We start from the raw sequence: 72089 nt of genomic DNA, 5'->3' as shown, positions 1-72089 counted from the left end.
TGAGAATACGTAGGCACAAGGTCGATCCTTGGCGAGCAAAACAAAACAAAAAAAACCATTCAAACCTTAGCACCCGTAGACCCCGAGCTACAGATGCTCTGATTCCCTCTAGGGGATATGTATGCAGAGGATCGCGATGATCTTTGCGAGCATAATCAAACAAACACCTTAGGTCCCACCTATTTCACAACAGAACCTTCACCGTAGCATAGAATAAAAAACAATAAAGAACCCTGTAGAGTACTACAGATACGTTGGGTGCTAATACCTTCCCTTCGTATAACCAACCCTCTTACCCAAGATCTCTCCCCCCACTTTTTAGGTTATTGCAGCTTTTTTCCTTTTCCTCCTTTGGAAATAATAAAAAGTTTGGTCCGTACAAAAGAAAAATCATTTTTTGAGCACTCGAGCCCAAAGAAGGCATCAGGTGTCTCATCCCGAAAAAGGACAAACGATTTTTCCCCGCGACAGGTTCCATTAAGACTTTTTGTCATTACGTCGAATCCACCATTCTTGACAAAGTTAGAGAAAAAGTCGTGTGCGCTTGGACAAATCGAGTTAGACATCTTGGTTGCACCACGACTAACCGAGTTGAATCCGCACATGCGGTCTTCAAGAGGTGGTTGGGTGATAGCAAGGGAGATTTGTGTCGGGGATGGGACACCGTGAACCAAATGCTTGAAAATCAACACAATGAAATTCAAACATCGTTCGGTCGGAGCAAGACGGTTATGGAACACCGGTATAAGGGCCAAATTTTATTCTCCCATTTGTATGCATTGTTGATTATCATGTAAAATCGAACCGATTCAATACATATATAATATAAGTATGTTTTATGTCATCAATGCCTAATTTATGTGTATTTTGAATTCCTTTTGTAATTTTTACACAAAACACTAAGCAATCAACAAAATGCAAAATTTAGTTCTGTTTTCTGCATAATTCGGAAATGAACTTCCGAAATATGCTAGTTTGCCTCCAGTTTTCGGAAGTTCATTTCCGAAATGTCCACTGAAGCAGGATAAGGTTTGTTGGGCCATCATTGCTCCAATAAGTCTATAAATACAACACACTCCTCTTCATCCTCTTCACACCACAAAACACAAATGACACAAACCTACCCCCACCTAGCATTCGTCTACTTTGAAACCGGATACCCGATGCCGTTCCAATTTCGCTTCTCGTGCGACACGCCGTTTGCGGAGTTGATAACGTTGCTCAACATGCTTTTGCACTATCCCGAGAATCGAAAGGTTGTCAAGCTCGAGTACCGCTCGCCATCGCTTAACGACGAGGGAGACATTAAGTTCACACCTTTTGAGATCAAGAACGACGAAGATTTAGCGGTTTTGTGGACAACGTTCGACCGATTTTCTTCGAAGGGCCCGATCGAGTTGGACGCGAAACTTCAAAGATCGGCGGACGGCGTTATCAAAATGTTGACTCATCCCCACCTACCCGTGTTTAACAATATGTAACTTTAATCTTGTGTAATGTGATCGATGTAATCTTCATCCGATTAAATAAAGCGAATCGTTCTTGTTTGATATTTTTCTTCTGTCCAGACCTTAGTTCGGAAGTACATTTCCGAATTCATCCAAGGGGGGTGAATTCGGAGATGAACTTCCGAAGACACCAATTTTCTGAAAAACAACTTTATTTCGTAGATGCATCTCCGAAATCAATATTTTATATTAAAAAAAACACCTTTTCGGAGATACATTTCCGAAAACACTTTTTTTTTCACAAAAAGTACGTTTTCGAAAATGAGCTTCCGAAACTAGGGATATTTTGGTAAATTCACCGAAAGTGGCCAAGAAAGTTAGGAGGTGGGTAAAGAAATTTCCTTTATTTTTCATTTTTGTAAAGATCATAATATGAACATACAATGTTTTGCACGTATTACACCATAAATAAAATTAAAAATAAAATATAATACGGTATTGGTGTTTAATAATATGTTTATTTAAGATTTCCTTTTTGTTATGATTAAAATAGTTTGGAAACACAATAAGGACGTGAGAATAAACACTTTTTAAAAAAACACTCAACAAAAATAAATCAATTAAAAATAATTTACTGATCATTAGTAACTATTTTTTTTTGTGCAAGTAAAAAATCAATATATAGGAGAACTAAGAGTTCTACAATCTTGATACACACAAACGGTTCAAAATCGTCAAAAACGATCATATATATTAATTAAAATTACGACATAAAAGACAAAAGGGTCTTTGCTAAAATCGTAAAAACTACAATTAGAATGTGCAATTTTGCCAAAAGAAAACCACCTCCAAACCAAAATTTTAATATTCCAAACTATGTTGTTAATATTTCAAACCTCATTTCTAAAACAAAAATCATTTCTTGTCAACCAAATAATCTAAAAAGTGGCTAACTAAAACACCCCCAATTTGCTAACTTTAACTCTTTTTACACGGCTCATTGAGAGTCATTCCATAAAAAACGGAACACACTCTTCCACAATTCCACACGGAAAATCCATCCACGAAACAATTTCTTTCCAAACAATCTTTATCACATTGCACTTAAAGAAAATATGGTCTCTATCTTCCAAATGCATATCACAAAAAACACTTTAAATTATAAGAAGTAAACTTAACACCTCTATACACCAAGTGATCTTTAGTGGGAAGCCTATTCACAAAAAATCTCCAACCGAATGCTTTTATCTTAAAAGGAACCTCCATCTTCCAAATCAATTCCAAAGTCTCGTCACACTTATTAGGCAGACCATAAGGGATACTCAACGAAGCATAACGAGAATAACATGAGAAAACTGTATAACCCTTCTCCAAATCAAGAGACCAAAACACGGTATAACCCTTCTCCAAATCAAGAGACCAAAACACGGTGTCCTTCTCATCATGCACTCCCCCAAAAGACTCTAAACGAGCACGCAATTTCGTGTACTTAGATAAAATTCCTTCCTCGACAACCACGGACTCCGGAATACCTAAATCTCCCCACTTTCAAACCCCTTCACTCTCTTCGCCACCACCGAAACTTTTTTCAAAGAAGAAACCAAAAAAAGTTTCGGAAAAGCATCCATCAAAATAATATTCTCAAACCAACATGCTTCCCAAAACGGAGTGTTGAAACTGTTTCCTACTTTAAAACAACAATTAGAAACAATTGGATCTATATAAGAAGATGGAATGCAACCAACCTTAAGAATATCACACTACCAAAAAGATGAAGAATTGAGTTTGTAAGAATTTCCTCCACATAAAACAAGCATAGATAAATCGCCATATCGGGCCTTCAATACATCACACCACATCGAACTATGGCCTTGAATAAACCGCCACCTCCACTTGTTTAAAAGAGCGAGATTATAGTCGGAAATATTTTTGATTGCTAAACCTCCTTTCAAAAAAGGTAACGTCACCACTTTTCAACTTACCCAATGAATCTTCCTCTTCTCCTCCACTCCCCCCATAAGAAATCACATTGAACCTTAGTAAATTCTTTGACAACTTTAACAGGCATCTTATGAAAAGACATGGTAAAAATAGTAATAGAATTCAAAATAGACTTCAAAAGAGTAATCCTACCTCCAAGATTGAGAAAACGATTCTTCCACCCCGCCAAACAAGATTTCATCTTTTTCAAGAGAGGAGACCATGTTGATTCCTTCCTAGGATTGAAACCAATGAGAATACCAAGAAAAAATAAATTACTCTCCTCTATCTTGCAAGAAAGGTAGAAAGCGGCGGCTTCCAAAAAATGAGGCGAAACATTAATCTCAATCAAGTTGCTTTTATGGAAATTAATACCAAGACCCGAAACAAGCTCAAAAGCTCTTAAAACAATTTTAATCGCCTTTACATGCTTCCAAGTACCTTCTCCCACCAACAAAGAATCATCCGCAAATTGAAGAATATCAACACTACAACTCCGTTTAATAACAAAATGATCAAATTCACCAATCTCAATTGATTTTCTAACCAACCTAGCAAGAGTCTCTGCTACTAAAACAAAAAGAAAAGGCGATAATGCATCACCTTGTTTTAAACCTCTCTTGACTTCAAATTCCTTTGTTGGACTTCCATTAATCAGTACCGACATGTTGCTTTTGAAAATTAATAACTCCATCCACTTCTCCCCAAAACCCATTTTAATCAACAAGTAACGAAGAAAATTCCAAGAAACTTTATCATACGCTTTCTCAAAATCAACTTTGAAGAGGAGACAAGAGCTACCTTCCTTTTTTGCATAATCGACCACTTCATTTGCAACTAAAACACCGTCGAGCAATTGTCTACCCGGAACAAAAGCACTTTGACAAAGTGAAACAATTGTATTCAAAACACATTTCAATCTTTCCGCCAAAATTTTAGCTATCACTTTGTACATACATCCAACCAAGCAAATTGGTCTATAATCGTCCAAACATAAAGGATTTGAAGTCTTCGGAATCAAAGCCAAAAAGGAGGATGAAACTGCCTTAGACAACTCACCACCCGCATAAAAATAATCAAAGAATCTCATAAAATCATCTCTAAGAAAAGACCAACATCTTTTAGTAAAATGAAAAGAAAATTCATCCGGCCCCGGACTCTTAGATCCACCACAACACCTTATAGCTTCATTTATCTCATCCTCTTGAAAAGGTCTTTGAAGTCACCCATATCCCCCATCTATACTATAAAAAAGAATCCCATCTAAAAGAAGTGATACTCCGTCCACTTCTCCAAATTTACAAGAAAAATGCCGAACAACTTCCTCTTTAATATCCTTAACCGTTACCAAAGTACCTCCCGAAGAATTAATAGGCCCAATGTGCATAATTTAACACGCTTTTTATAATTTTAATTTTCAAGAAAATAGTAAATGTATGTTTGCTATAGATATGTAAAAATTCTTTATATTTAAAAGAATAATATATTTATTTCAAATTTATTTTTTTAGAAAAATTAAAAGAATAATTTATTCATTAATAACTTAGATACTTATTATTAAAATTTTTTACAGAATGAAATATTATATATTTTTTTAAAAAAATATATATTTTAAAAAGAAATTTTTATATAAAAACTTTTCAAAATAGTGTTAAATTATTATTTTTTTAAATTTTGATATTAAAAAAATAATAAAATTCTAAAATTATTTTTATGAGAAGTTATTTAAGCTAATTTACTATTTTAAATGTTTTTTTAAAATTTAATTATTTTAATTAGTTTTTGAAAAATATATACTATATTAAAAAATAAATTTTGTCAATAAAAACAGTTAAAATAAAATTAGTTTTTAAAAATCTTTATACTACGTTAGATGATTTATCATCTAACTACACTTCCGTGATACATACGATTGTTTGAAGTTTGAACAATAAACGTGCGCCTTATCTAAAACGGATGGACATGCCTTATTCTAAACCATCACGTCTCATACAAAATTTAATGCATCCCTTTACTATAAAAGGCTACTATGGAATCACTTTTTATACACACACAAAAAATGGCAGAAGCTTCATCCTCTAACGGTTGTGCTAGGTTAGCCGGTAAAGTTGCCATTGTCACCGGAGGTGCTAGTGGTATCGGCAAAGAGACGGCACGTGTCTTTGCCGAACAAGGTGCACGCATGGTGGTGATCGCTGACATTCAAGATGAGTTGGGCAATCAAGTGGCTGCGTCCATTGGCATCCATAGATGCACCTACATTCATTGTGACGTGAGAGACGAAGCTCAAGTCAAAAATCTCGTTCAATCAACTGTCGAAACATATGGACAAGTAAATATATTTTTTATTCTTTATTATAACATTCTTTAATATTTCTCCGATTTTTAATATAAAAATATATTTTTAATTTTTTCTATTGAGAAAAATGATTATGATAATAATTATATTTAAAAGTATATTATTTTTTTATTTTCTTTTTTGTTACAGGTAGATATTATGTTTAGCAACGCTGGAGTTGTAAGTCCAACTAATCAAACTCTAATGGAACTCGACGTTTCTCAAGCTCACCATGTGTTCGAAGTTAATGTTCTAGGAATGGCATTATGCGTAAAACACGCGGCGCGTGCGATGGTGGAGGGTGGTGTGAGGGGTAGTATTGTGTGCATGGCGAGCGTCGCTGGTAGCTACGGTGGCTTGACGATGACCGATTACACAATGTCAAAGCACGCTATAATAGGGCTAATGCGCTCATCGAGTGTGCAGCTTGGGAAATACGGAATAAGAGTGAATTGTGTCTCACCAAATGGATTAGCAACACCGCTGACTACGAAAATGCTAGATGCAGGTCCAGAGAAAGTGGAATCAGTTTATGAAGACTATTCGAGGTTGAAAGGAGTGGTTCTCAACACTAAACATGTGGCGGATGCTGTGTTGTTTTTGGTATCTAATGACTCTGACTTTGTCACTGGGCTTGATCTTCGTGTGGATGGCAACTTTGTTTCTGGCAAATCTGATTCAGTATATTAGTACTAAAAATTGTATTGCTTAAAAATTGTATTGTTAAATTCGAAGGACAAAGAATCTCTACAATTATAGTCGGAGTTGAGGTGTATGGAGTGATGCATATGTAAAAATAAATGCAATAAAAGAAATATAATAAAGGGTTAATATTTTTCTGTCTAGCCTCCTCAAGTTTAAGGTGTTTTTAGCTTAATCTATACCTTTTAATATTTTTTCTAAAATTTCATCTTTTAGGGATTAATGAAATTCACCTTTACTGTAATTTTTTAAGAAAAAATCATATGCATGACACATTTTAAATGACACCATGTTGGGCTTGTTAAGTTATAATAGAAGTTGTCAAAATGCAGTTAGTTAATAAATCCAAGTATTTAGGACATGTAGGTGGAGTCAGACCATTAATTTAGCCATTTACCACGTTATTAGAGTTAGTAAAACGTGGGCAGTTTATTTCCTATTTTATCTCACTGTAAGGCTTATATAAGCCAATTACTTGTTTCAAATTAGATGCAATTTCAATTCATATTTTTCTGTGAATTAATTTGTGCTTAGAGTTTACAACAATCTGGTATCAGAGCTCCATCACGGGGCCTGATTGTGAGAGAAAAGAAACCGCAGTTTCTTGAGAAGGAAGAGTGAGAAGAGAGAGACTCACAGTATGGCGGCTGAAAACAACTTTGTTCAACCTGCAATTCCTAAGTTTGATGGTCACTACGATCATTGGTCCATGCTTATGGAAAACTTTCTTCGTTCAAAGGAGTATTGGAGTTTGGTGGAGACTGGAGTGCCTGCTGCAGCAGAAGGAGTGGAGCTTACTGCAGCACAACAAAAATCAATTGCAGACCAAAAGCTGAAAGATTTGAAGGTCAAGAATTATCTGTTCCAAGCCATTGATCGAACCATTATGGAGACGATCCTCAACAGAGATACTGCCAAGCACATTTGGGACTCTATGAAGCAGAAGTACCAGGGTTCCACAAGAGTCAAAAGAGCACAACTTCAAGCTCTTCGGAAGGAGTTTGAGATTCTACAGATGAAAGAGGGTGAGAGTGTTGACGCGTACTTCGCTCGAACACTCATCATAGCAAACAAGATGAAAATTCACGGTGAAAATATGCAGCAAGTGGTAATCATTGAAAAGATCTTGAGATCAATGACTTCAAGGTTCGACTATGTTGTATGTTCAGTTGAGGAGTCTAATAACCTAGACACCTTAACTATTGATGAGTTGCAGAGCAGTTTGCTGGTACATGAGCAAAGGATGAACGGGCATAAAGAAAATGAACAAGCATTAAAAGTGGCCTACGATGATAGAGCTGGTGGAAGAGGAGGCGGTCGAGCTCGTGGAGTTTTTCGAGGAAGAGGCAGAGGAAGAGTTAGACAAGCATTCAACAAGGCTATAGTTGAGTGTTATAAGTGTCATCAATTAGGGCACTTTCAATATGAGTGTCCTAAATGGGAGAAGGAAGCAAATTATGCCGAGCTTGAGGAAAAAGAAGAAATGTTGTTAATGTCATATGTGGAACTAAATCAATCCAGAAGAGAAGATGTTTGGTTCCTTGACTCGGGATGTAGCAATCATATGTGTGCAAATAAGCAGTGGTTCTTGGATCTTGATGAGGAATTTCGGCAATCGGTGAAGCTCGGGAATAATTCAAAAATGGCTGTGTTGGGAAAGGGTAACTTAAGGATGCAAATTGCTGGAGTTACTCAGGTAATCACTGATGTTTTCTATATACCTGAGTTGAAAAATAACTTATTAAGTGTTGGACAATTGCAAGAAAAAGGTGTATCCATTTTGATACAACATGGAGTATGTAGAGTCTATCATCCCAAGAAAGGGCTTATTATGCAAATATCAATGTCTACAAACAGGATGTTCATGATACTTGCAAAAATTCTGCCAAGAGCTTCCACTTGCTTTCAAACAATTCTTGAAGACAATACTCATCTTTGGCATTGCAGATATGGGCATCTAAGTTTCAAGGGTCTGAGAACATTGCAATATAGGCAAATGGTGAGAGGGTTACCACAGTTGAAGGCACCATCCAAAATATGCGCTGATTGCACGGTGGGAAAACAACACAGGGATGCAATTCCAAAGAGGAGTTTATGGCGAGCATCAAAAAGATTGCAGTTGGTACATGCTGACATATGTGGACCAATCAAACCTATTTCCAATAGTAAAAAGAGGTATTTCATAAGCTTTATTGATGATTACAGTCGTAAGGTGTGGATATATTTTCTTAATGAAAAATCTGAAGCATTTACTATCTTCAAGAATTATAAAAACCTTGTTGAGAAAGAGATAGGAGCCTTTATTTGTTGTCTACGCACAGATAGGGGCGGAGAGTTCACATCTCACGAGTTCAATGCATTTTGCAGAGCTAATGGTATTAGCAGGCAGCTCACTGCAGCCTACACTCCCCAACAAAATGGAGTAGCTGAGCGCAAGAACAGGACAATCATGAACATGGTTAGAAGTAGAGCTGTCAAAATGGGCCGAAGCCCATGGGCCGGTCCATTTAGCCCGAAAAATTTTAGGGCCTGGGCCTCATTTTTCGAGCCCATATACATCCGGGCCTTTTTTAGCCCGGCCCTAAAAAGCCCTAAAAAATAGGGGCCGGCCCGTATGGGCCATGGGTAGCCCACCGGCCCGAAAAAATTAAATATTTTTAATATAATTAAAATTTATCCTTTCCTAATTATAATTATTTATAAAAATTTATAACATTTTCTTGTTATAATTATCATAAAATTATAATTGTCATGAATATTTATAACTTAAAATTTGTTGGAACAAGTTATTTAATTATTTGTGCTACATTAGATAATTTGTGATATATTTTGGATAGTTTAAATTAAGTTAATGTGTTGTTTTACATTTTAATTATTAACTTATATATATATATATATATATTTGCATGCAATTATATGGTTACTTACAAAAATAAGGAGAAAATTTTAATTTTTTTTATAGAGATGGGCCCGTTTAGGGCCGAAGCCCATTTAGGGTCGGGTAGCCCGCAGCCCAGACAGGGCCGGACCTGGGTAGTAAAATTAGAGCCCATTTAAAAATGGGTTTTTTGGGCCCGGCCCTAAAAAGCCCGAAGCCCATACGGGCCGGCCCATATGGGCCGGGTAGCCCATATTGACAGCTCTAGTTAGAAGTATGTTGTCAGAGAAGCAAGTTCCAAAGAATTTCTGGCCAGAAGCAGTAAATTGGACAGCACATGTGCTCAACAGAAGTCCGACATTGGCAGTGAAAAATATGACTCCTGAAGAGGCTTGGAGTGGTGTAAAACCCAATGTTGATTATTTTCGGGTTTTTGGATGCATTGGCCATGTTCATGTGCCAGACAGTAAAAGAAAGAAGTTGGATGATAAGAGTTTTCAGTGTGTGCTGCTAGGGATGAGTTTAGAGTCTAAAGCATATAGACTTTATGATCCAGTGTCCAAGAAGATAGTTGTAAGCAGAGATGTGGTTTTTGAAGAAAATGAGGGCTGGAATTGGGGAAGAAGTACTGAAGAAGCAAGACTTGATGTCCTCGAGTGGGGAGATAGTAATGAAGAAGAAAGTGAACATGATCAAAGTGAAGAAGAATATGAAGAGGAAGTGGCAGTAGAAGATGAAGGAGGAGAGGTTAGCTTATCTTCAAGTGAGTCACCTAGAGAGAATTATCCAACATCCGGGGAAAGCTCGCCGAAAGGGAGGAATAGAAAAGCACCGTTCTGGATGGAAGATTACGAGAGTGGGAAAGAATTTTCAGAAGAAGAAACTGAGCATAACAGTTTTGTTATGTTTTCCTCAACTGCAGATCCGACTACCTTTGAAGAAGCTGTTCAGAGTTCCAAGTGGAGAGCTGCCATGGACTTGGAAATGGAGGCAATTGAAAGAAATGATACTTGGGAGCTAATAGATTTGCCTAAAGGAATGAAGAAGATTGGAGTAAAATGGGTTTTCAAAACTAAACTCAACGAAAATGGCGAGGTTGACAAGTGTAAGGCTCGGTTGGTGGCGAAAGGGTATGCACAGCAGCATGGCATAGATTATACTGAGGTATTTGCGCCTGTGGCTAGGTGGGATACGATTCGAATGGTAATTGCTTTAGCTGCTCGAAATGGTTGGAGTGTGTATCAGCTTGACGTCAAAAGCGCCTTTTTGCATGGGGAGCTAAATGAAGCAGTATTTGTTGAGCAACCACAGGGTTATGAGAAGAAAGGTGAAGAGTATAAGGTATACAAATTGAAGAAGGCTTTGTATGGGCTTAAACAAGCCCCTCGTGCATGGTACAGCCGAATTGAATCATACTTTGTCAAAGAAGGATTTGAAAGGTGCAACTGTGAACACACCTTATTCGTAAAAACAGAAGATGGAGGTAAAATTCTGATCATTAGTCTATATGTTGATGATCTAATTTTTAGTGGTAATGATGAGAATATGTTTGTGAAGTTCAAAGATTCTATGAAACTTGAATTTGATATGACTGATTTGGGAAAGATGAAATATTTTCTCGGCCTGGAAGTTTTACAAAATTCTGAAGGCATCTATATCAGTCAAAGAAAGTATGCAAAAGAAGTTTTGGAGAGGTTTAGGATGGAGAAGAGTAATAGTGTGAAGAATCCCATTGTTCCTGGTGTTAGGCTAATGAAGGATGAAGAAGGAGCCAAGGTGAATGCTACCATGTACAAACAATTGGTCGGAAGTCTCATGTATCTCACTGCAACAAGGCCAGACTTGATGTATGTTGTGTGTCTCATTAGCAGATTCATGGCAAGTCCAACTGAGTTACATTTACAAGCTGCGAAAAGGGTGTTAAGATATTTGAAAGGTACTGTGGACTTGGGAGTTTTTTATAGAAAGGAAGGTAATGGAGAGTTGATGGCATATACGGATAGTGACTATGCAGGAGATGTAGATGACAGAAAAAGCACTTCCGATTATGTGTTTTTACTCAGTGAAGGAGCTGTGTCTTGGTCCTCGAAAAAACAGCCCGTCGTTACTTTGTCCACTACTGAAGCAGAGTTTGTAGCAGCTGCCTCATGTGCTTGTCAAGGGGTATGGATGAGGAGAGTATTGGAGAAGCTTGGTCATTCTCAAGGAAAGTGTACCACTGTATTATGTGACAACAGTTCTACCATTAAGCTATCCAAGAATCCAATCATGCATGGACGCAGCAAACATATTGATGTAAGGTTTCATTTCTTGCGTGATTTGACCAGAGATGGAGTTGTCGAGCTGAAGCACTGTGTCACACAAGAACAAGTTGCAGACATTATGACAAAACCACTGAAGCTGGATGTGTTCTTGAAGCTGCGTGAGTCGATGGGTGTATGTGTCGTACCCCGCGTAAACTGAAGCATTACTGCAATCAGTTTAAGGGAGGAATTTGTTGGGCTTGTTAAGTTATAATAGAAGTTGTCAAAATGCAGTTAGTTAATAAATCCAAGTATTTAGGACATGTAGGTGGAGTCAGACCATTAATTTAGCCATTTACCACGTTATTAGAGTTAGTAAAACGTGGGCAGTTTATTTCCTATTTTATCTCACTGTAAGGCTTATATAAGCCAATTACTTGTTTCAAATTAGATGCAATTTCAATTCATATTTTTCTGTGAATTAATTTGTGCTTAGAGTTTACAACACACCAATGCTATTTTTAGCAAAGAAAAACAAATACAAATGTAATGAATCTTGTATATTATTTTGTGACTTTTGGGGTTATTATTAGAATGGTTAATTGTAAATGTTAATAGAAAAGGAATGCGTCATTGAGATTGCAACAAACCTTGAAGCATATATGCCTCCTGTTCCTAGAGTCTGTACTCTGTAGAATTCTCTTGTTTAAGTTCTTATGCTTGTGTTGTTGTACATAACTCATGATCATGTAGATATATGCCTATATAATTGTGCTAGAATTTCACCAGTGTTTTTGAGTGTTTAACTAACTATTTTAATTGTTTACGTTCTCTCAAAATCAGTAGAAGCTATACACGTTAGAGACATTTTTTTTTTATAAATAAACTAACACTACAATGAATAACAGTTTTTATGACGAAATTTTCATCTCCAACATCCTAAAAATCGAGAGGATATGTCATGGGTGCGCAATGTTTTATTTTTTGTAATAAAATAAACAACATGATCAGACACCGGTGTTATAAATAATCCAGGTAATCCAACTATAAGTTAGTGTCTTTTTTTATTCATAAAAAAATTAATAAATTTGTTATCTCGGTTTTCTTGAGAACCGAGTAATATAGCTATAAGAATCTCATTTCGAATCCTCGTTGTTGCATTTAAAATTTTGTTATCAATAAACAAGAAAGACAATAATAGAAAAAAGAAATATTTCATTGATAATAATTAAAAAAACAACCCAACAAAGAAAACTAGTCAACAAATTCAAACTTCTCAGTCCACTCAACTTCAACATTACTCTTAATTATCCCTAACTTATAGAAAAGTTCAGAAAAAACTCTTCCATAAGATATGAGGAAAGTCGTTTCCTCCCGATAAGTATTTATCATTTTTTTAAGAAGTTGAAAATGGTCAGAGGAAGATTAATTCTGATGTTGTAGGTGAGGAATAACAAGAGATGCCTGTCATACCAAGTAAGTGTTTCCAGGTCGTTCTCTCTTGGACGAAGATTTGCCACTAGAAGTTGAAACCAAAATTTTGCAATTTCGAGTAGAGAAGCAGGAACATAGAGCTTATTTTATTTGACATAAATTTGGTGAAGTTGGGTTGAGTAGACATTGTTATGTTCATGATGTTCAACACAACTACTTGTCTCTTGACAATTGATTGTCATAGCAATCAATGATGGTATAATGAAGAAATGAGAGTCATTGATCTAGGATTGGATGACTTCATCATGGTCAGCTGGCACAATGGAGACATTCATCCATAACTCTTTAACGATATTAGTGTATATGAGGCCGTGAAGAATGTGAAAGTAACCATTCAACCTCTGTTTGTTAACAACTTTCCTTAATTCAAAACTAACGAAATCATTGAAATCTACATACTTTTAATTGATAACGAACAACAGATTTGCATCAACTTTTTAAACAATAGGACTTTGAAACAAGGAAACAAGAAACAGAGAGTTGGTAATGAGACGTTGAAAATTGAAAAAGATTTGGAAATAATGTTTGAAGACACAACGAGACGTTTAAATAGCTCGAAAGTCTCCTTGATAATTCAAAAGAGACATTACGACTTGAATATAGTTGATCATTGTTGTTCTAGTGATATGATTCCAATCCATGTGCGCCACGCCGGTGTTCTAACCTCTCATTTAATTGTATTTTTTATTTATAAATTAATGTTCTAACCCGTCGGTTTTCTAAAAAAAATCGAGGGAACATTGAAACTTCTTTTTTAATTGTATTTTTATTTGTAAATAAATGTTGTAACCCGTCAGTTTTCAAAAAACCCATGGGAACACTGGAACCTCTATTTGAGTTGTATTTTTAATTTGTAAATAAATGTTCAATCTGTCCTTAATCAAATCCTTGCTGTCCATTTCATGACTATCAACGCTCAAGACATTACCATTAGTGATACACGTGAAACATAAATAAGATATGCAATAGTCTATAAGAGAAAATCATTTATTTATCTAACCCTTCTTTTGTTCCCCAGAAATATCAAAGATTTGAAGATCCAATATCATGAAGAGTTTGAGGTTTGCAAGAGTGTTTGTAACACCCCAAATCTACCCCGCAATTAACACGGAAAATCGAAGTGTAAAAGTCTCAAAACAAACATCTTATTTGAGGCGTCACAATTTCAAATTAAACCAAATCATAAACATGCTTTTAATTCATAGATACATAACACATATATCGGAGGAAAACTCATAACTCATTAGTCATTCAATCCAAAAATTAGAAACATCGCAGCGGAATTCATTAACAACATAAACCAAAATGTCGCATCTATGCCAATCATGGCAATCAACGAATCCAACATATCTCATAAGGATGTAACAACATAATCCAATAAAAGATGACAACATTCGAATATAACGATAAGAAGCAACAAGATAACACGACACAATCAAACAGGCTAGATGTCTGATAAGTGCCAAAATGTACTTATTTTGTGTATGTAAATAGTGGCACTTATCGATACTTTTGTTAATACCATTTGAATAATTCCCCGTTTAGTGTATAAATACGTATACTTTGTGAATAATTGTATTTTCATATACTTTTATACCATTTGATAGTTTTTCCTTTGTGTTTATAGGTATTCATGCTTATTGGAGCCTTGGGGAAAAAAGTGTCAAAGGCACGGCTTCGATTTTGCAGTTTTGGTTCAAGCCCGCTTAGCCACCATCAAGCGGACTTCCAAAGACTCAAAATAAGGATGACCAAAATCATCATTTTGGTTTCCATTCATTCATTATTGGATAGAGCATTGAATAAGCTTTCCAACGCTTCGAACCGGGCGCAATTCGGAGTTACGGTTCTCAACTTATGGCGAAAACAAGATTTCACTTTTGCTGTCAGTCCGCTGAGCGGAGCTCCAGCGGAGCAAATCAGAGTCTGGATGCAATTTTGAGTCCGCTGAGTGGAGGGGGTCCGCTAAGCGGACCTGCTAAGACAGCAGCTCGTTAAAAGGGGCAAAAATCACATTTTTAGGTTATGGGTTGGGTCTTTTTGAGTCCCAACACCATCAACTTCATTCTTAGATCAAAATTAGCTTAGAAAACAACTTCGGAGGTTGCATAAGGATGATCGGGGGTGGATTGAGCGTCGAACGGAGCTGACAAACCGGGAGATTTTCGGTTCATTTCTCTTCTTCTTTGTGTATTTCTATTTGGTTGGGTTTGTTTGTATATTTACTTGAATCTTATGTATATTTACCGATTATAATGTTATGTTTAACTTACTCTACAAATCTGTGTTGATATTATCCTGGATTTTTGCTCTATGTTGGGGATTTGGGGTGCTTTAGAGATAAACTTCTTGAATCCTTATCTTGGATGATAATCTGTTGGATCTGAACTCTAGAGATAGATTTAGAGCTAGCATTCACTGTGGGTATCTGTAATTAATGCTTTCGTGTTTGAGCGGCGCGCGAGAGATCGCTGACGCGAGAATACGAATGTTCTCGTAGCTTCGCGTTAGAGATAACCTTAGTTGTGAGATGATCTCGTTTGTGCTCCAGAGATGGACGCTTATGTGAGAGATACGTGATGACATAGATGAGTATCGTAGGTTGAGTATAATGGGTTGGTAAGTGTATGTTTGTGAAGAGTGAATATATTTACATTCCTGATAAGTTATTTCTCTTCTAAGAATGTGTTTATTCTTTTCCTGTCTATATCTTTGTTTACTTTTTGCTCATTCAATCCAAAGTTCGAAACCGTAGAAACTGTTGAATGGAATCTCTCCATCTCTGAGGACGATAATTCCCGGATCAATATTTCCAAATCTTTTTTGTTGCTTGCCCTATACTGCATTCAACAAAATGGCGCCGTTGCCGGGGATGGTTGCTTGAATTGCATCGCAATAGTTTATATGGTTTTGAGCTTTGTATATATCGTATATATTGTATAGTTTCTCTTGTATATATACCTACCTGTACATGTTTATTTGTTTATGTCCACCATATAGTTTTACTTGTATATGTTACATACAAGTATACTTTTGTTGGTGAATGTTGGTGAAACATGTTGATCTCGGATTAGCTCTTTACTTACAAATCTTCACTTTTCAACTCGTGCATCCAACATTCACCAACTTTCTCTTTGTGTATGTTAATAGTTATATGTGTTTCATGTTTGTATATATGTGTTTGTTCATGTACATATTTGTATACTTGTGTTTTTCTTTATGTTCGTTTAATCTTTGTCTATATTTGTACCTGTAACGTTTGTTAAGTGGTTGGTTAGGACACTTTATTTAGGCTTGTGCGGTGAGACGTCACCATGGCATGACGGAAGGAAGCTACTTTCCAAACACCAAAACAATAAAGGCGTCGAGCTAACGACGTAAAACAAGCGCTTGTTGGGAGGCACCCCAACGGTTGTAAAGTTTTGTTTATTTTTATGTTTAAGAGGAATTTAGGTGAAGTGGTGAGTCATTAGAACAGCTGGTGCAGTTCTGAATTTTTTGAGTTTTGCTATGTCTGCTAAGCGGAGCAGATCTCGCTAAGCGAGCATAGCAGAATTTTGTTTTCATGCTTTGTACCAGTGGGGCTCCTATTCCACCTGGTTCACTCTTTTTCCCACTTTCACCAAGGCTAATTATTAGTATATATTAGTTTTATTTTTCTAATTCTTGTATTGGTTGTTTGTACTCGAATTTTGTCGGTGATTCGAAGATTTTTGAGGTGATTTTCCAAAGCTTGAGTGTTTCAACTTGCGGATGTATGGTAGGATATTGTTTTTAAAGTCGTATCATTCAAGGTACTCATTTATCGCTTTCTATAGCATGACATGTTTAGGAAACTTTTCATTTGTACAATTACCATACCATTCATTCTTTTGCATTACTTGCTTGTTGATTGAATCACTTTAGTTCCCAAACCATAAATGTGAGGAAGTTTTCCATTGTTTACATATGCTGGAGGCCACAATCTTTGTTTTAACTAGATTTTATTATGCTTAATCTTTTGTTTATGTTGATTTTATGAAAGCATGAAAAGGATCAAGGCATTTTGTTTCATTTTGAGCACAACCACCAAAACCAAATAGTCAATTCACCTTGTGAGTGTGTGATCATTTGTTAACCCTTTTGAGCTTTTTGTCAATGTCCATGTTGTTTTTGCTAAATACTTATCTTTGAGTGTTTAGTTCTCATTTTTGCATGGATGATTGATTCTTTGTTTTCTTGAACCCTCAACCATGATTTTTGGTATGAATTTTTACCTTGCCTTAGAAAGTAGGGAGTATTCATATGATGGTGTGGTTGAATTCAAGTTGGGGAGAGAAATGGTTGTGTACTTATTGTCGCGTGAAAAAAATCAATCGGGAATGAGACACCTGATGCCTTCTTTGGGCTTGGGCTCAAGAAAATGATTTTTGTTTTTTCGACCAAACTTTTTATTGTTTCCAAAGTAGGAAAAGGAAAAAAGCTGCAATAACCTTAAAAGTGGGGGGAGAGATCTTTGGGTAAGAGGGTTGGTTATACGAAGGGAAGGTATTAGCACCCAACGTATCTATAGTACTCTATAGGTTTCTTTGTTATGTCCATTTCATTCTATGCTATTGGGGTTCTGTTGTGAGATAGGTGGAAAACTAAGGTGTTTGTTTGATTATGCTCGCAAAGATCATCGCAATCTTCTGCATACATATCCCTTAGAGGGAATCAGAGCATCTGTAGCTCGGGTCTACGGGTGCTAAGGTTTGAATGGTTTGAGGGAGAAGTTTTGCTCACCAAGGATACGACCTTGTGCCTACGTATTCTCAAAGGGATGTTGAGAAAGTCAGAGCAATCGTAGTTCCCACTTATGCTAGTGGAAGCAAAGGATAAGAGACAAATGTCATCTCAATGTTCGATGTATCTAATCTATATCATCACATACATCTGTTTGATTTTGTTTGAAAATATTTTCATTATAAGCCATGGGCCATGCCACTTATGGTGCTTAGAATGATAAAGATGTTTTTTAGCCAGCCTTGTGGCAAAAACTTTCAATGAAGTCAGCCTTGTGACAAAACGTTTTGATTAATCAGCCAGCCTTGTGGCAAAAGTTTCAATGAAGTCAGCCTTGTGACAAAAACTTTGATTAATCAGCCAGTATGGTGGCAAAAAGGTTTGATTGATTAGCCAGCCTTGTGGCAAAAAAGTTAAGTTGATTGATTGATTGATTGATTGATTGTTTGTGATGATATAGAAGAGATACTCCTATCATAGAGATGATAAATGTCTAATCTCCTAGGGTATTTGTTTTGGATATTGGGGATGCTTATAAGAAGCCCGTGGGTCCTTGTACGAAGCCCAAGAGGAGGCTATTCGAGGGTCCTTGCATTGTAAGCCCAAGAGGAGGCTATGGGAGGGACAATCGAGGGTCCTTGCATTGTAAGCCCAAGAGGAGGCTATTCGAGGGTCCTTGCATTGTAAGCCCAATAGGAGGCTATGGGAGGGACAAGTCATTTGTACGAAGCCCAAGAGGAGGCACGGTATAGTTGGTTTGAGCTCTTAGAGCGATTTCACCAGGAAACCATACTCTATGTCCTAACCTAAACTAGGGAGATTCTTTGCACGAAGCCCAATAGGAGGCAATAGGGAACCTAGTGTTGTACTAAGTTGAACAAGTATATATAACACGATCAAAAATATGAATAAGTACGAACAAATATGAACAAGTACATGAACAAATATGAACAAGTATGAACAGTTATATATGACAAGGTGTGTGTATACAATGGAGTTTATGAAGGAAATATACCTGTAAGCATGATCCGTTTGTATGCACGGGGGCTCGGGACTTATACTCGGGGAGAGGCCCATTGAGTTTATTCAGAAGCTATGTAAACAAGTATTTACAAGGGGGCTTGGGACTTATACCTACATGGAGGCCCATGGTATTTTTGGGAAGATTTAAAGAAAACCTTCATTTTTGATTTGTTATTCGAGGTTAAAAATCAAATTGATCGAGGTATGTACAAAAAGGTGTATGTACAATGAAATACCTAATTTCATGCAAAGGAATGGGACTTATACCTATGTGGAGGCCCATGTTTTATTTTATAAAACATGGTTGATTGATTTGTTAAGTTTGTCGTTTTTGAAAACAGTTTGAAAAGTTTTCTTTTTTTTTTTTGAAAACAGTTGATCGCTTCGTTGAAAAACAGTTTGAATTTTTGACAAAAGTCAACTTAATTAAGATAAAAACAAATTTCATGCTTAATTAAGACCTAAAAGATTAGGGTTTGATCACAAAAATATTTACAAATGATTAAGTTTAAAAATCAAATGAAAAACAATATTTAAAGTATTAACAAACACTTAAAAACATGTCATTTTAAACTTAATAAAAATATACCAAATAATATATATTTTTGTGATTTTTTTTAATATTCATAAAATATATATATTAAATAAAGAGTGTAAAAAAATGAAGTAAAAATGATGAGTTTTGATTGGTTAAATAATTAATTGAAGTTGTGTGAAAAATCAAAGAAAACAAGTGGTAAAAAAAGGTTTTGGTCCCTAAGGGACTTAAACTTGTGACCTTGGGTTTTCCAACCAAAACACTTACCAGTTGAGCTACGCGCTTGGCTTGTCATGTAATAGCTTCAGTTAAATATATTTGAAACAAACTTCAGAAAAAACACACATCCAAATAAATCACACAAAATAGCAAAAAAGGGGGGGTCCCTGTGGTTCGAACCCGCGCCCTTTAGGCCAGAGAGATAGTCTTTGTACGCATGTACTTGCCACTGGGGTGGCTGTTTCATCCATTCAAAACACGTGTTCAGCTAAATATATTATAAACCAACATTGGAATTATAGTTTTCCCACTTCATCTTCTTCGTGGAACCGAAAACAAACATCCATGGCTCAATTCTGAAATCCTTTGTTTCTCAATCAAATTAAAAACTTCAAACATGGATCTTGCTCAGTTTTTGATCACGAATTCAACCATATAAATTATGAAAGCTATAAATCAATGATAAGCATGAATTTTGGAAATCCCAAATCGTGACCTAACTGAACAAATTCAAATATCTTGGGACACAGTTGATTTTAATTGCAATTAAGGATTCAGTTAGCTTCGTAATGATCAAATACACACTTCTCTTTTCAAAATTTATGTAAATGATGCTTGAATGATGGTATTCGAAAATGAGAAAACTTACCTCTTGCAGCGATTTATCACAAGTTGAAGGAGGACTTCCAAGTGCAGTTTAATTATCCTATGAGCTTCCTTGAGTGTCCTTGAGTGTGTTTCAGTCCTTAGAGTGCTTTGAATCCCTCTGAATTGTTCCAGCCAAATCAAGTTGCAGGTTCTGAATTTGGTTATGGAAGTCGATGGTAGAGGTGTTCCAGAGCTTGTGTGATGGCTTGGACAAGTTATATGTGAGGTATATGATGTATTGGAAGTGTAATTTTTGAAAGAGCACAAGTGGATTATGAGATAGCTTGTTAAGGCTAACTTTGTGCACTTATGGAGGTTGAATGGTGATTTGGAGATTTGGGTGTTCTTGAGAGGTGTGAATGGTTCAAACAACTTCCATATGATGTTTAGGAAGTGTTAGAACCAAGAGTTTGGTTAGAACTTGCAAGGTTTGGGATTTTGCAATTCTACCTCTTTTGGAACTTATGAAACTTAACACTTAAGAAAGAAAGAAAAACCATTCTTTTGGGAGGTTTTGGTGTGCTCTTGAATGTGATTTCCATCTCTATTTATAGGCCATGAAATCTGATTACAAGCCTTGGCAAGTTGAGAATGCAATGATGGTTTTGGCTTAAGAGATAAAAGAGAATATTTTCATTTAATGCTTTAGGTTAAAAACCTAAACCATGGTTAAGAAACTCAAGTTCCATAATATTCTCTCCAATCTGATCTTTAGAGATAAGAATCTTGCTATCATCATTTTATTTGGTCACTTCTTGCATTATTGGTCATATAATGTTCGTAGCTTTGTGAAAATGGTGTGAAACTTTAAGCATAATGACCTCTAATGACAAAATTCAAAACCATAGCTCCACTCAATATTTTTTCATGCTCTTGGACATTTTGGAAAGCTCATGTTATGTACTTCAAAACCCTAGTTGAAAGTTTCTTCAAGACCTTTAAGGAAATGGGTGAAAAAGATCCATGAACTTTGAAGAAAGTGAGATTTTAAGTGAAATTTTCAAAAGATACCAACTTTGAAGCTCCATATCTCTTAAATGGTTGATCTTTTGGAAAATCATTTTATGTGACAAAGTTGTTCATTGGATCAAAATCTACAACTTTCATGTTGGAAGTTTTTTTAAGTTTGTAGGTGAAATTTTGAGTTATTCCCTTCCAAAGTTTGGAAAAAACCATTGAAAAACACTTAGAATTTTTCTAAGTATGGAAAGTCAAACTTTTGACTTTTTGATTCTTGATTGATTTTCTTGATTTTCCTTGATCAAATGACTTCATATATCATATATTGATGATTTGAAACTTCAAAAGTCATGGTTGACCAAAATTTCCAAAAAGTCAATGGTGATCTTGTACAATTGACTTTTTCAGACGAATCGCGTTTCTGGAGATTTCAACTGAACCAAGCTATCCTTACCAAATGAATGGTATGAATGGATAATGTTGAGTTATTGGAGGACCTTGAGCCATGGTTTAAGTTGTGGCACCATGTTCTGATTAAAAAGTCAGTTGTTCAGGTGAATTAGGTCAAAAACCCTAATTGTCGACCTGATGAAATTGATGACTGTGGATCTTGAATTGAGATGTAATTTCCATTGGATATTGTCATAAGGATTATTTGAAGATGATTGAAACCTTTGAGTGATCCCCTGGGGCTTTTTAGGGTTTCCCAAATGTGATCCCTGATTTCAGTCCCTGATAGTTCAAAAACCCTAATCTGATGATTTGAAATTTCACTGTTGATCAGTCCCTGTGTTGGAGATGTCTTGAGTCAATAGATTAGGTCAAAATGATGTACTTGGGGTCTTGAGGTCATGTCCCAAGTCATTAGGTCAAATCCTGAGCAAAAGTCAGGGGTATGCTATCTTCAGTCAAAACCCTAATCTGGTTGATTCAAAGTCTCTGAGCTTGTTGAAATGAATCTTTGAGGACCAAATGTTGACTGTTGATGAAGATGGTTCTTTTGAGATGAAGGGAGAACAAAACCCTAATTGTTACTTGTACTGATGAGTGATTTCTTGTTTAAACCCTGCTGAGTCACAAGTAGCAAACACAAACTATGCAATTTGTTAGAGATGCAAATGATGCATATGCAGATGATATGAGGTGGTATCTTAGGTCAAAAATTGGGGTATGACACTTATTTGGTTGTTTCTATGAGGTTGAAAAGAAAGAAAAAGAAAAAAAAGTGAAAAGAAAAGAAAAAGAAAGAAAAAAGGAGAAAAAGTTTTGAAAAACAAAAAGAAAAGAGAAGTGAATAATTGTGCTAATAAGTATTGTGATTGGTTTGAGAAACTTGTGGTTAAGGAATAAGTTTGATCGAGATTTTGTTGTTTGAATCTTTGGTGGATTGATCACTCCCTTAGGTTTAGGCAAGTTTTTGTTTTGATTAGCCTTAGGACATATCCCTTGTTTGTTAACCAAGCCACATTACAACCTTGAAAAGTCCTTGTGATTCTTGCTTTTGTATCTTCAATGTGATTTTTGGATGAATGCATAATTTAATCTTTTTTTTTGCAAGATTGTTGGATGAGTGTTAAAAGTCCTTCACCTTTGTGTGTTCTTCATCCATTGATGAATTTTTGCTAGGTGTGATTCATGATGTGAGCATGTATTGTGTTAGAATGTTTTGTATGCTTTTTGTGCTTAGGATTCGTTTCATTTACATGTTTTCGTTGTAGGATAGTGGTAAGCATATACTTTGTTTATACGTTTTTGTATTGAGCCATACATTTGTTTTTGATTTTCAAAACTTGTTGATTCATAATTCTTTGGTTTATTACTTTCAATTCTTTGATTTATTTGACATTGTTTGAGGACAAACAAAGTTTCAAGTTGGGGAGAGTTTGATAAGTGCCAAAATGTACTTATTTTGTGTATGTAAATAGTGGCACTTATCGATACTTTTGTTAATACCATTTGAATAATTCCCCGTTTTGTGTATAAATACGTATACTTTGTGAATAATTGTATTTTCATATACTTTTATACCATTTGATAGTTTTTCCTTTGTTTTTATAGGTATTCATGCTTATTGGAGCCTTGAGGAATAAAGTGTCAAAGGCACGGCTTCGATTTTGCAGTTTTGGTGCAAGCCCGCTTAGCCACCATCAAGCGGACTTCCAAAGACTCAAAATAAGGATGACCAAAATCATCATTTTGGTTTCCATTCATTCATTATTGGATAGAGCATTGAATAAGCTTTCCAACGCTTCGAACCGGGCGCAATTCGGAGTTACGGTTCTCAACTTATGGCGAAAACAAGATTTCACTTTTGCTGTCAGTCCGCTAAGCGGAAGGGGTCCGCTGAGCGGAGCTCCAGCGGAGCAAATCAGAGTCTGGATGCAATTTTGAGTCCGCTGAGCGGAGGGGGTCCGCTAAGCGGACCTGCTAAGACAGCAGCTCGTTAAAAGGGGCAAAAATCACATTTTTAGGTTATGGGTTGGGTATTTTTGAGTCCCAACACCATCAACTTCATTCTTAGATCAAAATTAGCTTAGAAAACAACTTCGGAGGTTGCATAAGGATGATCGGGGGTGGATTGAGCGTCGAACGAAGCTGACAAACCGGGAGATTTTCGGTTCATTTCTCTTCTTCTTTGTGTATTTCTATTTGGTTGGGTTTGTTTGTATATTTACTTGAATCTTATGTATATTTACCGATTATAATGTTATGTTTAACTTGCTTTACAAATCTGTGTTGATATTATCCTGGATTTTTGCTCTATGTTGGGGATTTGGGGTGCTTTAGAGATAAACTTCTTGAATCCTTATCTTGGATGATAATCTGTTGGATCTGAACTCTAGAGATAGATTTAGAGCTAGCATTCATTGTGGGTATCTGTAATTAATGCTTTCGTGTTTGAGCGGCGCGCGAGAGATCGCCGACGCGAGAATACGGATGTTCTCGTAGCTTCGCGTTAGAGATAACCTTAGTTGTGAGATGTCTCATTTGTGCTCCAGAGATGGACGCTTATGTGAGAGATACGTGATGACATAGATGAGTATCGTAGGTTGAGTATAATGGGTTGGTAAGTGTATGTTTGTGAAGAGTGAATATATTTACATTCTTAATAAGTTATTTCTCTTCTAAGAATGTGTTTATTCTTTTCTTGTCTATATCTTTGTTTACTTTTTGCTCATTCAATCCAAAGTTCGAAACCGTAGAAACTGTTGAATGGCATCTCTCCATCTCTGAGGACGATAATTCCCGGATCAATATTTCCAAATCTTTTCTGTTGCTTGCCCTATACTGCATTCAACAATGTCCCCCGAGTGCTTCGTATCAGAGCATCGACACACCGACTCGAGCTAATAGGTACACGACTACTCCGCATCATTACCTGCACGTAACCAACAAAGGGTAACATTCAAACAAAAGGGGTGAGATATCATTCATTATAAATAAACGTATGATAATATTCAAAGTATAGTAAAGATCATACATATATCACCACTTCTCAGCATATGTCATGTTACCAACAATTCACGTCATTCAACATCTTACGAAACGGTAACCATGTCAATAAACAGTATGACAACATATTCAATTCATAATTATGAGTTCAATACATCACAATAACATCTCATCATCATGTCACAACAAACACAGATTCAAAGCAACATCAAATGCAATTCAAATGTGACTCGACTTATGCAAATGCATGTGGTACCATTCAGAGTAAAACTCATGTCTCAATCATTGCCATTGGGCCATAGTCGTTGCCATTCTCAGGCTAATATTCGTTGCCATCTTTGAGGCTAATAGTCGTTGCCATTCTCAGGCTAAAGGACACTTATGCAATGGATGCGACACAATGACACACATCCACAAAACACATATTCACAACGTACGACAACATCGTCCAAACATCGACTAAACATAATTAATTTTGTAGTAATTCATCACTTCACAACCACGTCGCTATGTTGTACCATCTTACAACAATGTTTCACTTCATAACAACAAATACCACACCAAACGGTTCATTTCAAGAAAAACATCAAAAGATTTTCCAAAAGGCTTTCAATCATATTCATTTAAAAGGCATAAATTAGAGCATCATGGAAGTTCGAACGGCATTTAAAACGGAATAACGGGCCAAAAGATACATCAATTCAAAGTTTGATTTTTTTTGCGCAACAGGGTCCGCTTAGCGACCCTCAAGCGCGCTTATGCACTTGCAAAATCAACAACCCCGCTTCAAGCGGACCACAACAGAAGCGAACAATTTCTGAGCTCCGCTTAGCGGACTGGCTCCGCTTAGCGAGCTCTCTTTAGTTTTCAAAACAAACAACATCCGCTAAGCGAGCCAGAGCCCGCTTACCGGACGCACGATTATGCAGAAAAATCACCTTCGTGACAGAACTGCGAAACCTCACATACACTACTCAAACCCCATTCCAAACATCAATTAAGCACATACAAAGGCATCAACAATCATTATTCATCATCAATCATCCATAAAAACATGTTTTCAACCATAAATTTCATGAAAGCTCATCACAAACCTAAGGTTTCTATAACACACAATCCATAGTTCAACATATCATCTAAACCCACCCTAAACATCACCATACATCCCTTTAGAATGAAAGAATCCCACCCTTACCTTAGGATTTGGATTGAAGTCCACTTTATCTTTAACCTTGAGATTCTCCTCTTCTCTTCTCTCTTCTCATCTTTCACAACTTTGCCAAATGTGTTCTAATTCTCAATTCCCCTCAATTCTCTTGTTTTGGTTAAACCCTTACTAAACCTCAATTTCTAATGGGCTTTAATTAACACCCCTCACTTACTAATGCCAACTTAGGCCCAATAACTCACCTAACTCACTAACTTATGCTATTTGCTATTAACTCAAAATAAATAACATAAATATCACATAAGCACTTAATTAACACATAATAGTTAAATAAATCACATAGCACACAATTAAATAAGATACGGAAATAAAATAGGCGTTATAGTGTTTGTCATGAATAGTTCTCTATGGTGGATTGCAAGAGCAGAAGATTATTTGGGTTTAAGGTTTGGTTCTTAAGTATTTATCTGAGCACAATTTTTTTATTTATGTAACCATTTTTTGTCTAACCCTTTTTTTCTTCATATCAAAAACAAATGCAGGCAAAAGCCATAGAAAATATTTTTTTGTTTGGAGAATATCAAGAGTAGGGGTGGCAAAACGGGCCGTCCTCCCCGCCCCACATCCACCCCGCCTTATGTCCGCCAAAAAAAAGAGCGGGACGGGCAAGTCCGCCAAGTGAAATGGGCATAAAACTCAAGCCTTCCCCTCCTATTTATTTATTTATTTTCATTTTTTAATAGATTAATTAGCTTTATTTACCTTTCAATTAAATTTTCCAATTATTTTTAAGAATAATTTTTTAAAAGCATCTTTTAAACAAAATTTACTCTAAAAAATGTTGCATATATTCATAAATAAATGTATAAAATAATACCATCAATAATTAAAATTATTAGAATTAACTAAAAAAAGGCGGACTTAAGGCAGGACAGACTGTGAGGCGAGCTTTGGCGGACGGCGCGTTTTGGAGTGGCGAGTAATGGTGGACGGCGGGTCCAAAATCCCAACCCAACACGCCATTTTATGGCAGGTGCGCGGGCCGGGCCGGCGGACCACGACCGTTTTGCCACCCTAATCAAGAGATTGAATATCCAACATATGATTTTCATGAATAATTAATTTTTGTGTGTGTAAAAAATGTAATATTTTGAATAAACATTGTAGTTTATAAACATATTATTTTATTAATCTTCTGTGTAAACAATATAATAACATTTTTTATTAAAAACAAACTAATAGCTCATCAGTTTTTCTCATAAACCGAGATAAAAAAGGCGTTAGATTTTATAAATAATAAAAGTGCAGAAGTTGGGGCTTGAACCCATACACTAATAAAATTAGACCTCAGTGTTTTAAACACCAATATGATAAGTCTTTACTTTTTATGAGGACTTTGTTTACCTCGTTTCTAATGCCGAGGTAAAATGCATTTCACGTCTGATATTAGATGCGTTATTTGTAGTGGTGTAAAGTGATCAAGAGTACTATTTTTCTTAATATACTACTCCGGCCTTATTTCCTTTTTTAAATATATTGAGTAATGTATGTATCTGGTCTACATAATAGACCAAATACATTCATTACTCAATGAACCTAAAAATGAAATCTTTGCTTATAAATAAGGCCGGAGGGAGTATAAGGTAAACCTTGTCCTATAAAGCTTTGTCCATGGTATGGTACAAGAACGGGAATGATCCATTTTTGTTCTGTTATAACCCTCTATTTCATTTATAAGACAAGACGTTGATTTCATGACTCAAACTTATGACCTCCTTCCTACTCATATAACAACACCTCCATTTTTGGGCCGAGGATACCCATTATGGAGAGACCTTTCTAAATGCTATTACTAATCTCCTTAAGGACTATGGCAACACTTCTGGCCAGTTTTGCAACTTCTCTAAATCTTTGATATATGCTGGTGGAATGACTACTGCCAGACATGTTTCTTTAGCTAATATCATTGGTTTCACTATTGCTAACCCTCCTTTTATTCATTTGGGTGTTCCTATTTTTGTAGGGAAACCAAAAGCTTGTTATTTTCAAAGGACTGCTGACAACATAAGACTGAAGCTGGCAGCCTGGAAAGCCAAAGTCCTATCCATGGCTGGTAGGGTTCAACTGGTAAAAGCCACAATTTTCAGCATGATGATCCACTGCCTGTCTGTGTACACTTGGCCTGGAAGCATAATCAAAAAGATTGAAGGTTGGATGAGAAACTTTATCTGGAGTGGTAGCATAGATACCAAGAAGCTTGTGACTGTTGCATGGAAGACTTGCTGCAAAAGAATCAATGAAGGAGGCTTGGGCTTAATCTCCCTCAAAGCTTATAACTCAGCTACTAATACGCACGTATGCTGGAAATTTTTGAACAATAACCACAGTTGGTGTAATTTGCTCAAGGAAAGGGTTAAAAGGAATGACAGAGTTATAAAGTACTCCATCAAATCTTCTATTTGGATTGGGATTAAAGAAGCTCATTAGTATTTGTTAGATAACTGCAACTGGATCATTGGTAATGGAAAGAATGTGAACTTTTGGCTGGATAATTGGCTTGGTGTTCCTCTTTTAACTAGGTACAATATCCCTGATAGGTTTCACAGATCTCTTAACTCTGTGGTTAAAGATTGGTGGAATAGCAATTGCTGGAACGTTAGTAGTAACACTCAAATGGTCTTCCCTTCTCTGCTCAACAATATTTCTGGCATTGGTATTTCAGATTTGGATGTTCCTGATGTCTTGGTTTGGAAGAAATCCAGGACTGGTTTCCTAACTATCAAGGAAGCCTACAATGATATTGTTAAACCCTGTCCTTCTGCAACTTGGTCGGGCTTCCCTTGGGATTGTGACTCCCCACCTTCTCATTCCTTGCTGGTTTGGCGCCTTATGCATAACAAGATCCAACAGACGAAAACCTTCATCTCCGTGGCTTTTCCTTCCCTTCTACTTGCAGCTTGTGTAAAGTGGATACTGAATCCTCTCAGCATCTCTTCTTTGATTGCCTTTTTGTTAAGAATCTGTGGCATTGGTTGGAGAATACTTTGCGGTTAAATTATAATATTCAATGCCTTGAGGATTGCAGGAAAATTCTTAACCAATCCTGGTCTGCCCAAACTAAAGCGGTTATTAATGCTTGCATTGTTGGTGTGTTCTACAATGTTTGGAATGCAAGAAACAAGTCAAGGTTTGATGAGATTAATATTAATTGGAAATATTCTTGCATCTCTCGGATTACAGGCATGGCAAAAGTTATAGGCAACAACAGCAGGTGTTCCAATTCTGATATTGTTAACTTCTCCCTGCTCAAGAATTTTGGTATTAACATCAACCCGCGTAAACCTCTATCTACGGTTCATGTGGTTTGGTCCCCTCTGATTATTGGATGGGTTAAATGCAATATTGATGGTGTTGCCGTGGGATCTCCGTGGAACTCGGCCTGTGGCGGTATTTTTCGTGATCACAGTGCTAATCATATTTTGAGTTTTAGTGCTTATATTGGTTGTGAAGCCCCTGAGAATGCATAATTTCTTGCTGCTATCATAGCTTTGGAAAAAGCCAAAGACCTCAACCTTACTCACTTTTGGCTTGAATCAGATTGTGTGTTAGTGGTTAATGCTTTCAAAGATCACAACTTAGTGCCTTGGAAATTCAGAATTCGTTGGCTTATGTGTCGAGCTTTCACTGTTAGTATAGATTTTATGATTACACATAATTTTAGAGAAGCCAATTTTTGTGCCGATTATTTGGCTAGTATGGGTTTAAGAGGCAATTCTATCACTTGGTACCACTACATTCCTCATGATATCATGAAAGAGTATTTATTAGACAAGATGGGTATCCCTAGGTTAAGGCTTTGTTGTTAAGGGGTCTTGGCTTGGTCCCCTGTGTATTTTGATCTCTTTTTACATTGATAACTTTTTTGTTAAAAAAAAAAAAAAACTCACGTTTGACAGTCAGAAATTTACCATGTCGATTTCCACTTATCTTGAATTGGATGTGCACCCTACGCTTGTATGAAAACTCAGTTTGCGTACTTAAAATTGGTTAGATTTAATGATGAATAACATGGTTGTGTCTGCGTTAGGATAACTGCCGACGTGCATTTAACTTGAAACAATCATTTATTTCAATTTAAAGAAATGTTTGACATCTGTTCTCCATGATTAAGGGCGATATCTGATATCTGCTCTATCTAAAAATAGCAATGTTACAACCGCTGTCATGCAAGCAAGAAGATAAAGAAAAGAACATTTAAAACTCATTAAAATTTTATAAATATGATGTGATAATACTCTTTGACAATTTGCACCACTTTGACATGTTACTATTTTTGAGAAAATTTTTGGATAGACACAATCATGATACTTGAATATACACACAATCAAATCATAATTTTTTATTAATTCAAAAATAAATAATTAAATTTTTCTCTCCTGCTTTATTACATCCACTCTCATAAATTTAATTAAAAATAAATAAATTTTAAATAGATTAAAGAAACTTTATGAAAAATCAAATTTATATTTTCTTTACACAGAAGAAATAGAAATTCATACTCACAAGTTGAAGTTGAGCATTTTAATTTAAATAAAAATATTTGTTAACTAATATTAATTTTCAGCCACATCAAATAATGTTTTTATTAGTTGAATTAAAATTTATGTTCTATAAAAAAATTTAAGTGTATATAAAATATATTACTAATTACTAATTATCTAATAATATCTTGTATATGTATGATTTATGATTTTTATTTTTAAAAAAATTTATAAATCATTTTAAAAACTAAAGACATGTTAGTTACTGATTAAAAGAAATTATATATATATATATATATATATATATATATATATATATATATATATATATATATATATATATATATATATATATTAAATAGTAGAATTTATTTCAAATGTATTTCAAATTTAATTTTTAAAATTGAAAAAAATAATTTATATAATCATTAACTATATATTAAATTTTTTACATAATACATACTTCATAATTTAAAATTAAAATCTCAAAAAATATTAAAATATTATTATTTTTAAATTTTTTTTATTTTATAAATTTTGATATTTAAAACAGAATTATAGCAATATAATAAAATATGTACAAATAATTTTAAGAAGTTATTTTCAAAGTAATTTTTTATAAAAATATTTCTAACAAAATACATTAAATTATAAATATTAATTTAAAAAAAAAAACTTTAATAAACGAGGCACTAAACTAAATCTACTACTTATGTTTAAATATCGTGGATAAAAACAGTTAAAATAAAATTAGTTTTCTAAAATATTTATACTATATTTAAAAATATTTATTATCTAACTAAACACTTCCGTGATAGAAACGAATATTAAATTCATCAACGTCAACCCAATCTAAAAAATTCAACATGACTTATTCTATCCTAACACGTCTCATACAAAATATAACGCATCACATTAGTATAAAAGGCTAGTAAGGATCCATTTTCAATACATAAAAAAAAAAATCATTTTCTATACATAAACAAAATGGCAGAATCTTCATCAACCAAAAGTGGTCTTAGGTTAGCCGGCAAAGTAGCCATAGTCACCGGAGGTGCTAGCGGTATTGGCAAAGAGACGGCGCATCTCTTTGTCAAACAAGGTGTACGTATAGTGGTGATTGCTGATATTCAAGATGAGTTGGGAATTCAAGTGGCTAAATCCATTGGTACAGATAAGTGCATATTTATTCATTGTGATATTAGAATTGAAGATGATGTTAAAAATCTCGTTCAATCAACAGTCAATACTTACGGACAAGTAAGTACAATCTTTTATAAGAAATTTTACAAAAACTTTATACAAATAGATATTATTAATGTGTTACTTTTTTTTCTTTCTTATTCTCTACAGATTGATATTATGCACTGCAATGCTGGGATTGTGAGTCCAAGTGCTCAAATCGTGTTGGATTTCGACGTTTCTCAAGCTAATGGCGTGTTTGCAACTAATGCTATAGGAACAGCATTGTGTGTAAAATACGCAGCTCGCGCGATGGTGGAGGGTAAGGTGAAGGGTAGCATTGTATGCACGTCAAGCGTAGCCGGTAGCTATGGTGTCGGAACGGGGACAGATTACTCGATGTCGAAGCATGCAATATTAGGGTTAATGCGCTCAGCAAGTGTGCAACTTGGAAAATACGGGATAAGAGTGAACTCTGTGTCCCCAAATGGATTAGCGACTCCACTGACTGAGAAACTGCTAGACGCTGATGCAAAGACAGTGGAAAAGATTTTTTCAAAATACTCAATGTTGAAAGGATTGGTTTTAAGGACTAATAATGTGGTAGATGCAGTATTGTTTTTGGCATCTAATGAATCTGACTTTGTCACGGGTCTCGATCTTCGTGTGGATGGCAACTATGTTACTAACGCTGATAATTTGAAGGATTAAACATCGCATATGTTAATAAGGAGTAATGCATATAATCCATATTCTAAAATAAATACAATAAAATAAATATGAAAAAAGATTGATATAATATTAATATTTTAATATGATAAACTATGTAAGTTGTATTTTCATGGCTCAGATTTACCTCATATCTTAAAATATTTAATTAATGTTTAATTGAACAAGATATTAATGTAATATGTATTTAGCAAATGAGGTAAATCTGAGCCATTAATTCAAATTCAATGGTTATTATTAAAAGTTCTCAGTTCTCATTATAGCCAAAGTTCTCATTTGATACGTCCCTTGTCTTATATATATATATATATATATATATATATATATATATATATATATATATATATATATATATATATATATATATATATATATATTAAAAGGGATCATATGATGACTGGTACCACGGAATGTTTCTAGTGGGATTGACATAATTCTCCGATGAACAAAGAAAAATACATGTAAAAAAGTTAGCAATAGCATTATGATAATTAGGTTAGTATGAGACGCAAGTGAAATTATACAAGTGTGAGTTGAATAATGTTAATTGATAAACTCAGTCATCATTCTTCACCTTGTGAAGATGAGTTGCAGAGAGAGAAATTGAAAGGAAACGAAGAAGAGAAAGTGTGATAAGCTATAATTCATTCATTAGATTAAATAATACAGTGTGTCAACCTTATATACAAAGAGATAACAGTACTGTTACATTTAACATCCTACTAACTAATAACAAGCTTAACTCAAACAGTTGGTAACAGTGTTATAACAGAAAATAAATGGTACAACTTATTATATCTCTAACACCCCCTCAAACTGAAGGTTGGTGAGCTTCACACACCACCTTGAGTTTGGCCCACAAATCTTGAAACACATCTGTGCAAAGGGGCTTGGTTAGAGTGTCAGCAATCTAGGTTGCTACAAGAACATGTTGAATGGACATTCGTTTAGCAACAACACGTTCTCGTACAAAATGTATATCTAACTCGATATGTTTGGTTCGAGCATGTTGAACCCGGTTATGAGATAGAAAAACAACACTTAAATTATCACATAATAGTGTAGGTGTGTGAAATGAAATACAAAGTTCACAAAGTAATGATTCTAACCAAAGTAATTCAGAGGTTAAATGTACAAATGCTCAATATTCAGCTTCAGTGTTAGACCATGCAATTAAATACTGCTTTTTATAACTCCAAGAGACCAGCTTAGGACCAAAAATATACAAGAACCAGATGTTGATCTACGATCATCTGGATCACTTGCCCAATCTGAACCACTGAAGTCTCGAAGGGAGAACTTGGGTGCCAAGATTAAGGGAGATAGAAGCAAAGCGTAATCACTAGTACCACTTAGATAACACAATAATATCCTAATTGCAGACAAATGTGTCTCAAATGGACTAGCCATGAGCTGACAATCTTTATTGACACTAAAGGCAATGTCTGACCTAGTTAGTGTAACATATGGTAATGCACCAACAACAGATCTGTATTATTGTGTATCGGAGAAGAAATTAGAGCCATGCCTACTCAACTTACAGGTGTTTAGCATTAGAGTTGGCACCCCATTTGCATTAAACATTTTGGTTTTTGATGTATTTGGAGTGAGTGAGAAGGAGTGAGCCATTACTACATAATTTAACTTCAGAGCAAAGGTATTGTGCAACTTGTTTATTAAGTCATGAAAAAGAGTGAAGATGGAACTTGTTATTAAAATATCATCAACATAGACTAGAGCATACATGGATATAATTGGTTGCAGTAGACAAAGAGAGAATTGTCATACTTGGATGTGGTGAAGACAAGTTGAATAAGTGTTAGAGTCAGTCAGTTTCTCATACCGGGCTTGCTTGAGACCATAACTTGCTTTGTTATATTTACTCGGAAAACTAAGAGGATGGATCATGTACACTTCATCATGTAGAGTTCAATTGAGAAATACATTATTAATGTTAATTTGTTGGATATCCCACTTATAGGTGATGGATAGAGTTAAAATTACTCTAATAGTGGTTGGTTTGACAACTGGAGAAAAAGTTTCTATGTAGTTAAATTTGTGTTCTTGATGGTAACCTTTAGCAACTAGCCTGGCCTTATGTTTGAGAAGATTACCATTAGCATTGTGTTTAACTTTAAAAACCCATCGTCACCCTACAACTTTTCTGTCAGTGGGCAATGTTGTTAGAGTGCATGTTTTGTTGGCTTGCAAGGCATTGAACTCCTCTTTCATGGCCTGTGACCATTCAGGAATAGCCAAGGCTTATTTAACATTTGTGGGTTCAGACTCGATGTGAGCAATATAGGCTTTGAGTTTGGAGATGCCAGTCTTACCTCAAGTAAGCATGGAATAATTGTTCTTAAGGAGTGGGATAGAAAGTCTACTAGTGAGTATGGAAGGAGAATTGGAGAAACAACAACATGGTCATTTATGAACAATTCTATATCAATAAGGGTAAAAAATTTCAGGTAAAGTAGTGTTAGTTTGGTGGTAAGTTCATGCAGTCCACGCCATTGGTGACCAAGAGTTCTCTGGTTCAAATTTGGGCTGGTACAACTTTTGGTCATTTACATGTTCAAATCAAGGATTTGAATCCATGATCTTTCACCCTATAACAAAACTCACAACCACATTGTCATTTATGATTAAAAAGATTCATAAAATCAATTTAATCATTATCATTTATCAATTAAATATTTTGGAAATTTTTCCAACAAAAACTTACCATGTTGTTTTCTATTTTTTTTAAATCACTTTTTTTTAATTGAACGTGCACCCTATGTTTGTATCAAAAATCAATTCGCATACTTAATTTTGTTTGATTTAATTTTATTTAATCCATTTTGTTAGATTTTATTAGGAGCATGGTTGTGTCTGCCTTTGAATAAGTGCTTAGGATAGTATGATGGCGAGGTTTGGAATCTGAAGTCTCATTGAATTTTGTTAAGGATCTGTTTGGTTAAGGATAAATGGAGGGGAAGGATGGGAGGAGAGGAAATATTTAATAGTTTATGTGTATGTTTCAAATTTTAAGAGGGAGAGGTGAGGTAGATGGAGGGAACCAAAATCCTTCCTGAACCACTTTTTATTTCTTCCCACTTGAAAAGATTGGAAAGGGATAAGAGATATTTCATTTTAATTATAAGTATATTTATGTATTTATTCTTATTTATTTATATAAATATAAATTTAACTTATTAAAATATTAAAAGTTTTATTTCTAACTAATTTTTTATTTTTTAAAAAATATTTTCTGTGTTGTATTTCAAAAGTTCTATTTATTTTATTTTATTTGTAGAAATCCCTGAATTGAATAAATCTGTCATTTCTCCCAACATACACTAGTTTAAAATACTTACGTACATATACCTATGAAAAAATTAAATTTTTGATTAAAAAAAAGGTGTTTCCGTATGTACATCTAATAAACTAAAAAAATAAAATAAAATAAAATTTAAATAGGTATGGTGCACCCCGATAATATCTCAAGAGAATTAGTTCCTTCTGCAATTGTTTCTCCGAGTGTTGAAGGGATAGTCGTAAAGGCGGTAGATGTCGGCGGTGACTTTAATAACAAGCAAGAGTTTAATGATCGTGAAAGCACGCTCACATGGATACGTAGGAATGAAACAAACCTTGGTTTTGGCATGGTAATAGGAAGATCAGTTAATGGTACATTGGTACTAAAAGAAGAAACACTTTCGTAACAATGTTGTGCAAAAGAAGCGGGAAATACCATACTCCTCTAAGGAAGTTTAAAAGAGATGGCACGGGTACTAGAAAATGCAAGTCTCCATTTAAAATCTGTGGTTATATGTTGGCTAGCAAGAAATAGAAATTTAGTGTTATTTGTGGTTTGCATACCATGATTTGTGCTCAAAGTTACAAGGTCATCCTAGTGTATGTCGACTCAAACCGGAAGAGAAGACATGTATTAGTGACATGTCCTTGAATCTTGTTCAACCGAAAAATATATTTGTCACATTGAAACGGAAAGAACCCGACAACGTATCAAATATAAGGCAAGTGTATAACATCCGGTACCACAATAATAAGGATAATAGAGGAGATAGAAGGGAGATGCAATAATAGTGGAGATTCGGTACCAAACTTGCGACGATGGAGTTACGGTCTGAGATATTTTTTGGACTCATCGGAATTCAATAAAGTTGTTCAACACATTTCCGACAGTGCTCGTTCTCGATTCTACATACAAGACCAACAAGTATAGACTTCCGTTATTTGATATGGTTGGTGTAACATCCACCAAGAAGACATACGCGGTTGGTCTTGGTTTTTCGGAGTGCAAAAAAGAGGATAATTTTACATGGGCATGAGAGGTGTGTCAGTCACTTTGGAAGAAATAAGTCGAGATGTCTAAGGCAATTTTTATGGACCGCGATACCGCGTTGATGAATGCAGTGGAAAAGGTATTTCCTTCTTCTAAGGCATTACTTTGTCGATATCACATAACATGTAATGTGAGAAGTAAGGTTAAACTGGAGGTAGGGACGAAACAAGTAGAGACCAAAGGTGGGAAATCAGTGAAGTCCAGTGTGGTTGTTGAACAAATAATTGACGCATGAAGTCGGATTTCAAATTCTTCGACAAAATAATTATACGCCGATTTCATCATTCAATTTCGAAAAGTGAGTGAAAAGTATCTTGATTTATTGAAATATGTTGAAAGCACCATTCTGGATAAGGTGAGGGAGAAGTTTGTGTGCGCATGGACTGATAATGTCTGATACCTTGGGAATACAACCACCAACAGAGTCGAGTCGACACATGCTAGTTTGAAAATTGGTTGGATAATAGCAAGGGTGACTTGTGTCGATATTGAGACTGTGTAAATCTCATGATTAAAAACCAACACAATGAGATACAAACAACATTTGGTCAGAGCATTACGGTGTTGGAACATCGATTCAAGGACAACATACTTTATTCTCAATTGATCGACAATGTGTCTTGGGCCGGGTTGAACTATATTTTTCCGGAGGCCAAACAAGGTGAAGTTGTAGGTTCCGATAGCGCAAAGTGTGGTTGTACTATTTCTAAAATGTATGGTCTCCTGTGTGCGTGCGTTATTTCTAAAAAGATAGAACTAGGTAAACCAATAAGAATGGACGAAGTTATCCCTCATTGGAAAAGACTTAGTTTTGATGATGATGGTTGTGTCGAAGGAGAAAAATTGCATATCTCTATTACCTCCTAATTTGAAGCGATACAAGAGAGGTTTTCAAAGGCCGATGACAACTTGAAACTCCACATCAAAGAACAATTGCGGAATATTGGATATCCCGAACAACCAACATGAAACCATTTTCTCAATCGGTTAATACAAATAGTGCTTCGAAGAAATTGAAGCCTACACCGAATGACAACTCGACCACACGGGCTCCTTCATATTGTGAGCACGTCGATAAACTTTTCCCGACTCACCGGCGTCTAAATCTAAAATATCTCAAACAAGTTCAAACAAAGGAGCTCGCATAAGCAAACCGCCTCCGACACCTATTCCGCCGAAAATTCAAATTATCAAATAGATGCCTATTCCACTAAAAATTCTATTCATCGAAGAGATGCCGATTTTTTATGGACAGATACATCAAACGGATCGTCAATGTTACGGGAGACAATTATTGCAGTTACCGGGCCGTCTCGGGGTTGCTTGGTAATGGAGAGGATAGTCATACATAGGGGTGGAAAACGGGCATGCCCGCCCCGTTTAGGCCCGCCCCGCAAAAGCTCGCGAAAAAACGGGGCGGGGCGGACATATTTGATTGTGCGGGTCTAAAACCTTGTCCCTTCCCACAAAAAAGTGAGGGCGGGGAAAGCCCGCGGGAATCAAACTTTTTAGGCCTAAAAATAGTAAAATTGTATGAAAAAGCTAATGTCCGCAAAAGCCCGAAAAAAATGGGGCGGGGCAGGGCGAACACATTAAAGGGAGCGGACCTAAAACCTTACCCCACCCCGCGTAAAAGTGCGGGCAAAACGGGCTTTCCCCGTGGGCCGGGCCCGTTTTTCCACCCCTAGTCATACACTTGTCCGTCATCAACTTATCCAAGAGTTGAAGACGCATAAAGACTCGTACACGCGGGTATAGTGAGATGAAACTAAATTTGAAGCGGTTAACGAAGCTCTTGTTCCTTGGTTGTGCATTTATGCACCGGTGTCAAAATGAATGAGATTCTCGAAAATGATACATCTTATTGCATGCGCGTATGATAGGGTGTGCATTGACTTGACGCGTTATGGTTTTTCGGAAACCTTTTTCCCCCTCCGGACCGCACCACCAACAAATCCAAATATTCGCATCATGTGTATTGGATGACTTTCAAAATTGAGTCATTTTGTGCAAGTTTACTTGAAACCGGGATGCCCCATTCCACCTACGTCACTGGAATGAGTGCTTCATCATACCGAAGATGCCAAGACGTGGCCGGATCTTTTTGTTGATAGGATGCACGAATTCGAAAGATTAAAAACACATCGAGAATGAAGCGAATAAGGAAAAGTCAAAATTAGAACCACCAATAGATTTAACCGTCGATAGTTCTTTTGATGTGTTTTGTAGTTTCAAAATTAGAACCACCAATAGATTTAACCGTCGATTTTTCGTCAATATATGCATTCTCATAATTCTGCCCTTCTATATTATTTTGTTATGCTAAAATAACTAACAGTTAAAGTTCCGTAGATGTATCTACGAAAAGTTCAAAATTTGCAAACTATGGGTTTTTCCCGTAGATGCACCTACGAAAACAAAATATCTAGGATCTTTCAATGGATATACCTACAGAATGATCTGTGATAGAAAATGGGTGGCCCACATTCAACTAGGTTTTCTATAAATTTGAGATTTCTAATATTGTATTTCACACTGACACAAATATGTTTCAATATGAGTACAACGTCCGTTGGTATGTCGAAAGTGTCTCCTACTCCGATGGCAGAACACTCGGGCGCACATTCAAACTCAACGAGTACATCTCGCTCGATGTCATCATTGACGAAATCCACTACCGCCTACCTTATAGTGACAAATAGAAGGTTGTGAAGCTCGAGTATTGTTCGTCTTCATTTGACTACGGAGGGAACGTCGTTTACACCAACTTGGAGCTCAAGAACCAAGCGGATGTTTTGGCGATGTGGCGAACGTATTTCGGTTTTGAAGATAAAATCCCGCTCGAGTTTGTAGCGACGATGCAAAGAACGGTAAAGCAAATCTTAGAGATGTGCAAGCGTCCAACGGGCTATTGAAATGTAATATTTAATTTGCTGTTGATATTATCTATGGAATGCCGATTTTAATCTATGAATATTGTTTTTATCGTTGCAAATGTTGTTTTTCTAATTTTCTGAATCTGATATATTCCTCAAATAAACATAAGGAAATGTTCCGTATATGCATCTACGGAATGTTTTCACGCAAATGTAAAAAAATGCTTTTGGAGAAACATCTACAAAAGCAAAAGGACATTATTGAAAGCACACATGGTGCCTAAGAATTCAATGAGTGTAGTAAGAGTTTCTCAACAAAATTATAGCAATATAATAAAAAGATTTAAATTTTATAAAAATTACTTATAATTATGAAAATAATATATTAAATTTAATAAACGAGGAATTAAACTAAATCTATAACTTAATTATGTTAAAATATTATGGATAAAAATAGTTAAAATAAAATTGTTTTTAATAACATTTATACTAAATATTAAAACATTCATTGCCTAACTACACTTCCGTATTCAAACGAATCTTTGATTCATGAACGGCCACGGTTAAGGGTCCACCCTATCTAAAAAGACCAACATGACCTATTCTATACCATCACGTCTCATAGAAAATCTAATGCATCTAAAATTAGTATAAAAGGCTAGTTAGGAACCACTTTCTATACATCAAGAAAATGGCAGAAACTTCATCCACCAAAAGCGGCCTTAGGTTAGCCGGCAAAGTAGCCGTAGTTACCGGAGGTGCCAGCGGTATTGGCAAAGAGACGACAAATCTCTTTGCCAAATAAGTGTACGTATGGTGGTGATTGTTGATATTCAAGTTGAGAATTCAAGTGGCTGATCTATTGGCAAAGATAGACGCACATTTATTCATTGTGATATTAGAATTCAAGATGATGTCAAAAATCACGTTCAATCAACTATTGATACTTATGGACAAGTAAGTACAATCTTTTATAAAATTTCTTATAAAAATGTTATACAAATATATATTATTAATGTGTGTTGAAACTTGTTTCCTTTCTTTTTCATTACAGATAGATATTATACCCTGCAATGCTGAAATTGTGAGTCCAAGTGATCAAACTATGTTGGAATTCGACATTTCTCAAGCTAACGGTGTGTTTGCAACTAATGCTATAGGAACAACATTGTGCGTAAAACACGCCGCACGCGCGATGGTGGAGGGTAAGGTGAGTAGCATTGTGTGCACGGCGAGCATTTCTGCTAGCTACGGTGTCACGACGGGGACATATTATTCAATGTCAAAGCATATTGTATTAAGGTTAATGCGCTCAGCGAGTGTGCAACTTGCAAAATACGGGATAAGAGTGAATTTCGTGTTACCAAATGGATTAGCAGCACCACTGACTGAGAAAATGCTAGACGCAGATGCAAATACAATGGAAAAGATTTTTTTCAAAATACTCCATGTTGAAAGGAATGGTTTTAAGGACTAATAATGGGGCAGTTGCAGTGTTATTTTTAGCATCTAATGAGTTTGATTTTGTTATTGGTCTTGATCTTCTTGTGGATGGAAACTATGTTACTAGTGCCGATGTAATATAGAGTAATTAAGAGGATTAAACATCACACTTCTAGTCGGAGTGTTAGAGATGTAAATAGTGATGCACATGAAGGAATAAATGCAATAAAAGAAGTATAATAAATACCCAAAAAAAAGTGTGGTATAATATAGATGGATATATAAGAATAGTAATATAATAATATTTTGATATGATAAATAACTAGATTATGATCCGTGCGATGCGCGGTTGTGTCATTCATTTTTCCCCTGTTTTGGACTTTTTAAACAAAGCGTCTCCCTATTACAAAATCAACAAATCTTGTCCCTTAATTTAGCATGGCTTTAGATTTACATGGTCCCCCATCCATTTTAGGTGACGTGTCATGTGTTTTAATGAGCTGACATGATTTTAGCCAAGCCATGTCATCAATTGAATATATTTTATTAATTAATTGAATATTATAATTTCCATAAAATCTTAAATGAATTTTTAATTAATTATAACATGATTTTTGTTGTTTTAATATTCGTAACGTTTTAGATTATTATTAGAAACAATCATAAGTTCTGAAGTCCCTTTTCTCAATCTTCGTTGCCCTAATTTTCGTTTCCATCCATCCTTTTTGTTCCCATCCATCCTTCTTGAGTCAAGTTCCTTAAGTTTCGTCCACCATCGCGTTCAAGTTCACCTGCAAGTTTGAGACCGAAAATGACGACTCCATAACATCTGAAGAATAGAAATGAAGAGGTCAACTATGGTGTGAGGTATGTTTATTTGCTTGGCTTGTCCCTTTTGCTATTGTCAGTGGACCCCAAATCAGTTTGGTTTGTTGATTTGTTTGTGGTCTTATTGTTTATTTGTTTGTTGGGCATTGTTTATGTGAATTTGTGGTCCCTTGTGTTTGTTTGTGTTATGTTAGTGTTTGTTTGTTAATTTGCAAATGTTTTTGTTGAATCTTTGTGAATCCTCATAAGACTAACAAGGTTAGGTTAAGGATACACCATAGGGGACAACTAGTTGAGGAACCTGTTAAGTGGTATGTTAATGGCCAAGTTGCTGAGATGAAATGAGGTTGGGATGTAGAATATATGTCATACATGGAGATACAAGGTATGATTAAGAGTGAGGGTTGTGAAAATATTAAGTGTGTGTGGTATTGGAACCATGCATATAGTTTTGTTCGTGGTCTTAGACCATTGAACAATGATAAGGATGTTTTGCAATTTTCAAAAGATGTGGAAGGATATGAAGTAGTTGACTTATATGTGGAGCATGAAGTTGAAATTCCTAATATTGTTGATGAAAGTGAATTAGATGCTAACATTGAGGTTGATGATGATGTACAATGCGATGAATTCAAAAATGAAAATAACATTGAAGTTGATGTTAATGAAGAAGTCAACATTGAGGTTGATGGTGAAGATGAGGATGAGGAGGTTGAGGATGGAGTAGGTAATGAAGAATATAACATTGAGGATGATGGTGTTTCTAACAATGTTGAGGCTAGAGTTAATAATGAGGAAGATAACATTAAGGATGATGGTATTGCTAACAATGTTGAGGCTGGAGTTGGTAATGAGGAAGATAACATTGAGGTTGTTGGTGTTGCTAACAATGCTGAGGCTGAAAAAGATGATATTGATGAGGATTATGTGGCAACTGAGAGTAGCTACGAGGGTAGTTAGTTTTAATTTAGTGAAGAATCTGATGTGAGTGAGATGAAATGGACTAAGGTTCTTCCCCAAGAGACATTGGTGGGGTTTCAAGCTGCCAAAAGGAGAAAGATCAGACTAAATTCCATGAGGAAAGTGAGGACTCACACCATTTATATACATCCCTGGTTCTGATGATGAGGATGAGGAAGGTCTAAAGTTTCCTACTTATAAATCAGGTGAAGGGATGAAATTTACACTAGGGATGATGTTCACTAATAAAGAAGTGATTATGGATGCAGTCAAGCACTATGGCATGGAAAACCAAAAGAATGTCTTCATCAAGAAAAATGATGTCAAAAGGGTTGTGGTTCTTTGTAATGATGGTTGTAAGTTCTATATGAAGAACACACATTCCATAAGAGAGCTGATAACAGAAGTTCAAAGACAAAGTGGCTTTCCAAAAGGCTTGCCACCACTCTTAGAGACAACCCCTAAATGAAACCATCAGGCCTAATAGCTGAAGCTCTTGAGAGATGGGGAGTGAAACTATCACATGACCAGGCATGTAGGGCTAAAAGGAAAGCAATGAAGTTGGTTCAACGGGCTGGTATTGAGTAATTCTCTCATTTGAGGTCTTATGGATAGGAGATACTTCAAAACTTCACACTTCAACACTTATTCCAAATGTGATTTACAGGTTTACAACATGTGTGAAGCATTCAATAGGGCTATTCTACAGCATAAAGAGAAACCCATTATCACACTATTGGAGGAAATCAAACAATACATCAACAAGAGGAATACAAATCAGAAGGAGTTGCTTTATGGGTACACATGGTCAATATGTCCTAAAATTTAGTTGGTTATTGAGAAGCATAAGAAGCAAGGAATCCTCACATTTTGCCAAGGAGGTTTTCAACTTTCACATGTGCAATGTGTGGTGATATGGGACATAGCAAAAGGAGCTGTAAAGGTAAGAGGGCTCCCGATAGGGAAATTCCAAAGAGTAGCAACAAACCAAAGAAGGCTAGGAAAGTAAATGCAAAGGCTAAGAAGGTGAAGACTAAGAAAAAGAAAATAGAAATTGGTCAAGGGTCTCAAGCTCCTCAATCCACTAAGGAGTAGTGAACTTTAGGTGTAAGTAATATATTTTAGGAAAGTAATGTATGGATCACACTATATTTTGGGAAAGTAATGTATGGTTACAATATTTTGAGTGTTATTTTGGTTGTATGAAAACAATGTTAATGTACTGATGGTTGTAAGGTATCATTAAAACAATGTTAATGTACTGATGGTTGTAAGGTTTTATTCTAACAATGTTAATGTACTGATATTAAGGTGTTATTTTGGGTTCATTATTCTGTCAAATTTAAGGCATAAAATTTGTGAAATTAAAGTTCCAAAATAAGTCATACAAGATTGTAAGATGTTGATAAAACGAAGATATTGATAATAGAAAATATTTCAACATTGTAAGATATTGATAAAACGAAATTATTAAAAAAAATTGAATCAAACTTACCTTTGATACAAGATTGAAAGCAATTTGAATGGAAAAATGAAAGAGAAGAAATGAATTGGAATGGAAGAGAGAAAAAAATAAATTTGAAGATCTGTGTTATGTAGAAAGAGAACGAAGGGAGCAAATTTATAAGCCAAATAGTGACGTGAATATCATGTCGCAACCTTGCCATGTGATATTCACGTCGCAAAAAAACAACAGTAAGATCATTTACTCAGCCTGCCTGCAAAGTCTGCCACCAATCACTTCACGAAAATACAATTTTCCCTCTTAAAGTTTGCGACTTGTTTAACACGTCACAAATAATGTTTTGAAATTTTGAATCTCCCCTTATGTGAACATTACAACATTTATTGTTTTTTATTTTCACTTTATGGTAGTGATGTGTTTCCCACGTCGCAACTATTTTTTTCAAAAATCAACGTCTGACTCCTACAGACTCTGACACGATTATCACGTTGCAACTGCCAATTTTTTGATAGTGACGTGATTATCACGTTGTAACTACCAATTTTATATTATTTAAAAGTAGTGGCGTGATTATCACATCGTAACTGCCAATTTTTTGACACGTGATAATCACGTCACAAAAACACTTCGCAGGGGAGCTTTTATCCTTTAGTGTAAAATTATTAGATTTTGATCACTTAAATTCTAATCGAATTTAAAATTAAATGAAAAATAAAGGTATTAATAGAGAAGTGAAGTCTTTTTCAATTTGATGTTAATATTAAAGATGTCATTATGAAAAGTAAGATACATCACTTTCTAACAAAATTTCATGACTTCAACTTATGAATGACAACAAACATATCATATTCCACACTAGCATGCGGAGAGAAACAAAGCATCTTGATATGCAAATCCAAACACAAATTGCCAAAGTTTTCATATTTGAATATATGGTCCACTTCCACTGTCATCACCATTCACCTACTACTCTTTTGGTCAACTACAAAAGATACAAACAATTGGTACTACATCAACCTCAAAAACGTGGAAAATACTAATCTAAATCAGTTATAAGACAAAACTTGCTTGTAACTAATTACTTATTACATCTAGCATCTTTAGAAACAAACTATACTCTCATATTAATACTCAAGTATTTTTTCATCCAAACATGGCAGAAGCTCCATCCACAAACACCAATCTCAGATTATCTGGAAAAATAGCCATAGTAACCGGAGGTGCTAGTGGTATCGGTGAAACCACAGCGCGTGTCTTTGCTAACGAAGGCACGCGTGTGGTTGTGATTGCCGATATCCAAGATGAGCTTGGTGAACAAGTAGCCGCGTCGATTGGTAGCCAAAGGTGCATCTATGTTCATTGTGACGTGACAGACGAAGATCAAGTTCGAAATCTCATTCAATCAACGGTTAATACTTATGGACAGGTTCATAATTTTTTTCTAATTTTAATTATTTTTTCTATAGTTATAAATGACTAATCTATGAGATTAAAATTTTTGCTATTTTCATAACAGATAGATATAATGTTCAGCAATGCTGGAATCATTAATTCAACTGATCAAACAGTGATGGAACTTGACATGTCGAAACTTGATCGTTTATTTGCTGTCAATGTTCGAGGAATGGCGTTGTGTGTGAAACACGCAGCGCGTGCAATGGTGGAACAGCGTGTGAGGGGCAGCATCGTGTGTACCGGGAGTGCTGGTGGTAGCCATGGAGGCTCGCGTTCAACAGATTATATAATGTCAAAGCATGCGGTATTAGGACTAATGCGCGCGGCCAGTATTCAACTTGCAACACATGGGATAAGAGTGAACTCTGTCTCGCCGAATGGATTGGCTACACCATTGACTTGTAAGTTGTTGGGGATGAGCGAAGAGAATGCGCAAGAGGCTTATAAAAACTTAGCGAGGCTCGAGGGAGTGGTGCTCACGCCGAAACATGTGGCGGATGCGGTATTGTTTTTGGTTTCTAATGAGGCTGAGTTTATTACTGGTCTTGATCTTAGGGTTGATGGTGGATTTGTTTATGGAAAATAGTGATTTGTGCATGAGTATTAAAATGTTGAGAATATTAAGATTGTTTTTTTCATAGTTAGCGACATTGTCAATTGAGTATTAAAATGTTGGTAGTATGAATAAGAGATTTGTGTAAAAGTAGAGGTGTACGAGCATGAAAATATCGAAATTTTGTTTTAAAAATTAATATTACTAAGGTTTATATGAACATACTAATGTGGAGGCTTCTCTTTATATTGATTCTTAGATTAAGTGTAATACATTGTAAATGCATTGTTAGACTGTGAAGAGACTAAAGGCCAGACTTGAATGTTGGGTTGAAGATGGACTATGTTAAATAATCTGCCACTTGAGAAGCAGAAGATACGAGGGAAAGTTTGATCTAGCCCATGCTCTATTTTCTTTCTAAAGATCAGGTAAAAATTTATGGGTGTATTTCGAATGGCGGTGGACAAAATTGATTATAGTAGAATTGAATTTCGTAGAATTGATTTTATATGAATTGAGTATAGCAGAATTGGTTTATGTTTGGATATATTTATGTGAAAGTGAGTTGAACAATAAATTTCAGTGTAAAAATCATCCAGAATCAATTCTGCAGGCAGAAGCTACAAATTCTAGCTTCAAGTAGAACCAATTTTAGAGACAAAATCAATTCTACTTTTACCTAACCAAACATTTTAAAATCACCCAAAATCAATTCTACACCTCTAAAATTGCTTTTGTCACTTTCAAAAGCCAAACCAAAATGCACTATATCTATATGTTTAGGTCCCTTGTGCAATGTTGGATTATATGCTAAGTTGATTGATTGTTGAGCTGTTGTCTCAGAAAATAGAATTGGGTTAGTTGAAGTGAATGTGAATATCTTTGAATAGGTATTGAAACCATTAAATTTAACATGTGAGACTAACAAGGGCCTTGTATTATGCTTCTAAGTTGGACTTGGAGACCTTCTAAAGCACGGATTTCGACACGCACACCAGGACATGATATGACACAGATATTCCGACATTGATATATATATATATATATATATATATATATATATATATATATATATATATATATATATATATATATATATATATATATATGTTGAGCTTCTTTTATTTATTTATTATTGAAAGAGTTAACAATATTTCAATCAAAATTGATGTTTTTAATTATTTATCGATGTTGTTTCAATATGTGTTTTCCTTTTAGAGGTCCATGAGATTTATCAAAGAAATATATAAAAGTGTGTTGAAGCAAAGAAAAGAAAACAAATTTTCTTTGAAATCCTTGTCTAAATTATCTGATATCTTATATATGAGTGTGTCATTCGAGTGTAGACATCAATTTAAAGAGTAAATTAATCACAATTTATTCGTAATGATATCAGTACCAACACCTGTCAAAACCATTTTATCGCGATAGTTTTTTAAAACCCTGATTATAATAGTGAGACAAGTTCCTAGTCCGCACAGCGAAACCATTTTCCTTTAAACCCCCTTCCTTCATCTTAGCATGTCATAGAATATGCATTTTGCATATTTCTCGTTTAGTTTTTCACTATGTTATATTTCCTGATTTTTTCACTGTATTTTGGAAATTGATGATAATGTTTAGGTAGAAGCATGATATATTTGTGGTATCTAAGTAGTTGTGTTTGCTATTGTCTTTCAGTTAAATTTTTCCTTCATTATTATCTTTACCTTGTTTGCAATGAATTTATTGGTCTGAAATTGTGTGATTGTCATATAACAACAACTCTTCGATCCGTTTGTATTTAAATGCTTTCAAATTCATAAACCTTATGTTTACATATGGATATTGATGTACATTATCAAACTCAGTTCAACCACTTTACCTCAACAAAAAATAAAAAAACCAGACAAACATGGTAATTCAGTTCAAACACATTGAAACAGAACTCATTATTTTCCATCAACTGCAATTGCAGGACTAGTCTTCCTCCTCCTCTCCCTAGAGCTACGGCACGAAGACAAACTCGGAATACAAAACAACGAAGATTTATGCGATTTCTCTTTAACCGATACACAATCATCATTCTTAACTCTTTCACTACTGCTAGCAGAGTTAGCTCTTGAGCTATAAGGAGTTGAGTGTGAAGATTTCGGAAGAACATCTTGTATAGTTGGTTTCACTTTTCTCTTTTCTTTACTATCATCATCTTGATTTTCCTTCACACTATCTTTGAAAAGTTCTAGAAGTTTCTTTTTCTTCTCCGGCGATGAATCGGATGGAGAAGGTGAAGTTCGATTCTGAGACAAGGTTTTGTTCACACCAGGTGTCGCAAATGCGTGGTGAATTGGAGTATTGCCACGAGATGGTGTAAAGTCTATATAAAAATATAGACAGTACTATCAGAGTTTAATCGACATACACCGACTAATTGACAAGCAGATAATGAACAAGTGAACGAAATTAAAATCTTCAAAAAAAATAAACAATAAATGCTTACCACCATTGACACTATAGAAATCATCTTCACAATCTGAATCCATCCAAGCTTTGGAATCAAAAAATGTTTCCTCTTTACTACCTTTAAAGAGAGAAAGAAAAAAATGTGAATAATCAACTATGAACTATCTATGTATACATAGTAATAGTATAAGTATAATCCAACAAATTAATTAAAATTAATTAATTAAATCTTTTTTTTAATTATGTTGGAAATGATATTTCAACCATTTTCAATTTAATGTCAACAATAACATATGAATTGTAGTGTATTAGCAAGTTGTTTTCATTCTGCTAAAAATATCTTTCATTTATTATGCTAAGTTAAATAATTGAATAGACCATGTAACTAGAATAAAAATCAATCTTCAAATACATATATGAAAAATAAATAAATAAAAATAAATAAATAAAAAATTTAGAACTTCATATTCACATGTACAATTAATAATTGCCAATTAATAAATTCATGAAAGTTGTGACCTAACCATATCATATATGCAGAGACAGGTTCATATGGCATGATAAATTTCTATTTATTGGCCATTATGATATAAATGAAATTAAATCAACCAATCATATCATATCAATAAAATTAAATAACTTATAGTATTAAATTAAATCAATCAATCATATCAATAGAATACCAATAAAATTAAATAACTTATACTAAATTAAGTCAATCATATCATATGAATAAAATTAAATAACATATATTAAATTAAATCGATCAATAATATCATATCAATCTTGAAGAAACATGAACAACATATCACCTAATAATTGAAGAGGGAGAAAGAAATAAAAAATGAAAAATAAATAAAAAATCTGAAACAATATTTAATTGCATATATAGACAAATTTGATAGAATTCTTTAAAAATAATTAAAAATTCATTTTTTTAACTTTTTGAACAATTTATATATTTGGTCTGTATTTAAAATCCAATAACTATTCAATTTATATCAAAAAATTAAGTAATAATAATTCAACTACAAAAACAACCCAGATCAAACATCAACAGAATTCTCCAAAAACATTAATATTACTAATAAAAAATATTTTTTTTACATTAAAAAAAACCAAACCGAAAAATTAAAACTAATTCTTAGATCCCAGGACAAAAAAAAAAAAAACAACAGAAAAACCTTAAAAGAACAAAAAGAAACCATACCATAGTTAATGAAATTTGTCGTTGACTTAGAAGGTGACAATTCAAAGTTACCATTTTTGGCTTGTTCCTTAACGGGCGATGAAGGAACAACAAGTTTCTCAGTTTTGGATCCTAAAAATGAAACTTTCACCTTCATGTTGTTATTGTTATCTGTGTTGGGTTTTCTTTGAATTGAGGAACAAGAACCCATTACTCAAAAAGATGAAAACTTTATGATCATCAAGACACAAAGTGGATTCAAAGAGAGAGAAAAGTGAAGAATGGGCAAAAGGGTGTGTGAGTTTTTGGATTTATGCAAAAGGGTGTATGAAAAAATGGGTTAGTGAGGAAAAAGAGGAATTGGAGAGAGAGAATGAATGAGAGTTAGAAAAAAGAGGATTAGTCTTGAAAGGGAAGTTTATGATTTGTTATTGTGTTGTGTCAAGAAAGTCTGTTGTGTTGTGGTGAGTATTGGATGATGCTACATATATATACTCTTATTGGGTAAGGATTAGAAGTTCTAAATGTGATGGTGTTTGGAGGTAATGAGTAGTTTGTTGGCATTATAAGGAGAGAAAGGTCATAAAATTTTCACCAAATTAAGTCATAAATTGATGATTTGATATTGGTTTTATGAATGACTAGTTGGCTGTCATTGTTACATTGAAGGATGTAAAAAAAGAAATAAATCAAACTATTCATAATATCTCTCTTTTAAGGTAATGAATATTAATATATTTATGTAATTACAAAAATTAATCTTTTGAGTTGGAATAATCCAAAACATTAAATTATAATAGGCATAATATCTCTCTTTTAAGGTAATGAATATTAATATATTTTTAGAGTTGAATTTGAATCTAGAAATTGAAATTAAGTAAGATATATTTTTAATATCTCATTTAAGTATTATTTTAATCTATTTATATTAATTTTAAACTAATATTTTGTTGTAAAAGAAGAAGAAAAATGCAATGCATTTAGTTTTTGTTAGAATTTTTATTATTAAATTAAAAGTGAAATGTATAATTTTGCTTCTAATTAATATTTGTGTTGTATCTTTAACACTATGTTTGGTTTGTAAGAGAAGTTGTGAAGAGAGAAATAGATAAGAGAGAGTGTAAGAAGAGAGAAGAAAGTGAGAAATAGAGTAGATTTGAGATATTGATTGTTATAAGAGAAAGAGAGAAGAAATAGAGAAGATAGAAGTTTAACTTGTTTTTAAAAGTACTATATTACCCTTATATTTAAAATACTTTTATTCAAATTAATATAATTAATTCTTATATATAAAAATTATTTTCTTAATTCAATTATTTTTTAAAATGAATAGAAGATATATTTTTTACAAATAAAATAGTAAAATATATATGATTTTTTAATGTATATTTTTAACACTACAAAATTGTGTGCAACGTAAAAAAATTGCAAATATGTGTTTATTGATAATAGAACTATTAATTAAAAAAATATCCTTGCTTCACATATTAAAAAATTCCAGTTAAAACGTAATGAGATAAAATGTGAAGAAGGGGTACAATTGGAAAACACAACATCACTCACTCTCTCATTCTATTTCTTCTTAATTTCGGAGAGAAAGAGTTTTAGGTGGGACCCACATGTTTTTAGTCTCTCTTTCCTATTTCTCTTCACTACCAAGCAGGATAACTTCACTATCTCTCTTCAAATTCTCTCTTTCCTTACTCTCTCTTCTCTATTTCTACCATACCAAACATAGCATAAAAGAGGATTGAGAAGAAATTCTAGATAATAAAAAATATCTATACATTTTTAAAAAACACCAAAAAAGAGTCATAGGTGCATGTGACGTGAATCACTTGCTTAACACTTATATATAATACTTTAATACTACCTCCTGTCCTATTTATAAGAATGATGTATTTGGACAATATATTGTCTCGATATATTAATAATTCAATGTATCTAATAAATGAACTCTTTCTTATAAATAAGACCAACTTTTTTTTATAATTAATGGTTAGTAATTAGTTAATAGATTAATACTTTTCCCTTTTATCAAATTTGAAGAATCGTCCAATGCATTTAACCCTTTACATGTATGAGTGGATTTAGGCATTTAGCTCTTTGAGAAGTTCAATTTAACTCTCCAAACGTAAAAAATTGTGCATTATATTAATTCAATGAATATAAACATCTTGCAACGTAACTATTTTCAAGAATAGAAATTCTTGTAAGAGATTTAACATTGACATTTTTCTATAAAATTGTTTATTGAAGAATATCTTTTATTTATTTTTAATATCTATGAATATATTATTATTTTAACAAAGAAAATTATTTAGAATAAATGTTACTCCCTCCGTTTTTTATTATAAGTCGTTTTAGACTTTTCACACAGATTAAGAGAAATAATAATTGTTGTATGAAAATGAGAAATTATGAAGATTTTTACAAAATTATCCTTCATTAATGACATGTGGAAGATAAATTTATATAATTGAAAGGAGAGAGAATAATAAATATTTAAGGATATAATAGGAAAAATAACATTAATTATTCATTGGAATTGTAAAGCGACTTATATTAAAATACAATTTTTTTTCCAAAACGACTTATAATAAAAAACGGAGGGAGTATTGTTATTAATTTTTAGATGTTCTATTTAATTGATAGCCGGCTTTTTTTATTTAAGTGTCTTCAATCTCTACTATGTGGATGACATGATTATTTTGGCTAATGTTTCGGTTGATAGATAATTTTTGGTTGATTAAGGTCATTCTTTAAGGTTTTTAGTTGCCTTCGAGTCTTCGAACTACTTTCGCTAAGAGTATAGGAATTAATTAATGTGGATCCTGTCTTTTTGGATTTAATTGGTGATTTTTTTTGTTGTATAGCAAGCGACTTTTCCCTTCATGTACTGAGGGTTACTGGTGGGGTAACCTTCGCTTTGAGTTTATGTGGGAACCTCTAGTTGATCTGATTTCTTGGCGGTTGAATTTGTCGAGACATCGATATATTAGGATCTTACTCAACTCTTTTCTGAATGGTATCCCTGTTTTCTTCTTATCTTTTCTAAAAATGTCTTTCACGATTAGCAAAAAGATTATTAGGATTCAAAGAATGTTCCTATGAGATGAGGTCAAAGGTGACTCTAAGATCTATTCGGTTAAGTGGTCAGATGTTTGTAAGTCTAAACATTGTGGTGGTTTGGGAGTTTGGGACATTTGCTTGGTCAATTTGACTTTTTTATTACTAAGTGAATGTTGCGACTTATCTCCGACACACCTGGTCTCTTGTACGTCATTTTTTCCGTTTGATACTGTATATATGCTACTTCATTCCCTTTAGAGATATGTTTGGTTATGAGTCTACCAAGAAGAAAGGTGTGTCCCTCCTTGGTTCTAAAGCAGAGGATTCTTTTTATTGGTTTGTGGTCAGTCTTAGTAAGAAAATGGAATATGGTCTTCTTATTTTGTTTTGGAATGATCCCAGTGTAGGGTCCACCCCCTTTTGTCAGCTTAGTTAGGCTTGATTTAAGTAATTACTTTTTCCTGAAAACTTCTCCAAGATAAGATCCATACTAGAGAAAACTTGTATAAATATAAGATGTTAATGGGTCTAGAGGATATTTCTTGTTGGTTATGTAATAACCTAATAGAGTCAATTACTCATCTGTTTGTGGCTTGCGACTTAGTAGCGTTCGTATAGTACAAAAAATTTAAGTGGTTGGAGTGATGTCTCGTTCTTCCTAAGAGGCAGTCTCATATGATTTAGTATTCAATAGTGTGGTCGATATGGAAATTTCAAAAATATGTTGGTTTTTTAAGTTCTTCTACTAGTGCGAAGGATGTGAAAGATAAAAACTTTTTTGGCTCAAAAATGATATCTTAATAGGTCTCTGAAAAATTATTGTGTTTGCTCTGTCTAACTTGAACACCTTATTCTTTGTTTGAGTTATTAATGGGTTGAATGTCTTTGACATTGCGATGAAGTGTTCTGGGTGATTTCTAAAATTATTTCATGTCGATGATGATTTTTCTAAACTGAGATTTAGTCTTACCTCTCTAGGAATGATGTTTTTGCTTTGGTTTTCTCTTCTTAGATTAGTTGTTTTAATTTTGTTTGTGTGGAACTCAAATATTTTTTGCTTTTGCTGAATTCTTTTTGTTTTTTTTATTATGTTTTAATCTTTTGATTATATCTCCGTTCTCGTTTGTTTCTGTAAGACCTTTAGTTGTCTTAGTAAATATGTATATTCTTATTTGCCTAAATATAATAAATATATGTTTATACGAAAATATTCTCTTTAGTAATAAATATATTTGATTTATATAAAAGACCAAATACATTCATTATTTAGTGAACCTAACAAGATAATCTTTGTTTATAATAATGACCGGAGTACTAAGATCTAATTGTAGTTTCAGTATCTTATTTTTATTGGCCTATAAAATTGTTTACGTAATTGAAAGTCAATAATTTTAATATTTTTTATATTATTAAACTTAAAATAATAATATAATATTATATATTTTAAATAAAATAATATATAGTATGTTGATGAAGAATAATTCACATAATAATTGTTACCTAATTTCCTCTATGGGCAGCCATACATTGCAACATGTTGACTGAATGGCCAGATAATTTTCAGCGTGAAAAGCGAGTTAAAATTTTAGATTATTAATTCTGAATATACATCGTGTGAAAGTAGTGTCAAATAATTAAAACACCATAATACTTTTAATAAGTTATCAATTCCCACCGGTAAAAGATGGTTCCCATCCATGTTTTAAAAGTTGAATCTAACTTCTTTTAAAACTATACAGCATGTCGGGATCCGTCTCAAAACGATTTAAAGATGAAAAAAAACAAATAAGTCTTATTTTACTTTAGTTTAATATTGATAAATATTTTATAAAAATTATTTAATCACAATAAAATCGTGTCAAATTTTAGGTCACATCTAATTAGGTCAGACTATAGGAGCTTATAATCCCACCTATTTAAGGTATGATCTGTCCTGATCTATTTAATAACAAAATTAGACTTAAATTTTTCTAAAAGTTTATTTAATTAAATAGGTCTGACTTGAACTATTAAAAAGCCTATAAAATCTTATAGATCAGTCGAGATATGAATATATACTAGAAAATAGACTAAATAGATTGGCCTATATATGCATATATGCTAGAAAATAGGGTAAACAGGTCGACCTATATATGCATATATATATGTTGACCTATAAGCCTTCATAGGTCAAATGAACTATTTGAAAAATTTAATCTGAAACATAATTTTAAATAGGCTTTCAGGTTTGGACTGACTTTTAAAAAGGTCAGGTCAGACAAAATAAAACAACTTATAATAGGCCATAGATCAGACTTGTAACGCCCGGAAATTCGATTATTCGCTTAATCTACACGTTCGGAGTGTTTAGTGAAGTTTCCGTATTTTGAGACGAGTTAGTCGGTATTAGTTCGGGATAGCGGATCGATATTTAATCAAGAGTTTTGGTATTTTCAGTATTAGAAATATTATTGGAATAATATTTGAAGTTTTGGGAATTTTCCGAGGAATTGAGATTAGATCGGAAATATGAGGCATTGAGTAATAAGTTGGTATATTAAAATAATTGGATATTATTTTTATGGAATAAAAGTGAATGTATTATTTTTATTATAAGGGTAGAAATAGTATTGGGCTTATTTGTAGTGTTATTAAGCAATTAAGGGGTGTAATTTATTACACCCATTTAAATCTACTACTTAGAAGTAGTGGTAACATTTCTTTAAAAAAAAAAACAAAACTAGAATAGCCAGAATCGTGAAAAGGAATAGAAGTGGAGGCTAGGGTTTGTGAAGAGGAGAAAGGGATCCAAAAGTGTTGCTCTAAAGTGCAATTTTTCTCAAAAATTTCATTGAAATTTCTTAGAGTTTCACTCAATCCAAGGTAAGGGTGGGGTTCTCTTCCTATAATGGGGCTTATGAACAATTGTATGTGGGGATTAGATATGTTGATTTATTGCTTTGCTTGTGATAATTTGTTGCTGAAACCTGAAAATTCTGTTTGTGGCTATTTGTTATTGTTTGTGTATACTGGAAATCTAGCTTGCGTGTAATAATCTGAGACCATATTTTACTCTCATTTTTGCGATTTGTTTGGAGTGAGATGTGGGTCTCCATGTGTGGGTGTCTCCCCCCTTCCCTGTTTCACGTTAGTTTTTCGTTGTTATCCTGGGCTGGTGTGCATCCTTATTTATTTGGAATAGAAAAAGGGAACATTTAATAATTAGAAATTAGAACTTAGTTATGGCACATGATTGATTACAAGAATGAAAATCAAACTTAGATATGGCACATGATTGATTTCAAGAATGAAAATCAATATTGGTGATGAAACAGTAGCTTTGGTTCCTTATACCAGTAGTAATTATAGAACTAATAAATAGCCCCGTTTGATCGAAATAGCCGAATTAAGCGGTATAATTAATTATCCGGAATTAGATGAAAGTTTACGTGGTAGCTAAGTTTAATTAGTACATTAACGTGGTGGTGTTCTTTTGTCGAAATTGTGATATTAATCGGTCGATTAATTAATGATTGAATAATGTCCAATAAATTTAAATATAAATACTTGGTTTCTTGCTAGTGAGTTGCAAGGACATGAGAGAAACAACTACAATTGATAATTTAAAGAGGTGGTTTATGTTTGTCATTATAATTTAATAGTTGATTAATTAAAGTAGTGAATTATGTAATTGAACAGTAGATGTTAGAAATAGAGATGAAATAGTGAATTGAATTCATATATTGAGACATTAATGAGTTGATTAAATTAATAGTGAATTAATTTCAATTAGTCTATTTAATTAAAAAATACTTAGACTTAGATTAATTATTCGGTTTGTCGGTAAATAACGGTATCTTGAGAATTTAACCGAACGAATCGAATAACCGGTAAAGAATAGAATTGTATCCGAATTAGCCGGTTGAGCTGTGTTTTTAGTGACTTGGGAGTATAATCCGAAAATTCGTAAAAGTTGTGAATATTAAGGATTTAACCGGAAATTAGATAACCGGTAGTGACGCGGGATATACCCAATTAATTAGAGATTATTAGGTGAATAATTTTGGTTAATTGATAATGGATTAGCGAGTTAATTTAAAGACTAATCTATGGAGGATTATAAGACTAATTTGACTTGACTTAATGTGTCTATTTGTTGTAATGTTTTCGTTAATATGTGAAGTTATATGTTTGTCGTGATGTGTCGAAACATGGCGATGTTTGTGATGATTGGTAACACGTGATGTTGTATATATTCGTGATGATAATTTTGTGACTAAGTGAAGATGAAATATTATGGTGACGTGAATTACCTTGTATAATGGTAATTGATTGTGATATAGGCTTATGCCTCGTGACGATATGTGATTGTGATGAGTATGCTGTGTTGTCTTGTTTGCCGAGTCACATTTCATATGCATACTCTGTGACGGCCTGGATTGGCAATTTAGTGACGAAGGCTTATGCCTTGTGCCTCAGATTCGGGCAATTGGTGACGGGGGCTGAAGCTCCGATGGGTACCACATGCATATACATGAGTCATGTCCCATGTGTCTTATGTGATCATAATTATGACGTTTTATGACTATATCGTGATTGTATTCCATGACTTGTTAAATGATGGAAGTATGTGAAGATGTAAATTGATGATTTTATGATTTGTATGATGATATTAATATTTCTGAATGCGATTAACTGAATATGTCTGGTGTGACTTATATGTGATGTTTTGTGTTTAGATTTTATATGATGTTTTATGACTAGATGTATGACTTATATGCTATGACGTTTTGGGATTGGAATTGTGATTTATACTTGTGATTCATATATAATTGATGTGAATATGAAGTGTCGTGACTTGTGGTGTGATGAAAAGTACGTGAGATTTGTGAGTTGGTTAAAGTATGAAGTGTCTGACGATATTAATACTTGCGATGTGATAACTATATATGCCTGATTCCTAATATACAATTTATTATGCGCTCACTTATATGATTTGATATCTCACCCTTTTCTCTTGTTCGCCGTTGCCTTTATATTGGTAACGTGTAGGTGTTCGAGTATGAAGATTTAGTTGCCGTTAATCGAGTCGGTTGTCGCTCTGATACGTAGCACTCGGGGGGATGATTTATAATATTTATGATGTTGTTGTTTATTGTGACTATCCTGGTTTATTAGAATGATATGTTAAGTGAAGTTGCTTTATTAATATGATGTTGTTTATGTGATTATGATGTTACTTGATTCGGAAATTGAGAATCATGACTCCGCTATTTTATTAATAAAAGAAGTTATTCTGTTTTAGAAAGTGCTATGTATCCGCTAAATGCAATGAAGTGATTTATTGTTGAAGTGAATATGTGCCGCCTCATTTGTTTGTCGAGAAATTTTTAAATACTCTGATATTTTCCGTATTATAATTGTCGGGTAGAAATGGGGTGTTACATTAGTGGTATCAGAGCAGGTCGGTCTTGTCCAGCCAGGTTGTCGAGTCTGTTGAGTTTGTATGACAGTTGAATGCTGTCGGTGTTTCATCCTGTAGTACGCGACATGTGTGTGAAGCACTGTTAGTACTTATTTGTTTCGTTGCAGGAAGTAATTTGACGATAAGTGGGGGAGAAACCTTGCTTCTCGAAGAGGTTTCTGTTGTAAGAGATAGTCTGGTATGCTGTCGACAAGTGACGGTGCAAGCGCTGTCGAGAGTTTTGGATGTTATATGGATTCAAAGGCGACGTGAAGTTAAGAATGATTTTGGGAAGCAGAAGTTAGAGAGTTACGATGTTTAGCACGGCTGAGGACTGTGAAGTTGTCAATGCGGGTAACCTTTGTGTGAAATGCTGATGTTTGAAAAGTGATAGAGTAATGAAGTTGCAGTGGGCTTGATGTTGGACTCGCATAAGTAACTTTCAGATGTGGTCGATGCTTGGAATTGTGAATCGCGAGTTCGAGTTGGAAACTCGAGGACGTGCGTAGCTTGTAAAAAGAATTTTTGTCTCCGTGATATCAATACTGGAATTTCGATGAAAGAATGCATCTCTCGAGTTATAAGGAGTTATGCTAGAGGCTGTTTGGGATGTGTTTGAGTCGAAGAAAAGTGAGTTTCGGAGTAGGATCTCCCTGAGCAAGTCGCAGAAAATTTAGAATCATTGTGAAACTTTAAAATTTCATAACTTGAGTTCCGGATATCCAATTTGAGCTCCGTTCGAAGCGTTGGAAAGATAATGAGATGAATAGTGAAGTACGAGTATAGAAGTAATTTTGGAGATAGAAAGACGTTTGACGATTGTGTGATGCTAAGTGACTACGAAGTAGATTTTGTAATATGCTTGGACGTTGGTGTCTCATCAACAGGATATAACGAGTAGGAAGTTTTGGGTATTGTAAAAATCCAAGGTGAATCATTGGATTATGACGTGTTAATGGATTTGAGTGAAAATTCGGAGATGACGCTATTACGAAGTAACGACGGTTTATACTCCACTATGGTTGTCGAATACTAATTGACAAATTGGGGAGATGATCACCCTCAGTCCATTGTTAATGGTAGATGACAATCGTACTGAATGTTATAGATCTGTCTTGCTATCTTAATAGTAGAGAAAGAGTATTGATGTTACATCGCGAAGGTAGTCGCTCACCAGTTTGTGTATCTTGATAAGAGGAGTGGTTGAGTAAGAGTTTGACGAAATGAACAATTAGGAGTAGTGAGTATTGTACAAGCGAATGTCGCAAGGCAAAGATTTGGAAGTAACAATGAAACAACGATGTGAAAATGAGTATTAAGGAAATTCTGCGTTGGATTGAAAAATTTGTGAACCATACAGTTGACGGAGTTTTAACAAGGCAGTGACTTAAAGAAGAAGTATCAGAGTTGCGCATCGGAAGCATTGGGTTGCACTGTTGTTATACGACTTGTAAGAAGTAAAAGACGATATGTCAGAAGACTGTGAAGTGGAGTTATCTTGATGTTTGGATTGATAAACTGTTGGAATAAGCGCGATGAGCCAGGATGCTGCATTGGATCGTAGATTATTGTGAATCTGGTAAGAATAGTAATGTGTTTGTGTTCTTATGGAATCGTTGTTGTGCCGAAGAAGTAGTGATTGAAGTGTTACCAAACGCAATTTGGATATTTGAGAATTGGATACGAGACTTGGTTGCGATGGTGTTGTCAAGTAGATTTTCGAGGACGAAAATATTCCAAGTGGGAGAGAGTTGTAACGCCCGGAAATTCGATTATTCGCTTAATCTAGACGTTCGGAGTGTTTAGTGAAGTTTCCGTATTTTGAGACGAGTTAGTCGGTATTAGTTCGGGATAGCGGATCGATATTTAATCAAGAGTTTTGGTATTTTCAGTATTAGAAATATTATTGGAATAATATTTGAAGTTTTGGGAATTTTCCGAGGAATTGAGATTAGATCGGAAATATGAGGCATTGAGTAATAAGTTGGTATATTAAAATAATTGGATATTATTTTTATGGAATAAAAGTGAATGTATTATTTTTATTATAAGGGTAGAAATAGTATTGGGCTTATTTGTAGTGTTATTAAGCAATTAAGGGGTGTAATTTATTACACCCATTTAAATCTACTACTTAGAAGTAGTGGTAACATTTCTTTAAAAAAAAAAAACAAAACTAGAATAGCCAGAATCGTGAAAAGGAATAGAAGTGGAGGCTAGGGTTTGTGAAGAGGAGAAAGGGATCCAAAAGTGTTGCTCTAAAGTGCAATTTTTCTCAAAAATTTCATTGAAATTTCTTAGAGTTTCACTCAATCCAAGGTAAGGGTGGGGTTCTCTTCCTATAATGGGGCTTATGAACAATTGTATGTGGGGATTAGATATGTTGATTTATTGCTTTGCTTGTGATAATTTGTTGCTGAAACCTGAAAATTCTGTTTGTGGCTATTTGTTATTGTTTGTGTATACTGGAAATCTAGCTTGCGTGTAATAATCTGAGACCATATTTTACTCTCATTTTTGCGATTTGTTTGGAGTGAGATGTGGGTCTCCATGTGTGGGTGTCTCCCCCCTTCCCTGTTTCACGTTAGTTTTTCGTTGTTATCCTGGGCTGTTGTGCATCCTTATTTATTTGGAATAGAAAAAGGGAACATTTAATAATTAGAAATTAGAACTTAGTTATGGCACATGATTGATTACAAGAATGAAAATCAAACTTAGATATGGCACATGATTGATTTCAAGAATGAAAATCAATATTGGTGATGAAACAGTAGCTTTGGTTCCTTATACCAGTAGTAATTATAGAACTAATAAATAGCCCCGTTTGATCGAAATAGCCGAATTAAGCGGTATAATTAATTATCCGGAATTAGATGAAAGTTTACGTGGTAGCTAAGTTTAATTAGTACATTAACGTGGTGGTGTTCTTTTGTCGAAATTGTGATATTAATCGGTCGATTAATTAATGATTGAATAATGTCCAATAAATTTAAATATAAATACTTGGTTTCTTGCTAGTGAGTTGCAAGGACATGAGAGAAACAACTACAATTGATAATTTAAAGAGGTGGTTTATGTTTGTCATTATAATTTAATAGTTGATTAATTAAAGTAGTGAATTATGTAATTGAACAGTAGATGTTAGAAATAGAGATGAAATAGTGAATTGAATTCATATATTGAGACATTAATGAGTTGATTAAATTAATAGTGAATTAATTTCAATTAGTCTATTTAATTAAAAAATACTTAGACTTAGATTAATTATTCGGTTTGTCGGTAAATAACGGTATCTTGAGAATTTAACCGAACGAATCGAATAACCGGTAAAGAATAGAATTGTATCCGAATTAGCCGGTTGAGCTGTGTTTTTAGTGACTTGGGAGTATAATCCGAAAATTCGTAAAAGTTGTGAATATTAAGGATTTAACCGGAAATTAGATAACCGGTAGTGACGCGGGATATACCCAATTAATTAGAGATTATTAGGTGAATAATTTTGGTTAATTGATAATGGATTAGCGAGTTAATTTAAAGACTAATCTATGGAGGATTATAAGACTAATTTGACTTGACTTAATGTGTCTATTTGTTGTAATGTTTTCGTTAATATGTGAAGTTATATGTTTGTCGTGATGTGTCGAAACATGGCGATGTTTGTGATGATTGGTAATACGTGATGTTGTATATATTCGTGATGATAATTTTGTGACTAAGTGAAGATGAAATATTATGGTGACGTGAATTACCTTGTATAATGGTAATTGATTGTGATATAGGCTTATGCCTCGTGACGATATGTGATTGTGATGAGTATGCTGTGTTGTCTTGTTTGTCGAGTCACATTTCATATGCATACTCTGTGACGGCCTGGATTGGCAATTTAGTGACGAAGGCTTATGCCTTGTGCCTCAGATTCGGGCAATTGGTGACGGGGGCTGAAGCTCCGATGGGTACCACATGCATATACATGAGTCATGTCCCATGTGTCTTATGTGATCATAATTATGACGTTTTATGACTATATCGTGATTGTATTCCATGACTTGTTAAATGATGGAAGTATGTGAAGATGTAAATTGATGATTTTATGATTTGTATGATGATATTAATATTTCTGAATGCGATTAACTGAATATGTCTGGTGTGACTTATATGTGATGTTTTGTGTTTAGATTTTATATGATGTTTTATGACTAGATGTATGACTTATATGCTATGACGTTTTGGGATTGGAATTATGATTTATACTTGTGATTCATATATAATTGATGTGAATATGAAGTGTCGTGACTTGTGGTGTAATGAAAAGTACGTGAGATTTGTGAGTTGGTTAAAGTATGAAGTGTCTGACGATATTAATACTTGCGATGTGATAACTATATATGCCTGATTCCTAATATACAATTTATTATGCGCTCACTTATATGATTTGATATCTCACCCTTTTCTCTTGTTCGCCGTTGCCTTTATATTGGTAACGTGTAGGTGTTCGAGTATGAAGATTTAGTTGCCGTTAATCGAGTCGGTTGTCGCTCTGATACGTAGCACTCGGGGGGATGATTTATAATATTTATGATGTTGTTGTTTATTGTGACTATCCTGGTTTATTAGAATGATATGTTAAGTGAAGTTGCTTTATTAATATGATGTTGTTTATGTGATTATGATGTTACTTGATTCGGAAATTGAGAATCATGACTCCGCTATTTTATTAATAAAAGAAGTTATTCTGTTTTAGAAAGTGCTATGTATCCGCTAAATGCAATGAAGTGATTTATTGTTGAAGTGAATATGTGCCGCCTCATTTGTTTGTCGAGAAATTTTTAAATACTCTGATATTTTCCGTATTATAATTGTCGGGTAGAAATGGGGTGTTACAAGACTCATACCTGAAAAATTTATCATAGGTCAAGCTCAAGTCTGGTCTGGCCTATTTTCATCCCTACTTATACATTCTCCTAAAAAACAGTCTAATATCTAGCCTTTTGTTTCGAGAGAGATACAAAAGAAAGAAGTATCGAAGCGAGAAATAGGAAAGAGACTTGTTTGATGTGTATGAATGCATGATAAATAAGAGGAAGAGAGAGATAGGGCCCTTCTTGCTTTAGTGTATTGTATTTATCATATAACACAGTGAAGTTTATGCTTTTGCTTATATACATTAGTTCAAACTCAAGGTGGTTATACTCATTACCTTGAGATTAATTACAATGCATAACTAACATAACAACCATAACTACTATAACTAACTTCCATAAGTAATCTCTAAAACTCACCCTCAAGCTCATGGTGGTTTGAAGGAAGCAACCTTGAGTTTGTCACGAAAACTAAAGAAGCGATTAGTGGGTAAGGATTTTTTAAGTATGTCAGTAATTTGTGCATGAGCTGGAACATGTTGGATCTGCAGTCTTTATGCCACAATTCTCTCAAGTATGTCCAACTCAATGTGTTTTGTGTGAAGAAGCAAGATTGGATTATGAGATAAAATCACTTCACTGAGGTTGCCATAGAGTAGCGTGGGTGGTAAATCATTTATATATAGCTCATTCAAGATAGATTTGATCCATAGCATTTCGGGTGTTTTGTGTGTTAAAGCCTTGTAGTCTGCCTTTATGTTGGAGTGTGCAACAAGTGATTACTTCTTCAAACTCCCAGCAACTAGATTTGGTCCAAAATATACACATGAGCTAGATGTTAAACGTCAATCATCTCGATCACCAGCCTAATATGAATCACTATAAGCTCTTAGTGAGAATTTTTATAGGGAATTAGCAAGTGCTCATATGAGACCATGAGTTATCGTACCACTCAAGTATTTAAGCATTTGTTTTACTATACTCCAATGGTTTAGCCATAAATTGGAAAGCTTTGTTGATACAAAAAAACAATATTTGGGCGTGTGAGAGTAACTTATTGTAAAGCTCCCACTATGGACCTGTAGAGAAAAGGATATGAGATTTTATTTTCACCAAGTTTTCATAGTTTGCACAAGCTAAACATAGGAGTGCTTACACCATTTTCTCCAGCCATATCGACTTTGGACAATAGATCCTTGATGTATTTTGTTTGAGTCAGCACCATATATCCATTCTATTGGTAGTGGACTATAATACCTAGGAAATGTTAAGGAATGCCAAGCTTATTAAAAGTAAACTTCTCATGCAACTTGGTGATCAAATTATCAAGCAAGGTAGAAGATGACCCTGTGATAAGTATTTCATTAACATACGCTATAGCATACAAGGTAGCATTATGATGGTAGTAGATAAAAAGAGAATGGTCACGCTTGCTAGAAGTGAAACCAAAAGGGATCAGGTCCTGATGGAGCATTTCATACAATACTTTAAGAGCCTGTTTCAAGCCATAAATGGCTTTCTGCAACCTACACACTAGGGTAGGATATGATTTTGGGAATCCTGGCGGTTGTTGCATATACACCTCTTATTGTAGATTACCATTTAAAAAAAATATTGTTTAATATCATTTTATCGAACTTCTCATTTGTGAGTGAATGCTAGAATCAGGATAATTCGAATTGTTGTTGGCTTAGCCATAGGTGAAAAGGTCTTATAAAAGTCAAACCCATGTTGTTGATAGAATCCCTTTGCCACAAGTCTTTCCTTATACTTGTTGATGCTACCATATGAGTTTTCTTTTATCTTAAATTCCCATTAGCAACTATAGTTTTTCTGTGCGATGGTAATGATGTAAGGACCTAAGTACCATTCTTGATCCAAAAATTATATTTCATCTTTCATGGCTTGAAACCACTTAAGTTGAGGAAAAGTGTTTTTTACAGTTCTAAGTTCAGAATGAACTAGAAAAGCTTTAGGTTTAGACTTCCCTGTCTTAGCCCTTGTGAGCATAGGATGGTTATTAACCAAAAGAAGTCCCTGATTAGACTGAGTATGGAATGGTGGTGAGAGTAGATCAATAGAGTTTGTCATGTTTGTTGGAGGAAAAAAGGGTGGATCAATGTATTGCGGTGCCTTGGAAGTTAAGTTACCTACAAAGTCAGATGAATTATATTTTAATGAAGACGTGATAAGAAAGACAATTATATAGTGGTAAAATTAAAAAGTACTCCCTCTGGTGCCATTTAAGAAAAGATTCCCTTTTTAGATACATTAAGTAAATAATGTATCTGGACAACATATTGTCCAGATACATTATTTATTCAATGTATCTAAAAAGATAATCTTTTCTTATAAATGGGACCGGATGTAGTATTTGAGACATGAGTTGACACAATTAAATGTTGATTATGTAATGAATGGTTTGAAATGGACTGTGTGTTTTAGTGTTGTTCGTCAGGAAATAAATTATGACTTCTGGTTGTGTTGATTGTATCATCAGGTTCCAATTGAGCAATATGGTGAGATGACATAGGAACATCAGACTTTAAGGAGAGTTGTGTGGATTTTATCGGTTGCTATTTTGAAGGAAGTGTACATGGTCGCAAGGTTAAGGATGAACTAGTGCTAGTGTGATTAGAACATTGTTATGTAAGTCCAGACCTCCATGGAAACGTATTTTCATTGAAGGTGACATATTTTGAAATGTAGATACTACCTTCAGGTGTAAGAAAATTGTGACCTTTGTGGGTAGGTGACACCCCTAAGTAGATGCATTGAGTAATTTTAAACTCCGGTTTTTGTTGATTATATGGCATAAGATGCAGAAAGCATGCACACCCAAAGACTTTGATTGAATGATCATAATCAGGTTTCTTGTTCTGTAGTGCTAAAAAGGGAAAGATATGGTATGGTAGAGCACTAGTTTAAAGCATGTTGATCAAATATACAACAATTCTAAATTTTTTATCCCAGTAATTTATTAAAATTAAGGCATGTGCAAGCATAGTGAGTCACATCTCCACAATTTGTCTATAATTCCTCTCAATAATTCCATTCTGATGAAATGTGTGAGAACAAGTCAACCTATGCAGAATTCCTTGCTTATTGAGAAATCTTGTGAAGGACCTAAACTCTCCTATAAAGTCACATTGAATTAATTTGATTTTGGCATTGAATTATGTGACCATATAGTTTTGAAAGAGCTTGAATGCAAAAAGAACATCATTTTTACGCTTACGCATATCGATCCAGGTATATTTGGAAAAGGCATCTACCGATGCAATATAATAGGAGAACTCACTACTATATGTTGTTAGTGATGGTTCCCAAAAGTCAGTATGAACAATTTCAAAGAAAGTAGCCTATTTGGTATTGGACAACGGAGCATATAGCCTATTTGATTTACTAAGACATCGTGAATCATAAAATATATATGACTCTTTATTATTTATTGAAATATTACATAATTGAAGTATTTTATGTATAACCCTAGGATGAGCATGGCCTGGCCTAGTGTGCCAATGGAAAACGTATTAACAACTAATGGATTAGCTTTGACATTACCGAGTGTCTTATTTGAAACAATTGTATTATGAATGATAGAACTCAAAGCCTTTGGCTTGTGAATCAAGTTAATTTATGAAGATTTTAAGGATAGGTTGTTGAAGAAATATAGTCGACTCTCATCTAGGAACCTGTCAAGTAGCACCAGGTTAGAGGCCTGAGCTGTTATAAAGCATTTATTAGAGTGGAATTCAAAGTAAACATGATTATCTTTTGAAAACTTTGACACGGAGATTAAATTTCTAGTATTGCTAGGAGCATGAAATAAATCATCTAGTTTAAGAATGGAATTCAACACAACATTGGAGTGAAGTTGTAAGTTCCCAACGGATTTGACTTCTAGAATATGTCCATTACCTATTATAACTTTATTTGGCCTATATGATTGTATATGCTGCAAATTAGAATGACTAGAAGTTATGTTATGTGAAGCACTTGAGTCTGAAAACCAGGCTTGAGATTCGAGTCCTTAATGAATTTGCAAGTGATCTTTATAAGCTAGGTATGCAGTAGTAGGTGTAGTTGTGGCCTCTTGATTCTTGGAACCTTCTTGTGTTGCTTGATGTGGAAGCTTGATCATGGAACTTAGGTGGTATAGGCTCAAAATATTCATCAAATATATGCCAACAATCTACTGCAGAATGTCCATACTTGTAGCTCAATTGGCATGTAGGTTGATTTCTCGTGGAGTAAGTTTGTCTCCCACATCCTCTACAACGAGCCGGCCTGCCTCGACCATGAAAATAATGATGAGAGCTACCTGAACTTTCATTTCTTCCAGAATTTGTGTTCCCAATTGCTTGAGCTACATTGGCTTTGGCACTAGGTGATGTTAGCTCCTGACGAAACTTCTCTAGTTGAGCTTTTTAGACATACAATAGGGCTTCCACATCATAGATGCTAATTGGTTCAGTCTTGCCATGCACCATCATAATAAACGAATTATACTCTTTATGTAATCCATAGAGTATTGCATCAACCTTATCACGTTTATAAATTAGATCTCCAATTGCCATAAGCGAGTCTACTATAGCACGAACACGTAGCATATATTCAGAAATGGACACGTTTCCTTTCTCGCCCGTCTTCAGTTATGACCTTAGCTGATGCGCTTGAGCTTTCATATGAGAATTGAAATGCTTATACACCTTGTCCCATACCTCATATGCATGCTTGCACGAGAGTAACATTGGTAAAACTAATTCGAAAATCATGGATATAATCCATGTAAACAACGCCAGATCTTGCATTATCCAATATTCATTTCTTTCTAATATAGTATTAGCAATGGGATCATGTTCAACTTTGAACATTTGTGTAATTTGTAGATTAACTACCACTTTGGGGAGTTAATGTGAGAGTATAACACTGTTTACTTGTTGATTCCACGGAAAGAAATTATTTTCTTGAAGCTTAATTAACATTTTGGTGTGAAAGCGTTTGTTGTGCTTGAGAATGCAACTAGATTTGACATTTCTTGAATTTGAGCTTAATTGACCATATGGTGAAGTCTCAAATTCAGCCATTGAAGCTTGAATTTCAGCACTCGATGAAGGAATGAATGTTGATAATAGCTTCTTTGAAGCTATATTTTGCGCTTGAGGATGATGATGATGATGATGATGATGCAGCAGAAGAACACGGTCCTCTTAGGCATATGGTACCATGTTTGATGTGTATGATTGCATGATGTAGAATAGAGTGAGAGAGAGAGGGAGAGAAATATATTCTTGCTTTAGTGTAGTGTATTCATCCTCTTACATAGTGAAGCTTTGGCTTATATACACCCGTTCATACTCAAGGTGGTTACACTATCTACTTTGAGATTAGTTACAATGCCTAACAACCATAACTACCATTCATAACTAATCTCTAATAAGAGTCGACATTTCTACAATTTAGAACACCACAAAAATAAGAGAGAGAGAGAGAGAGAGAGAGAGAGACAGAGAGAGAGAGAGAGAGAGAGAGAGAGAGAGAGAGAGAGAGAGAGGGAGAGAGAGAGAGAGAGAGAGAGGAAGAGATACGAATATATGTGAGTCAATTTTGTTCTATTTCTTATCTAAGCTATGAGGAAATGGATTAAGTGACTTTGAGATTTTGTAATTTTGGTGACTTTAGTTGTTTTTGATGATAGAGAAAGTAAGAGAAAAAAAAGAAAAATTAGGTGAGAGATTGATTTATAGGTGAAAGAAAGACCAAAATCACAGTGACTATGAAGAAAGGCGTAGGATAACTCTATACTTTTTATATTTTCCAATTATACCATTTTATTTAACAAGCGATAAAGGATGTGAATGTATTAGTGATCTATCAACCGCCTTGCCTTGTTTTGCCTAGTTAGGAGATAGTGGTTTAAGGTTGATGAATCGGAAAAATGCAAGTTATATTAGGTAATTAGTTTTAAAACTAATATCTGTATTAATGTATGTAGAAATGACAATTGGACCAAACCCTAGGATATCCATAAAAATTACTCACAATATGTAGGGTAAAAATCCGCAAAATAGGTACGGACATTGACACAGACAATTATCCACTAAAATAGGTGGGTACAAGTACCTTAGTACTCACTCCGTCACATACCCACACAATATATATATATATATATATATATATATATATATATATATATATATATATATATATTGAAATTATTAATGTATTATCCTCAACAAAAATAATCTTTAAAAATATATGTTTTTTCTCTAATTTTCCATCTATTATCTTCTCTACAATCCAAAGTATTTGAATGAAATGATAAGAATTTGTTCTATCTTAACTAAAAGTCTTGAATTCAAATTCAATCATAAACACTCAACATTGTTAAATCTTTTGAAAAAAATTCAAGAGATTAATCTTGTGTAAAAAATACTTGATTTATATATAAAAAAACTATACTCCTTTTTACAAAATTTTCTTTTTTTTCTCCTGACTGACAAAGCAAATATTAAATTATTGATTTCATACCAAACTTCATTTTATGGGATGTAATGTAAATGTGGAGAACAGCATTTCACCTCCTATGTGGACCCAACATTCTGCCAACTCAGCTTGTGCCAACTCAAAAGAGAGTTGGAGGCTTTTATGGTTAGTTGGAGCTACTAAGATTTGTTCCTAGACTACCACCTAGATGTTTTTTTTATTTCTTCCATTTCATAAATAATATTATATTTATACTTTTTTATTTAAAAATAATTATCAGTTTAAGATATCATTATAATATTATTCCATTTATTCATAAATTTTTTTTATTTAATTTTATTCAAACTATTCTTGAATTCTTTCTCAACAGTTTTGTGAATAATAAATGCATTAACCCCACACACATCACTTTGATTTACAAGTAACTGCACATCACAGTTCACACTTCTACTACTCTTAATTTAGCATTCAAGTTCATATCTGTCTCTTTCACCTTTCTTTGTCAACCCTATCATAATTTCTTACTTCTTTGTCTGGTTCAATTTTGATAATCATTTCTAAAAGTTTGATTTTTCTTTTCAGATTCGATGCATGGAAATTCAAGACACGTTTGTGGTTGTAATATTTACGATATTTTAATTTTTAGCGTGTGTCATGGATTAATTTCTATTCACAACTGTGTTTATTATATAAATTTCAAAATTAGCAATAAAATTAACTCATGGATTGACTTTGATTACAATAATAATTGAGACGTGTAAAGAAATATCATAATCATAATAATAAATAATGGGCAATTTGGAAGCATAGGTAGGCCAGTTTGTGGCAATAATTGTGCCACACTAATCATTACTAAAGACAATTTATATGGAGACAATTATTTTTGTTAGATTTATTGAACAACTAATGTAATGTATGTGTGATTGATTTATATATTAAATATGTTAATTATTCAATGAATTAAAAAAAAAATGTCTTTTATATAAAGGAATGGAGGTATTATTTTATAACTGATTTAAAATGGTTATATTTTTACTATTTAAGATTATAAAAGTTAAAATTTTAATATTGAGATTTTTTTCATAAATAACTGTTTATTTGATTTTAATCATATTTACTTTAAGAGTCATACAAATTATGATTTGTAATTGATTGTGTAAAATAATTTACAATTAACACTATGTATTGAAATTAATTTTAATATTAGGATTTGGATAATCATTTTACTTTTGAATAATCCTTCCGATTTTGAAATTCTTTTTTTAGGGGACAGATATTGAACATGATGTTGGAATAAGTGGTCTAACAATTTAAATCAAATATACATACAAATGGACAGCAATATAGATTCAATGTAAAAGCAAAAAAATAACATCTGATATTAGTAACCTAATTCAATGCAAACAACACCTAAGTCTGAAGGGCACTCTACTCAAGAAAGGAAATTCACTACTTCGAATTAGTAGACTTAGTCTTCTATGAATACCAATCTCATGATGTTCAATGTCTCTTCCTAATCCTAACGACTTTCTATTTTGGTCCCTCTAAATATGAGAACCCTTATCACTTTGTCTCAATAACTAATTCCAAACGACCAACTTCAATAACAACCTATTGAATGCTGAATTTACAACTCGACTAAGACAAACCAATAACTACGTTAAGTTACTGAAACATAAAGTCGTGTACACAAAGATTCTATATTAACCTTTATGATAACATTAGCTTAGAATACAAGTTACAAAGACTCAAAACCCTAACACGGAGAACTTAGTCTTTGTGCATAAAATCCATGTCACAAATGTGAGACTTGAACCTCCTTAAATAACAATGTCTTCTAGGCTTTCCTCCTTTGGATATTTGATTTACTTTAGTCCAAAAAATAGTTGATTCTGTTGGATATAATCTTCTCCATAATTGTCTCAAACAATAAGATTTGATTTGTTATAATTCTAATTCAAATTTAAATATCCATTTAAAATTGATTTGAATTTCTCAAACTGTCAGACAAATTAAACAAACATTTCTAAAATAACTACAACAAATCTGATTAAATCCCAATCAGAAATTACACACCCAACAATATCTATATGGCCTATTGTCAAGGCCAGGTGTTGTATTTCACACATGTTGAAGCATCATGTTCAACATGTTTCACCAGCACATACAAATTAACTCTTCATCATAAATTAGTAGATCTTCTTTGTGGAGTAAATCTTAGATTGAATAAATTAGAACGAATACTGCAATATAATATGTCTATTGTAAGAGACTAGATGTTGCAACACACATGTTGGAACACTGGGTTCCATATGTGTCCCTTATGCACCAGAATAAGCTTGAAAAACTCCATGTA

The 72089-nt window shown here is 34.1% G+C and overlaps 4 protein-coding genes and 1 pseudogene across 4 annotated transcripts; 4 read left to right on the top strand and 1 right to left on the bottom strand.

The window, feature by feature from the left end:
- Positions 1-5466: 5466 nt before the first annotated feature.
- Positions 5467-6611, top strand: LOC131652973 ((-)-isopiperitenol/(-)-carveol dehydrogenase, mitochondrial-like). The gene is made up of 2 exons (XM_058922976.1): positions 5467-5760; positions 5917-6611. The coding sequence occupies exons 1-2, from the start codon at positions 5488-5490 to the stop codon at positions 6454-6456; spliced, it is 813 nt and encodes a 270-aa protein (XP_058778959.1). The 5' UTR covers positions 5467-5487; the 3' UTR covers positions 6457-6611.
- A 24732-nt stretch (positions 6612-31343) lies between these two features.
- LOC131647445 ((+)-cis,trans-nepetalactol synthase NEPS2-like) lies at positions 31344-32418 on the top strand. Its single transcript, XM_058917334.1, has 2 exons — positions 31344-31657; positions 31751-32418. The coding sequence occupies exons 1-2, from the start codon at positions 31385-31387 to the stop codon at positions 32288-32290; spliced, it is 813 nt and encodes a 270-aa protein (XP_058773317.1). The 5' UTR covers positions 31344-31384; the 3' UTR covers positions 32291-32418.
- Positions 32419-40226: 7808 nt separating this feature from the next.
- Positions 40227-41433, top strand: LOC131652971 ((-)-isopiperitenol/(-)-carveol dehydrogenase, mitochondrial-like; annotated as a pseudogene).
- Positions 41434-45296: 3863 nt separating this feature from the next.
- On the top strand, positions 45297-46304 carry LOC131652970 ((-)-isopiperitenol/(-)-carveol dehydrogenase, mitochondrial-like). The gene is made up of 2 exons (XM_058922974.1): positions 45297-45657; positions 45748-46304. The coding sequence occupies exons 1-2, from the start codon at positions 45385-45387 to the stop codon at positions 46270-46272; spliced, it is 798 nt and encodes a 265-aa protein (XP_058778957.1). The 5' UTR covers positions 45297-45384; the 3' UTR covers positions 46273-46304.
- Positions 46305-48015: 1711 nt separating this feature from the next.
- On the bottom strand, positions 48016-50383 carry LOC131652972 (uncharacterized protein At3g27210-like). The gene is made up of 3 exons (XM_058922975.1): positions 49892-50383; positions 48719-48799; positions 48016-48595 (listed from the first exon to the last, which is right to left on the bottom strand). Exons 1-3 carry the CDS (start codon positions 50079-50081, stop codon positions 48171-48173), a joined length of 696 nt encoding a protein of 231 aa, XP_058778958.1. The 5' UTR covers positions 50082-50383; the 3' UTR covers positions 48016-48170.
- Between the last annotated feature and the right edge of the window lie 21706 nt (positions 50384-72089).

The sequence above is a fragment of the Vicia villosa genome, linkage group LG2 (genome assembly GCF_029867415.1).
Source record: "Vicia villosa cultivar HV-30 ecotype Madison, WI linkage group LG2, Vvil1.0, whole genome shotgun sequence".
Taxonomy (NCBI): domain Eukaryota; kingdom Viridiplantae; phylum Streptophyta; class Magnoliopsida; order Fabales; family Fabaceae; genus Vicia; species Vicia villosa.
The sequence above is the reverse complement of the archived record's forward strand: the minus strand, read 5'-3'. Positions and strand labels throughout refer to the sequence as shown.

What these genes read in the sequence shown, in the direction of transcription:
- LOC131652973 (XM_058922976.1), top strand. Translation starts at nt 5,488, where the DNA reads ATGGCAGAAGCTTCATCCTCTAACGGTTGTGCTAGGTTAGCCGGTAAA. An exon ending in CTGTCGAAACATATGGACAA is followed by an intron (nt 5,761 to 5,916) that starts GTAAATATATTT and finishes TTTTTGTTACAG; the next exon opens with GTAGATATTATGTTTAGCAA.
- LOC131647445 (XM_058917334.1), top strand. Translation starts at nt 31,385, where the DNA reads ATGGCAGAATCTTCATCAACCAAAAGTGGTCTTAGGTTAGCCGGCAAA. An exon ending in CAGTCAATACTTACGGACAA is followed by an intron (nt 31,658 to 31,750) that starts GTAAGTACAATC and finishes TATTCTCTACAG; the next exon opens with ATTGATATTATGCACTGCAA.
- LOC131652970 (XM_058922974.1), top strand. Translation starts at nt 45,385, where the DNA reads ATGGCAGAAGCTCCATCCACAAACACCAATCTCAGATTATCTGGAAAA. An exon ending in CGGTTAATACTTATGGACAG is followed by an intron (nt 45,658 to 45,747) that starts GTTCATAATTTT and finishes TTTTCATAACAG; the next exon opens with ATAGATATAATGTTCAGCAA.
- LOC131652972 (XM_058922975.1), bottom strand. Translation starts at nt 50,081, where the DNA reads ATGGGTTCTTGTTCCTCAATTCAAAGAAAACCCAACACAGATAACAAT. An exon ending in GACAAATTTCATTAACTATG is followed by an intron (nt 48,800 to 49,891) that starts GTATGGTTTCTT and finishes CTCTCTTTAAAG; the next exon opens with GTAGTAAAGAGGAAACATTT. An exon ending in TTTCTATAGTGTCAATGGTG is followed by an intron (nt 48,596 to 48,718) that starts GTAAGCATTTAT and finishes ATTTTTATATAG; the next exon opens with ACTTTACACCATCTCGTGGC.